Source organism: Rattus rattus, chromosome 1, assembly GCF_011064425.1.
Source record: "Rattus rattus isolate New Zealand chromosome 1, Rrattus_CSIRO_v1, whole genome shotgun sequence".
NCBI lineage: Eukaryota > Metazoa > Chordata > Mammalia > Rodentia > Muridae > Rattus > Rattus rattus.
The window spans coordinates 151,613,448-151,685,536 of NC_046154.1; the positions used below are offsets into that span (position 1 = coordinate 151,613,448).

At 39.7% G+C, this 72,089-nt stretch overlaps 1 protein-coding gene and 1 pseudogene across 1 annotated transcript; one reads left to right on the forward strand and one right to left on the reverse strand.

The window, feature by feature from the left end:
* Window positions 1–13,984: 13,984 nt before the first annotated feature.
* On the forward strand, window positions 13,985–33,281 carry Gdap1 (ganglioside induced differentiation associated protein 1). Its single transcript, XM_032907009.1, has 6 exons — window positions 13,985–14,204; window positions 15,768–15,960; window positions 26,152–26,325; window positions 27,605–27,699; window positions 29,022–29,136; window positions 30,198–33,281. Exons 1-6 carry the CDS (start codon window positions 14,088–14,090, stop codon window positions 30,578–30,580), a joined length of 1,077 nt encoding a protein of 358 aa, XP_032762900.1. The 5' UTR covers window positions 13,985–14,087; the 3' UTR covers window positions 30,581–33,281.
* Window positions 33,282–44,273: 10,992 nt separating this feature from the next.
* On the reverse strand, window positions 44,274–46,091 carry LOC116905698 (annotated as a pseudogene).
* Between the last annotated feature and the right edge of the window lie 25,998 nt (window positions 46,092–72,089).

A 72,089-nucleotide genomic window follows, 5' to 3' on the forward strand; every position in this document is an offset into this window, starting at 1 on the left:
AAATTTCTGGTTCAGGTGACATTTATTTAAAAATATAGGTATCACCTAACATGTGCAAAATACATCATATCAACATTAAGATTATACATTTGGTAACATATATGTACATACACATATAATCTAATATTTATATTTTAGTGCTAGCAATACCATTAAATAATTTAAAACTTTATCAAGTCATCAAATACAGGAAAGTGTACAAATCATAACTATTTAGTTAAAAATAACTTCTCCAAAACTGTGTTTGTTTACCAGAATATCTGGTAAAGTTTTAATTTATAGGTAAGGTGAATTGAAGTTCACAGAAGCTGTATGATGTGCTGTTTTACAATATCAAATCCACTTGGACTTCACTCACTAAGGGTTGTGTAAGTGGCTGGGAATTACAGACATAAATGACAAGACATATTGCCAGATTACAGGACTATGATTTTTTTCACTTTTTATTGGATATTTTCTTATCTACATTTCAAATATTGTCCCGCTTCCCAGTTCCTCTCCCGAAATCCCCTATCCCATCCCCCAACCATCTGCCTCCATGAGTGTGCTCCCTCACCCACCCACTCCCTGCTGCCTCCCCACCCTGGCATTCTTCTACATTGGGGCACTGAGCCTTCATGGTACCTAGAGCCTCTCCTCCCATTTCTGCCTGACAAGGCCATCCTCTGCTACGTACGTGCCTGGAGCCATGGGTCACTCATGTGTACTCTTTGGTTGGTGGGTTTAGTTCCTGGGAGCTCTGGGGGATCTGGTTGGTTGATATTGTTGTTCTTCCTATGGGGTTGCAAACCTCTCAGCTATCTCTGTAATTTCTTTAACTCCCCCATTGGAGACCCCATTTTCAGTTCAGTGGTTGGCTGCGAACATCCACTTCTGTATTTGTCAGGCTTTGGCAAAGCCTCTCAGGAGACAGCCATATCAGGCTTCTATCAGCATGCACCTCTTGGCATTCCCAATAGTGAGTGGGTTTGATGATTGCATGTGGGATGGATCCCTGTGTGTGGCAGTCTCCGGATGACTGTTCCTTCAGACTCTGCTCCACATTTTGTCTCCATAATTTCTCCTGTGAGTATTTTGCTACCCCTTCTAAGAAGGACTAAAGCATCCACAGTTTGGTTGTCTGTCTTCTTGAGCTTCATGTGGTATCTAGATTGTATCATCAGATAATCTGATCTTTTGGACTAATACCCACTTATCAGTGAACGCATACCATCTGTGTTGTTTTATGACTGGGTTACTTCACTCAGGATATTTTCTAGTTCCATCCATTTGCCTAAGAATTTCCTGAAGTCATTGTTTTTGATAATGAGTAGTACTCCATTCTGTAAACATTTTCTGTATCCATTCCTCTGTTAAAGGACCTCTGGGTTCTTTCCAGCTTCTGGCTATTATAAATAATGCTTCTATAAACATAGTGGAACATGTGTACTTGATAAATGTTGGAGTATCTTTTGGGTTTGTGCCCAGGAGTCATATAGCTGGGTCCACAGGTCCTTTGTCCAATTTTCTAAGGAACAGCCAGACTGAATTCCAGAGTGGTTGTACCAGCTTGCAATCCTACCAGCAATAGAGGAGTGTTCCTCTTTCTCCACATCCCCACCAGTATCTGCTGTCACCTGAGTTTTTGATCTTAGCCATTCTGACTGGTATGAGGTGGAATCTGAGAGTGGTTTTGATTTGGATTTCAATGACAACTAAGGATGTTGAACATTTCTTTAGGTTCTTCTCAGCCATTTGATATTCCTCAGTTGAGAATTATTTGGTTTGCTCTGCATTCAAATTTTAAATAGGATTATTTGGTTCTTAAAGTCTAATATTTTAGTTCTTTGTACACATTGAATATGAGCCTTCTATCTGATGTAGAATTGGTAAAGATCATTTCCCAATCTGTTGGTTGCCATTTTCTCCTATCTACAGTGCCCATTTTCCTTAAAGAAGCTTTGCAATTTTATGATGTCCCATTTATATATTGTTGATCTTAGAGCATAAACCACTGATGTTCTGTTCAAGAAATTTTCCCCCGAAAATGGGTTTGAGGCTCTTACCCACTTTCTCTTCTACTAGTATCAGTATATCTGGTTTTAGGTGGAGTTCTTTGATCCACTTGGACTTGAGCTTTGTACAAGGAGATAAGAATGAATCAATTTACATTCTTCTACATGCTGAATGCCAGGTGAACTAGCACTATTTATTGAAAATGCTTTCTTTTACAAAACAAAGAGAAGAAAAGCACACAAACATAACCTCACATCCAAATATGAATATAACAGGAAGGAATAATCACTGTTCCTTAATATCTCTCAACATCAATGGTCTCAACTCCCCAATAAAAAGACATAGATTAACAAACTGGATATGCAATGAGGAGCCTGCATTCTGCTGCCTACAGGAAACACACCTCAGAGACAAAGACAGACACTACCTCAGAGTGAAAGGCTGGAAAACAACTTTCCAAGCAAATGGTCAGAAGAAGCAAGCTGGAGTAGCCATTCTAATATCGAATAAAATCAAGTTTCAACTAAAAGTCATCAAAAAATATAAGGAAGGACACTTCATATTCATCAAAGGAAAAATCCACCAAGATGAACTCTCAATCCTCAATAGCTATGCTCCAAATACAAGGGCACCTACATACGTAAAAGAAACCTTACTAAAGTTCAAAACACACATTGCAAAATCACACAATAATAGTAGGAGATTTCAACATCCCACTCTCATCAATGGACAGGTCATGGAAACAGAAATTAAACAGAGAGTTAGACAGACTAAGAGAAGTCATTAACCAAATGGACTTAACAGATATTTATAGGACATTCTATCCTAAAGCAAAAGGATATACATTCTTCTCAGCACCTCATGGTACTTTCTCCAAAATTGACCATATAATTGGTCAAAAAATGGGCCTCAACAGGTACAGAAAGATAGAAATAATCCCATGCATGCTATCAGACCACCACAGACTAAAACTGGTCTTCAATAAAAATAAGGAAAGAATGTGCACATATACATGGAAGTTGAACAATGCTCTACTCAATGATAACCTGGTCAAGGAAGAAATAAAGAAAGAAATTAAAGACTTCTTAGAATTTAATGAAAATGAAGATACAACATAACCAAACTTATGGGACACAATGAAAGCTGTGCTAAGAGGAAAACTCATAGCTCTGAGTGGCTGCAGAAAGAAACAGGAAAGAGCATATGTCACCAGCTTGACAGCACACCTAAAAGCTCTAGAACAAAAAGAAGCAAATACACCCAGGAGGAGTAGAAGGCAGGAAATAATCAAACTCAGAGCTGAAATCAACCAAGTAGAAACAAAAAGAACCATAGAAAGAATCAACAGAACCAAAAGTTGGTTCTTTGAGAAAATCAACAAGATAGATAAACCCTTAGCCAGACTAACGAGAGGACACAGAGAGTGTGTCCAAATTAACAAAATCAGAAATGAAAAGGGAGACATAACTACAGATTCAGAGGATATTCAAAAAATCATCAGGTCTTACTATAAAAGCCTATATTCAACAAAACTTGAAAATCTGCAGGAAATGGACAATTTCCTAGACAGATACCAGGTACCGAAGTTAAATCAGGAACAGATAAACCAGTTAAACAACCCCATAACCCCTAAGGAAATAGAAGCAGTCAGTAAAGGTCTCCCAACCAAAAAGAGCCCAGGTGCAGACGGGTTTAGTGCAGAATTCTATCAGACCTTCATAGAAGACCTCATACCAATACTATTCAAACTATTCCACAAAATTGAAACAGATGGAGCACTACCAAATTCCTTCTATGAAGCCACAATTACTCTTATACCTAAACCACACAAAGACCCAACAAAGAAAGAGAACTTCAGACCAATTTCCCTTATGAATATCGACACAAAATTACTCAATAAAATTCTGGCAAACCCAGCAGCAAACCACTGAACTGAGAATAGGACCCCATTGAAGGAATCAGAGAAAGAACTGGAAGAGCTTGAAGGGGCTCGAGACCCCATATGTACAACAATGCCAAGCAACCAGAGCTTCCAGGGACTAAGCCACTACCTAAAGACTATACATGGACTGACCCTGGACTCTGACCTCATAGGTAGCAATGAATATCCTAGGAAGAGCACCAGTGGAAGGGGAAGCCCTGGGTCCTGCTAAGACTGAACCCCCAGTGAACTAGACTGTGGGGGGAGGGCGGCAATGGGGGGAGGGTGGGGAGGGGAACACCCATAAGGAAAGGGAGTGGGGAGGGGGATGTTTGCCCGGAAACCGGAAAGGGAATAACACTCGAAATGTACATAAGAAATACTCAAGTTAATAATAAAAAAAAAAATTCTGGCAAACCGAATCCAAGAGCACATCAAAACAATCATCCACCATGATCAAGTAGGCTTCATCCCAGGCATGCAGGGATGGTTTAATATGTGGAAAACCATGAACGTGATCCATTATATAAACAAACTGAAAGAACAAAACCACATGATCATTTCATTAGATGCTGAGAAAGCATTTGACAAAATTCAATACCCCTTCATGATAAAAGTCCTGGAAAGAATAGGAATTCAAGGCCCATACCTAAACATAGTAAAAGCCATATACAGCAAACCAGTGGCTAACATTAAACTAAATGGAGTGAAACTTGAAGCAATCCCACTAAAATCAGGGACTAGACAAGGCTGCCCACTCTCTCCCTACTTATTCAATATAGTTCTTGAAGTTCTAGCCAGAGCAATCAGACAACAAAAGGAGATCAAGGGGATACAGATCGGAAAAGAAGAAGTCAAAATATCACTATTTGCAGATGATATGATAGTATATTTAAGTGATCCCAAAAGTTGCACCAGAGAACTACTAAAGCTGATAAACAACTTCAGCAAAGTGGCTGGGTATAAAATTAACTCAAATAAATCAGGAACCTTCCTCTACACAAAAGAGAAACAAGGCGAGAAAGAAATTAGGGAAACGACACCCTTCATAATAGTCACAAATAATATGAAGAATCTCAGTGTGACTTTAACCAAGCAAGTAAAAGATCTGTACAATAAGAACTTCAAGACTCTGAAGAAAGAAATTGAAGAAGACCTCAGAAGATGGAAAGCTCTCCCATGCTCATGGATTGTCAGGATTAATATAGTAAAAATGGCCATTTTACCAAAAGCGATCTAGAGATTTAATGCCATCCCCATCAAAATACCAATCCAACTCTTCAAAGAGTTAGACAGAACAATTTGCAAATTCATCTGGAATAACAAAAAACCCAGGATAGCTAAAGCTATCCTCAACAATAAAAGGACTTCAGGGGGAATCACTATCCCTGAACTCAAGCAGTATTACAGAGCAATAGTGATAAAAACTGCATGGTATTGGTACAGAGACAGACAGATAGACCAATGGAATAGAATTGAAGACCCAGAAATGGACCCACACACCTATGGTCACTTGATTTTTGACAAAGGAGCCAAAACCATCCAATGGAAAAAAGATAGCATTTTCAGCAAATGGTGCTGGTTCAACTGAAGGTCAACATGTAGAAGAATGCAGATCGATCCATGCTTATCACCCTGTACAAAGCTTAAGTCCAAGTGGATCAAGGACCTCCACATCAAGCCAGACACACTCAAACTAATAGAAGAAAAATTAGGGAAGCATCTGGAACACATGGGCACTGGAAAAAATTTCCTAAATAAAACACCAATGGCTTACGCTCTAAGATCAAGAATCGACAAATGGGATCTCATAAAACTGCAAAGCTTCTGTAAGGCAACCAACAGATTGGGAAAAGATCTTTACCAATCGTACAACAGATAGAGGGCTTATATCCAAAATATACAAAGAACTCAAGAAGTTAGACCGCAGGGAGACAAATAACACTATTAAAAATGGGGTTCAGAGCTAAACAAAAATTCACAGCTATGGAACGCCAAATGGCTGAGAAACACCTGAAAAAATGTTCAACATCTTTAGTCATAAGGGAAATGCAAATCAAAACAACCCTGAGATTTCACCTCACACCAGTGAGAATGGCTAAGATCAAAAACTCAGGTGACAGCAGATGCTGGCGAGGATGTGGAGAAAGAGGAACACTCCTCCATTGTTGGTGGGATTGCAGACTGGTACAATCATTCTGGAAATCAGTCTGGAGGTTCCTCAGAAAATTGGACATTGAACTACCTGAGGACCCAGTTATACCTCTCTTGGGCATATACCCAAAAGATGCCCCAACATACAACAAAGACACATGCTCCACTATGTTCATAGCAGCCTTATTTATAATAGCCAGAAGCTAGAAAGAACTCAGATGCCCTTCAACAGAGGAATGGATACAGAAAATGTGGTACATCTACACAATAGAATATTACTCAGCTATCAAAAACAATGGCTTCATGAAATTCATAGGCAAATTGATGGAACTGGAAAATATCATCCTCTGTGAGGTAACCCAATCACAAAAAAACACACATGGTATGCAGTTATTGATAAGTGGCTATTAGCCCAAATGCTTGAATTACCATAGATGCACCGAACACATGAAAGTCAAGAAGGATGACCAATATGGGAAAGCTTTCCTCCTTCTTTAAAAGGGGAACAAGAATACCCTTTTGAGGGAATAGGGAGGAAAAGATTAAAACAGAGGCAGAAGGAACACCCATACAGAGCCTGCCCCACATGTGGACCATACATATACAGCCACCCAATTAGACAAGATGGATGAAGCAAAGAAGTGCAGGCCGACAGGAGCCGGATGTAGACTGCTCCTGAGAGACACAGCCAGAATACAGCAAACACAGAGGCGAATTCCAGGTGCAAACCACTGAACTGAGAATAGGACCTCCATTGAAGGCATCAGAGAAAGAACTGGAAGAGCTTGAAGGGGCTCGAGACCCCATATGTACATCAATGCCAAGCAATCAGAGCTTCCAGGGACTAAGCCACTACCCAAAGACTATACATGGACTGACCCTGGACTCCAACCTCATAGATAGCAATGAATATCCTAGTAAGAGCACCAGTGGAAGGGGAAGCCCTTGTTCCTGCTAAGACTGAACCCCCAGTGAATGTGATTGTTGGGGGGAGGGCTGTAATCGGGGGAGAATGGGGATGGGAACACCAATATAGAAGGGGAGCAGAAGGAGTTAGGGGGATGTTAGCCCAGAAACTGAGAAAGGGAATAACAATCGAAATGTAAATAAGAAATACTCAAGTTAATAAAGAAAAAAAGGAAAAAAAATAAAAATATAAAAATGGTGTCTTGAAAGAGAGTATAAAAAAAAAAAAGAAAAAGAAAAAGAAAATGCTGTCTTTTTTCCACTGGATGGGTTTAACTCCTTTTATTAAAGATCAAGGGACCATAGGTGTGTGGGTTACTTTTTGGGTCTTCAATTCTATTCCATTGATCTACCTGCCTGTCTCTGTACCAATACAATACAGTTTTTATCGCTATTCCTCTGTAATACAGCTGGAGGTTAGGGAATTCCCCAGAAGTTCTTTTATTGTTGAGAATATTTTTTTGCTATCCTGGGGTTTTTCTTATTCCAAATTAATTGGCAAATTGCTCTATCTAATTCTGTGAAGAATTGAGTTGGTTTTTTCATTTTGCATTGACTCTGTAGATTGCTTTCAGCAGGATGGCCATTTTTACTCTATCAATCCTGCGAGTCCATGAGGATGGGAGGTCTTTCTATGTTGTGAGATCTTCAATTTCTTTCTTCAGAGACTTGAAGTACTTGTCATACAGATCCTTCACTTGCTTGGTTAGATACACAACAAGGCATTTTATATTATTAGTGACTATTGTGAAGGGTGTCATTTCCCTATTTTCTTTATCAGCCTGTAGAGTAGAGGAAGTCTACTGATTTGTTTGAGTTAATTTTATATCCAGCCACTTTGCTGAAGTTGTTTATCAGATTTAGGAGTACTCTGGTGGAATTTTTGGGGTCAGTTAATTATACTATCATATCATCTGCAAATAGTAATATTTTGACTTCTTGCTTTCTGTTTTGTAACCCTTTGATCTCCTTGTGTTGTCGAATTGCTCTGGCTAAAACTTTAAATACTATATTGAATAGGTAGGGAGAAAGTGGGCAGCCTTGTCTATTCCCTGATTTTAGTGGTATTGCTCCAAGTTTCTCTCCATTTAGTTTGATGTTGGTTACTGGTTTGCTGTATATGGCTTTTACTATGTGTAAGTATGGTCCTTGAATTCCTGACCTTTCCAAACATTTATCATGAAGGGGTGTTGAATTTTGTCAAATGCTTTCTCAGCTCTAATGAGATGATCGTGTGATTTTGTTCTTTGAGTTTGTTTATATAGTGGATTATGTTGATGGATTTCATGATATTGAACTGTCCCTGCATCTCTGGGATGAAGCCTCCTTGATCATGATGGATGATCATTTTGATGTGTTTTTGAATTCAGTTTTCAAGAATTTTATTGAGTATTTTGGCATCAATATTCATAAGGGAAATTGGTCTGAAGTTCTCTTTCTTTGTTGGGTCTCTGTGTAGTTTAGATATAAGCATATTTGTGGCTTCATCGAAAGAATTGGGTATTCCTCCATCTGTTTCTATTTTGTGGAATAGTTTGAAGAGTATTGGTATGAGGTCTTCCTTGAAGGTCTGACAGAATTCTGCACTAAACCCATCTGGTTCTAAGCTTTTTTTTTTTTTTTTTTTTTTTGGACTGCTTCTATTTCTGATTTACCTGATCCTGGTTTAACTTTGTTACCTGTATCTATCTAGATATTTTCCATTTCATCCAGATTTTCCAGTTTTGTTGAGCTTTTATAGTAGGATCTGATGATTTTTTTAATTTCCTCTGTTTCTGTTGTTATGTTTCCCTTTTCATTTCTGATTTTGTTAATTTTCATACTTATCTGTCCCCTCTGGTTAGTCTGGCTAAGGGTTTATCAATCTTGTTGATTTTTTTGAAGAACTATCTCCTGGTTTTGTTGATTCTTTGTATAGTTCTTTTTGTTTCTACTTGGTTGCTTTCAGCCCTGAGTTTGATTAGTTCCTTCCATCTACCCCTCTTGTATGTATTTGTTTTGTTTTGTTTTAGAGTGTTCAGGTGCGGTGTCAAGCTGCTAGTGTATTCTCTTTCCAGTTATATGTTGGAGGCATAAAGAGCTATGAGTTTTCCTTTTAGCACTGCTTTCATTGTGTTCCATAAGTTTTGGTATATTGTGTCTTCATTTTCATAGAATTCTAAAAGGTCTTTAATTTCTTTCTTTCTTTTTGAGCAAATTATCACTAAGTAGAACATTGTTCAGCTTCCATGAATTTTCCTGCTTTTCTGTTTTTGCTTGCTGCTGTTGTTGTTGTTGTTGAAGACCAGCCTTATTTTGTGGTGATCTGATAGGAGGCATTGGATTATATCTATCTTCTTTTATCTGATGAGGCCTATTTTGTGCCTGATTACCTATCCAGTCAGTTAGTCCATGTCTTTTTATTGGGGAATTGAGTCCACTGATGTTAAGAGATATTAAGGGAAAGTGATTGTTGCTTGCTGTTATTTTTGTGCTTAGAAGTGGAATGATGTTTGTGTTTCTCTCTTCTTTTGAGTTTGTTGAAAGAAGATTACTTTTTTTGCTTTTCCTAGGGTGTATTTTCCCTCCTTGTGTTGGAGTTTCTATTATCTTTTTGTAGGGATGGATTTGTGTGAAGATATTGTGTAAATTTGGTTTTGTCATGGAATATCTTGACTTTTCTATCAATGTTAATTGGGAGGTGTGCTACGTATAATAGCCTGGGCTGGCATTTGTGTTCTTTTAGGGTCTGTATGACACCTGCTCAGGATCTTCTGGCTTTCATAGTCTCTGTTGAGAAGTCTGGTGTAATTCTGATAGGTCTGCCTTCATATGTTACTTGCCCTTTCCCCCTTAGTGTTTTAAATATTCTTTCTTTGTTTTATGCATTTGTGGTTTTGATTATTATATAAAAGAAGGAGTTTCTTTTCTGGTCCAGTTCTTGTACGTTCATGGGCATCTCTTTTTTTAGGTTAGGGAACTTTCCTTGTATAATTTTGTTGACGATATTTACTGGCCCTTTAAGTTGGGAATCTTCGCTTTCTTCTGTACTTATTTTCCTTAGGTTTGGACTTCTCATTGTGTCCTGGGTTTCCTGGACGTTTTGGGTTAGCATTTTTTTTTTGTATTTTGCATTTTCTTTGATTGATGTGTCAATGTTTTCTATGGTATCTTCTGCATCTGAGATTCTCTCTTCCATTTCTTGTTTTCTGTTGGTGGTGCTTGTGTCTGTGATTCCTGATCTATTTCTTAGGTTTTCTATCTCCAGTGTTGTCTTCCTTTGTGATTTCTTTATTGTTTCTATTTCCATTTTTAGATCCTGGATATTTTTGTTCAATTCCTTCACCTTTTTGCAGTGTTTTCTTGTAATTCTTTAAGGGATTTTTGCGTTTCTTCTTTAAGGGCTTCTCCCTGTTTATCTGTGTCGTCCTGTATTTCTTTAAGGGAGTTATATATGTCCTTACTAAAGTCCTCTATCATCATCATGAGATGTTATTTTAAATCCAAATCTTGCTTTTCAGGTGTGATGGGATATCCAGTACTTGCTGTGGTAAGAGAACTGGGTTCTGATGATGCCAAGTAGCCTTAGTTTCTGTTGCTTATGTTCTTGTGCTTACCTCTTGCCATCTGTTTATCCCTAGTCCTTGTTGTTTCTGACTGGAGCCTGTCCCTCCTGTGATCCTTGTTGTGTCAGAACTTGTCAGAGTAAAGCTGTCTCTGTGATCCTGTGATTCTGTGATCCTGTGATCCTGAGATCCTGGGTGTGTCAGAGCTCCTGAGAGTCAAGGTGCCCCTGGGATACTGGAATTCTGGAATCCTGCCATGACCAAGTTTCAGAGATCCTTTGGTGTCAAGCTTTCTCAGGGTGTTGCAGGAGGGAGTGGGGAGCCAGAGCCTGGGTCTGTTCCAGGAACAGGTGCAAGCTGTAATGAACCCCTACCTCTGGGTGGCAGGGTTTCGGTTTCCCTGGTTCCTGTGAATTACACTGGGTTTTGGGAAAGATGTTGTGGCCTCAAATGTGATCTTGAGTGTCTCAGAGGTCCAGTGCTCCTGGTTGTGTCTGATTCCCTAGGAGTCGAGCTTCCTCTGTGATCCTGTGATCCTGTGATCCTGGGTGCCCCAGAGCACCTGAAAGTCAGGTGCCCTCTGGGTGTTGTAGGATTGGGTGCAGAGCCATTGCCCAAGGTTTGTTCAAGGTACTGGCTCAGACTGGAAGGAACCCTTGCCATTGGCTGGGTAGGGGTTCCTGTCTCCCTGAATCCCAGGGGTCCCAGTCTGGGTGTTGGGGCAGTTGTTGTTGTGCCCTTTTCACCTCTAATCCTGGGAGTGTTAGAGCACTTGGGACTCAGGCTTCCTCTGAGTGTTGTGGGAGTGGGTCTGGACTATGATTCTTAATTAATTTTTAAAAGTATTTATTTTTCTGTTTTTTTTTATTATTTAAGAATTTTGTACATGCATGTAGCGTGGTTTTTGTTGTTGTTCAGATTTTTGAGACAGGGTCTTACCCTACAACTCTGGCTGACCTGGAACTTGTGCTTTAGATCAATTTGGCCTCAAACTCATAGCTATCTGCCTTGCTCTGCCTTAGAAGTCCTGGGATCAAAAGTGTGCATCACTACTACTTTCTTGTTTTAGATGTAACATTTCTTTGGGTGTGATCTAATTCTTCTACTTTGTCTTCAAGTCCTGATATTCTTTTGTTCATCTGATACATTGTACTGATCTGCCCGGATCTGGTCTCTTCCCTCCAGCAGCCACAGTAATACAATGATGCACACAGGTATAAAGTACACGGGCAGGTAATAAAACTCTGAATAAGCATGCAAGTGGAAAAGAGGTTGATTACGCTCTTGTTGACCTGGGAAAGGAATTATAGAGACAGCAGGCTCCTCTATGTCTGTTATGATAAAAACAAAACAAATAAACTTTACCATTGCCCCTTATATTTAATAATGTTCTTGGAATATTTACTTTTTAAGAGATAAAAGCAACATTTATTATAGGAATTTTAGTATATAAGAAGGTTAAAGAAATAAAAGGAAGCTGGGTGTGGTGCTGCATGCCTTTAATCCCATTGGGCTAGCCTGGTCTACATAGTGATTATCAGATAAGCCAAAACTACATAAACCAAAATACTGAGCAGAGGGGAAGGACAAAGGGAGTGAGGAATGAAGGGAGGAATGGAGGAGAAGGGGGTAGGGATGGAGAAAGAGACCTGTTACCTATATTTCAAGTGATTGATATGTTTGTGAGGACAGATAAAAAACATCAAGTAAGTCTGCCTTAAAGATAATGTGTTAAATATAATTGCAGTCTACTTTTGGGGTGTGTGGGAAGAAATGAAACTATGGCAGTTTGGGGACTGTTTGGAGAGTTGGCTCATCAGTTAAAAGAACTAGCTGCTCTTCTAGAACCCACATGGTGGCTTATGTGTATAACTCCAGCTCCTGGGGATAGCCTCAGTCATAGACCTTTCTTTCATCATGTAAGTCAGTATCCTCCTCATTGGATTCCATACCAGTCAATATAGGACTACATTTTTGTACATCTATATTTTATCTAAATAAAGGTAAAAGGCCGCAAGAGGCCTTAAGCTAGAAGTGGCACTGGAATTGGACCTCACTCTGCTTGCGTTTAAAGTTTTTTTTCTAAGAATGAACTGATGAGTCTATGTGTTTGTCTCTGTGGTAGAAGCCCTGAGCATCCTCCCACCCAAATGACAGATCCAATTAAAAACTTGTTGAGGAGCTCACTTCTACTGTTCAGAGATATAAGAATGTATTGCAAAACCCTTCAAGTCATAAACAAAATATGGAGGAAACAAATGAAGTACTGTAGGGAGAAAAACTCCACAAGCCTTTTGTGTCTTTCAGGAGCTGTTCCTACCTGGGCTGCCTGCCTGCCCACCACACCTTCTGTCTTCATTATTTGGTGCATTGGCCCTAAAGCTATTCTTAGTTAGTGTTGCTGTTTATGTTGTTACATTTGCCAGCAGATGTCTATATTGTGTGCCAGGTCTTTCACAGCAAATCTTTGTAGTTCCAGGATCGAACAAAATGCCTAGAAAACAGTGTTCAAATATTTGGTAGTAAATTATAACGAAACTAGTTCACAATAATATTTATATGAATTTGCCAAAGGAGAAATTTTACTAGTTTTCTATCATTCCAGATTTTAAACGATATGCAGTTATAACTAGAATTAGAATACAGAGTCTGTAGTCGCTAGCCTTTCTGATCATGATTATAAAGAGATTCTTTTAAAAAAGACTTACTTATGTATTCTGTGTATATGGGGACTTTGATTGCATGCACATCTTCACCCCAGAACAGGACATCACAGTCTGAGCTGCCACGTGGTTGCTGGAAATTGAACTCAGGACCTTTGGAAGAGCAGTGAGTGCTCCTAACCACTGAGCCATCTCTCCAGCCCCATGAAGAGACTATTTTTAAGGCAACTGGGCTTGCGAGTGGAATTGCCATTGCTTGTACTATCTTATTCATCTACTCAGGTCTCATGAAAAGCTTACAAATGAAATAATCTCTGTTTCAAAAAGAAAAAAAAAACCCCAGGTATTTCTGGTATGAACGTTCACACTTAACTAATAGGCACTTTTACATTGTCATTGTTGATTTATTCATGAAATACATATTTTGTACTCCAATGTAATATCTTCTAATGAAAATTTATTGATACTTAATGCTATTGCTTTGCTCACTAGAACTTTTCCACCTAAGTAAATGCCTTGAATTTCTTGTGAAACGGGTGCTTTTATGCCCAAGCAACGTTCAAAGCCTAATTTGCTGTTATCATTATTTCTTGTCCCCAAAGCCAAATAGTTATATTTTAGAAAAATTCTCTACCCCATTACATCTCACGGATGACCTCTCAAGGGCCTCTGCCTACTAGGCAGCACAGCTTCCTTGGGGTGAAACTACATTTCCCAGAAGCCAGTTCTTCTGCAAAGCACGTCCTTTACGCAACAGGGGGCCCTGCGAAACCAAAGGACGGCTCTAAGCCTCTGCAGCAAGCAGGCCCACCGACAAGGCTGGCTGAGTCCCTGCATCCCGCAATGGCTCGGAAGCAAGACGAGGCGCGGTCCGGCGTGCCCCTGAGGGCGCAAGGCCCGCCGGCCGCAGAGGTCCGCCTCATTCTGTACCACTGGACGCACTCCTTCAGCTCTCAAAAGGTAACCGCCAGTAGTGGAGGGCCGCCCTCGGGTTCAGCACCGGGACAGCTCCCCTGGCGTGACCTGTGAGTCTCCAAGAGGCTGGGCTCCCGGGTGCATTCAGAATTGGGGAACACTAAGTGCTGGACCAGCAGAAGAGAGATGACTTGGGAAGGCAGTGACGCAGGCACTACCACTGCACTCAGGAAGTGCCACTAAGAAACATCACATTCTGCATTTAGTCTAGAGATTTTGCCCTGGAGAGTGAGGGAGGGAAAAGGGCCTTCCTGCAACCCCTTGATCTACTTTCCTTCCAATCCCCCAGAAAGAAGGAAGGAAAGAAAGAAAGTAAATAAATTATAGTTTTGAGACAGGGTCTTGAGGTGTAACCCTGCCCAACCAACCTGAACTTGTTGGGTAGACAAAACAGGCTTCGAATTCATGGCAACCTTTTATCTCGGCTCCTCTACTGTTGTGATTGCAGTTTTGGGTCACCATGACTGGCTCTTCCTTAAAAAAAAAAAGAAGTTAGGTGTTTAGCTCAGAGATAGAGTACTTGCCTAGCAGGCCCAAGGTTTGGTAATCCCTAGCATCTGAAGAGGGGTGCGGTGTTGTGACAAGACAAAATTATGTAAAGGCACCATCTCTCCACCCCTCACCAAGGGAATGACATTGCTTCTATTTCACCACGTTTGCATTCTTTAACAATAGTCCAGATGCATATTTATACTTAGGGTAGTTCTTTTATGGGTTCACCTATACCTGGAGTTACAGACCCTTGTGAACCATCTGATGCCAGTGCAGGAAATCAAGCTTGGGCCATCTGCAAGAGCAGTACATTCCATCAAACCAGTGGTTCTCAATCTTCCTAATGCTTCTATTTCACCACATTTGCATTCTTTAACAATAGTCCAGATGCATATTTATACTTAGGGTGGTTCTTTTATGGGTTCACCTAGACCTGGAGTTACAGACCCTTGTGAACCATCCGATGCCAGTGCAGGGAATCAAGCTTGGGCCATCTGCAAGAGCAGTACATTCCATCAAACCAGTGGTTCTCAATCTTCCTAATGCTATGACCCTTTTATATACTTCCTTGTGCTGTGGTGAACATAACCATAAAATTACTTTCATTGCTATTCATAACTATAAATTTGCTGCTCTTACTAATTGTCATGCAAATATCTAATATGCAGGATATTTGATATGTGCCTCCTGTGAGAGGGTCTTTTGACCCTTAGGTTGAGAACCACTGCCTTAAACTGCTGCCTTAACTGCTGTGTCACCTCTCCAGTCCTGCCCATCTGGGGAGAACACATAGTTTGGTTTAAGGTACAAAGACCACAGTGGCAATGAAGACAGAATGTAATGAAGACAAAATAATTTTCATTCCTGATGTTTTCTTCTGTAATGGCTAACAGTAAGCTAGTAAGCTGCCAGAATGCTTCTTATTGATCCTTCTAGGAATAGACTTCACTAAGTGAACTTCTAAAGTGCTGCTGGCTCAGGAAGCCAAGCAGAGTTGCTTAGCTGTATCCAAGCAAAGTGAAAACAGACAGCGGTAACCACTGTGAACTCTTGCAGGTGCGCTTGGTAATTGCTGAAAAGGCATTGAAGTGTGAGGAACATGATGTAAGTCTGCCCCTGAGTGAGCACAATGAGCCTTGGTTTATGCGTTTGAACTCAACTGGAGAAGTGCCTGTCCTTATCCACGGGGAAAACATAATTTGTGAGGCCACCCAGATCATTGATTATCTTGAGCAGACTTTCCTGGATGGTAATGTTAAGGCTATTTGTGTTTTCTTGAATTTATTTTCAGTATAAGCACCCCCATTCTCTCTCCCTTCTCCCCTCTTCCTCTCTCTCTGTTTTATTATGCTGGTTTAGTGATTTAAAAAACCTTTTCCATTTCCATAAGCACAAAAAAAATGTAAGCCTAACACGAAATTCAAATCAGCCAGTGCAAATGTTTGAAAGACTCTAAACTGGAATTGCAATGTTAATATCAAAACTTTCAAATTCACTTGCACTTGTAATGGTGGTGATTTATTATCTTTAAAGTAAGATTCATGATGTTGATTCTTAGGATATATCATGTAAATAAATTTCATCTTTTAAAAAATGAGAAAAAGAAGAATCAATACTAGAGAAGGGAGAATCATTCGCTCCTATACTTTGGGTTCTTTCCTCTCATTACTTCTGCATAGTTTGAATTTTTATCCTTTCTACAGAGTTATAGGTTTAAACATGTATAATGTTTTAAATTAGGGATCATTTATGATTGCTTATGTGCTAGACATTTTATATTTCAATTTTAGTCAGTTGCCAACAGAGCTTATTGGAAACAGGCATGGAATCTGAACGAAGTGTGGAGACTAGTCATTCCATTTTGTATGTGAGGAAAGAGAAATAGAAGATTTGTCTAAGATAATGTAACCATTTATGACAGGATCTTTGGTCTCCCTAGTCTTCTGCCTATACCATTTGCCATTTTCTTGGTCACCTACAAATGGTCTTGTTTGTTTCCGTTGACAGCTCCTTCAGGTTAGCTGTATCTTGGTTACAGGGCCAGGTTGGCACAGCGACAGGGCTGACCACTAGCAGAGCTGAGAGTGGAGGCGATGGCTCCAGGCTTTCATGGCTCTGCCAGAAGATCCTGCTGCTTAGCTCCTGCTGTGCTGGTGCTAACTGGGCAGTTAAGCTCAGCATACAACCCCAAATTACTGGGTTAAAAAGTGTCCCAGGTACCTAGGAGGAAAATGGATATTAGATCTCATAGGGGGAAATAAACTAGGAACTCATAGTCTTTGAGTGGAGACGTGCCACCATTCTTAATTTAAGTCTTAATGACACAGAACTCTATTGGAAGTTTTAATTAAAGTTGGTCTTGGCCTAATCCAAGCGATGTAAAGAACTACTTACTTTTCACCATTACTAGCTATTCTTATATGTTTGTATGCTGGGGACTGTGCTGAAAATGGAGACAAATTGAGTTAAGAGACATTTTCTCAGCCTCGAGCTTCTTGGAAATGGATAAGACTGTTATTAATTTGTATTTCTTGGGAAAATTGATTAGAATAATAGGAACAAAGCAAAAATAATTTTGTAAGAATTCTAATTTAAGTGTCTAAAATTTAGACATTATTTAGATACTATCTTGCATTATATAAAATCTGTAATATTATATATTATATAATCATATATACTACCTATATAATACATGAGAAATAATACTTAAACCTCTGGAACATCGCTTGAAGTAATACAGCTTGTATTATTATTGTATCATTATTCTAGGTCTTTCTTCACTTTTGCCTGTTCTCTTTGTTACCTCATAAATGTTACCTCATGTTTTATAGTAAATGTTAATTATAGTTGTTTTCTTAACATTTTCCCTAGCTTTTGCTCTTTATATGATAGTAAAGCTAAAATACATTCTGAGTTTTTCTAAGTTGTATATAGAGTACAGCTACAGGGTAAAATAGGTTTTGTTGGTTTGCTTGTAGAATTCAATAGTTCAGAGTTCTCAGATACTGTGTGGAAGTAACGATTTCTGCTGATGACATTATTGCTGAGATAAAGCACTGTGGCTGAGTGACAGCATTGGGATGTGGGACTTATGGGCTTCAGTTCTGAATGAGTGTTTCTGGGTGAAACTGTCAGTTCTCACTTCTGGCTGGATGCTGCTGGTACTCTATTGAAGATATTTTGTAACCATTGAACTGAGTGCTGGAATTTGCCTTTGTAAGGTAAAACAAATCCAACTAACTCTTACTTCATGTTCTGCATCCCCAGGGGAGTAGTTATCCAATTGGAGAAGATTAAAAACATTAAGACACCTATAGTTTTGGGCAGATATGACAACCTGACCAGTTTACAGGTCAAGATAGAATTTACCTCAGGATATTGAGAATTAAAGAAACAACAAACATAAGCATTACTACAATCAAAATCCAGACAGCTAGTATCTACCATTAAGGACTGGGAGGGGGGGAATAGGAAAAGAGCCAAATAATATATAACCAATGTCATCCCACTATCAAAGAATAGGACAGATGAACTACAAACCCTTGTCAAAGTGCAGCATCACCAGCAGCACTGGCACCATCTGAGAGATTGTCTTCACAATTGTTATAGCAAGGATGTTGGGGTAGAATCTTGTTTTAGCAATAACCTCCAATGATTTATTTGTGTCTTACAACTTTAGACTAATGCTATAAATTATTGTATTATACTCAAAGCAGTATTCCAAATTACTCTGTCTGGCAAAGTTCTAGAATGTACTGCCAACTTGTTTTTTTTTTTTTTTTGTTTTGTTTTTGTTTTTGTTTTTTCTTTTTCATCCTTTCCAATTGGAGAACTACCTTCCTGGGAAAGAGGAATGAATGAAATACTACCTGGTTGGACCTGTTTATCTCTGCAACTGATAATGTTGCCAAAGTTTAAAGAAAACTTTATATGTTCAGTCTTTATGTCTGTCAGTAGAAGGAACTAACTTAAGTTTTATATTGTTGGAGAATGTTATAAATACCTTTAAAATGTGTCTACTATGTGTAAGCCATGATTCACTATATAATGTATCTTGATCCAAGTACAACATTTGAGATTATAGAATATTCTTATGGAATAAAGCGACAGCTATGATAGAGGATGGTAAATAAAATGCATCTGCAGATGAATTAATAACCACACTGAAGAATACTGATGAACAACTTAATGTTAAGTTGGCCCTCCAGCTATAAACTTCTGTTTTACTTATTCACATTTGAATTACTTTTAAGTCACTGTGAGGTCAGAGACTACCTTCTTAAAAGGTGTGCCCCTATGCTTCCTTCAAGTAGATACTCCAGAATAGATATTTAGTAAATCATATTTAATGAACAAAATGAATGAATTATTGAAATATCTGTGAGCCTGAATGGGACTTTGTAATGCTGTTTTATTGATTGGTTGATTGGCTGAAGTTGTAAGAGTCAATCCACAGCTGATTTCATGCAAATGATCTATCACTAAGCTACCCTGCTAGCCCCCAGTGGTGGTTTTTTAAAGCTTCTATTTCCTGATTTGAGCTTAATACACAAATGAGTAAGGATATTAAAGAAATGATACTGGGGTTAGAGAGATGGTTCAGTGGCTAAGAGAACTGGCTGCTCTGCCAGTGGATCCAGGTTCCAGGTTCAATTCCCAGGACTCACATGGCTGCTCACCCCTGTCTGTAACTCCAGTTCCAGGGGATCAGTCATCTCACACAGACATACATGCAGGTAAAATACCAATGCATATGAAAATTTAAAAATTTATTAAAATAAATGGTACCATATTTATGAATGATGGAAAAACTATGATCACTAAAATGAAAAATACCTTATGATATGTTTCTTGTGGAATAAGAATAAACCAGAAAACCAAGATGAAGTTTAACAAGGCCAATCTAACACATGAATTTTGGTTTTAAAAATTAGTTGCAATTAGAATGTGTAAGCAGCCTGATTGTTAGTAAGTTGCCAGGTTAGTGTGGTCTTAGATTGTTTTAAAAAGTATTGGTTCAGGAGCCTGATATAGGTGTTTTCTGAGAGGCTCTGCCAGAGCATGACAAATACAGAGGCAGATGCTAGCTGCAAACCATTGAACTGAGAATGGGGTCCCCATTGGAGGAGTTAGAGAAAGGATTGAAGGAGCTGAAGGGGTTTGCAACCCCATAAGAACAACAATACCAACCAGCCAGAGCTTCCAGGAACTAAACCACCATCCAAAGAGTACACATAGACAGACCCATGGCTCCAACTGCATATGTTGCAGAGGATGGCCTTGTTGGGCACCAATGGGAGGAGAAGCCCTTGGTCCTGCCAAGGCTTAAACCCCCAGTATAAGGGAATGTCAGAGCAGGGAGGTGGGAAGGGGTGGGTACACCCTCATAGAAGAAGGGGTAGGAGGGTGGGATAGTGGGTTTATGGACTGGAAACCCAGAAAGGGGATGACATTTGAAATGTAAATAAAAAAATCCAATTAAAAAATAGAATTATTTGTACTGAAAAAAAAAGTATTGGCTCTATCCAGACCAGAAAACTTAGTGCTCTGCATTCTAAACTGGTCATAATATTCGCCATTTTGTCTCTCTAAAATGGACTTTACAGGAGTGGTTAGGATGATAAGGTGCATTATTATCCACAGTTATAATAAAAGTCCAGTAGTTATAGTCATTTAACTAAAGAAAAAAGTGTTTTACTTAATCATTTTGTGTATCCATATTTGTATATTTGCATTCTGTTAAATAACTGGCACTTAAACAGAAGAAATTTGGATTAAGATGCTCTTTATCATCGTCATCATCGTCGTCATCATCATTGAAAGTAGACTCATGGAGATATGATTGCTATTCCCAAGAGCCAGACTTTGGCTAAGGAAGAATTTAGAAGTTCTCCATTATAACTACTCATCAGCAGGTCAGCTGAGAGTGTTTTCTGCATCCTTTCTCTCAGCAGATATTTATTAGGTGCAAGTTCATGGGATGTGCAAGATAGTTCACAGACCTCATATCGTTAGAAAACTGTTAGTCTTCAAAGACATTTTCTATATACAGTTTGACAAGAGTACCTTACCTGTCCTCAACATGCACATTTGCAGTTACTATTCAGTTTTTTAGAATATTTTATATCCATGATGCCTTTTTCAATCTGGCATACAATAAAGAAAATTGTATTTAAGCTAGGTGAGATGTTACAGTGAGCAAATACAAGAATGGGGGACAGGATGAGGTAAATAAACACATCAATGCTGACATTTAAGTCCAACTGTATCCTGTGATATCCTAAATCTGTCAGTAAAATTTAATAAAAGTGGCATGAAATATGTAGAAAATACTAGAACATATGATTTTTATTATTGCCAAATAGCTCAGTGACAACCTGGAATCTTGGATGTTATATAGTGTTTTTATAATTTGATATATGACAGTTCTCAGAAAAATCATGTCTGGTGTCTTATGTCTAACATTTAAAATTCTGTTAAAAGTAGATTTGGTTTGGAAATAAGTTATTCTGGCAAAATAAAAAATAATATAGAAATATGATTATATAAATACATTTTAGACAAAATTTTGTCACTACACATTGAAATTTAAGCATAACATTAAAAGAATAATAATTTTGAAGTAATTTTATTTTATTTAAGACATTTTATAGATTTGGTTTATTATATATGGATAAATGGTTTTGGTACTTGAGATTTAATCCAGGGCCTTGTAAACAATTAGCAAATATTCGTACTGAACCAACCCCCTAGCTCCTCTTTATTATTCTTCAAGTCACTAAACCTGGCTTGCATTATTGCAACCTTACTTCCAATGCTTTTGTCTCCTTTTATCACTGGCTTTAAAACACTCCCTCACTTCCTCTGTAGACCCATATGCTTTTTATTATCCTCACTGCTGACAGAGGGAGCATATCAAGAAAATGTACTTTAAAAATATCTTTACAATGGTGCTCTATGGAAGAATTAGAAAGTAAAGTAAACCAATTTTGGAGGAAAGATGTGTATAATTCAAGAGAATTTACCACTTGTCTTTTTGTTTGGTTGTTTGAGTCCTCAGTACATAGCCCACACCAGCTGCTAACTGCTGGAATTGCAGACATAAGCCCCTTGCTGGACTCAGCTCTCTTTTGAAAACTTTCCAGAGGCAGCAAGTACTGTTGTGCTTTGCTCTCAAAGGAGGTGACCAGACAGGGCACCCATGAGATATTTGCGGGAAGGGAGCTGGGACAATGACATGGGTCAAGTGGGTATCTTAGATTGTGCCTGACAAAGTTCTTCAGCAGATAGTGACTACTAGTGGGTCACTGGATAGGAGAGAATTATATTCATGGCTTTAAGTGTTTGCTCTCTTTTGAAGAAGTTGGGCTTAGCCAGATGGATAATACCCAGAGAACAAATGTTACTGTTCTTCCTCCTGTTCACTTTTCTGGGAAGGAAGTGGTATGTTCTTTTGGAGAAAGCTCCAGGGCTTGGCACCAGAAAGCAACCCTACCCAGGAACCATAAACTCGTCATTTGGGAAGTGTTCAAAAATATACTGTTTATGGTCATTAACCTGAGGCTCCTGGACTGCCAAGGCGGTGTTTCTTAAGGGTTTTGAATCTCTTTGTCATAATAACTACTGAGGACACTTGAGAGCTTTGGTTTATATGGGTCAACATTTATTATTTAGAAATGAACCAGAAAAGTTTTAATATCCTAGAACACTCAAGGGTCTAAGACTGTCATGTGTCACAGAGCCAGTGTGCTTTACGTGGCCTCTGGAAAGCTTGCTTATAACTGGAGGGGTTACAAGACTGAAAAACCATCAGTATCATGGTGCTACTCTAAAAAGTCTGAAATTTGTGAGTCTCCTCAGTGTGCTTCTAGGAAGTCTGTGGATCCTCAGATTACACATTGAGAACTCTGTGGATCTATTAGTAGAGGGAGAGTTGAGATTTTACATGGGTATAAAAATTGTCTTTAACTTTGCCTATTCCTAATAGGAGTCAGTCATTGTTTTATTACTAATAATAGACAACCCAAAGCAGTTAAGAGTGCATTGACTCTGTTACCAGTAGAAATCACAGATATGCCCCTAGCATAGGAAATTATTATAGATGTTTTGATAGTTGTATATTAGGGCAGTTATCAGATCTGCTGCTGGTTATTAGTAATGTGTTAAAGAAGTGTATGTATTAGTATCTTATAAATGAGTATTATTTTGTTAACATATATTCATAACCTCAGTAGTGCCATGTCTTTTATTTTATGCATTTAAGGACATTATTATTTTGAGACAAACTCAGTGGCATATGCAAGGGCAAGAGGACCTCAGGATTTCATAGCTTCTGGTTTATTGTTCTCATGGAAGTGGATTGTTTGGGGAACTGGAAATAGCGATGAGGTCCTGAAAAGTCTGTGTAAGGAGCTAATTGAGGTGTGTAATATTGAGAGGTTGGATGTGGTGTAGGCTGCTTCCCTGTCTTGTTCTCATGTTGTGTTTCATGCTTTGTTGTTGTTCTAAGGCAGACTTTAGCATTGCACTGTGTAGCTGGGGATCAGACATTTGCCTATGGGTCTGAGGAATTCTCCATGCTTTCTTTCTTAGAGAGTCAGAAATTGCTGTCTGGTTTAAAAAGCTTGCTTGTCTTGGTCTGGCATTAGAAGATCTTGCTTGAAGAATCGACAAATGGGATCTCATAAAACTGCAAAGCTTCTGTAAGGCAAAGGACACTGTGGTTAGGACAAAACGGCAACCAACAGATTGGGAAAAGATCTTTACCAAGCCTACAACAGATAGAGGGCTTATATCCAAAATATACAAAGAACTCAAGAGTTAGACCGCAGGGAGATAAATAACCCTATTAAAAATGGGGTTCAGAGCTAAACAAAGAATTCACAGCTGAGGAATGCCGAATGGCTGAGAAACACCTAAAGAAATGTTCAACATCTTTAGTCATAAGGGAGATGCAAATCAAAACAACCCTGAGATTTCACCTCACACCAGTGAGAATGGCTAAGATCAAAAACTAAGGTGACAGCAAATGCTGGCGAGGATGTGGAGAAAGAGGAACACTCCTCCATTGTTGGTGGGATTGCAGACTGGTACAACCACTCTGGAAATCAGTCTGGAGGTTCCTCAGAAAATTGGACATTGCACTACCTGAGGACCAGCTATACCTCTCCTGGGCATATACCCAAAAGATGCCCCAACATATAACAAAAACACATGCTCCACTATGTTCATAGCAGCCTTATTTATAATAGCCAGAAGCTAGAAAGAACCCAGATGCCCTTAAACAGAGGAATGGATACAGAAAATGTGGTACATCTACACAATGGAATATTACTCAGCTATCAAAAACAATGACTTTATGAAATTCATAGGCAAATGGATGGAACTGGAAAATATCATCCTGAGTAAGGTAATCCAATCTCAGAAAAACACACATGGTATGCACTCATTGATAAGTGGCTATTAGCCCAAATGCTTGAATTACCATAGATGCACAGAACATATGAAACTCAAGAGGGATGACCAAAATGCGAATGCTTCACTTCTTCTTTAAAAGAGGAATATGAATACCCATGGCAGGGAATAGGGAGGCAAAGTTTCAAACAGAAAGAGAAGGAACACCCATTCAGAGCCTGCCCCACATGTGGCCCATACATATACAGCCACCAAACTAGATAAGATGGATGAAGCAAAGAAGTGTAGGCTGACAGGAACCGGATGTAGATCTCTCCTGAGAGACACAGCCAGAATACAGCAAATACATAGGCAAATGCCAGCAGCAAACCACTGAACTGAGAACAGGACCCCCGTAGAAGGAATCAGAGAAAGGACTGGAAGAGCTTGAAGGGGCTGGAGACCCCATATGAACGACAATGCCAAGCAACCAGAGCTTCCAGGGACTAAGCCACTACCCAAAGACTATACATGGACTGACCCTGGGCTCCAACCTCATAGGTAGTAATGAATAGCCTAGTAAGAGCACCAGTGGAAGGGGAAGCCCTTGGTCCTGCCAAGACTGAACCCCCAGTGAACGTGATTGTTGTGGGGAGGGGGGTAATGGGGGGAGGATGGGGAGGGGAACACCCACATAGAAGGGGAGTGGGAGGGGTTAGGGGGATGTTGGCCAGGAAACCGGGAAAGGGAATAACAATCAAAATGTAAATAAGAAATACTCAAGTTAATAAAGATAAAAAAAAAAGTAGAAGAAGATCTTGCTTGAAATGTACTGTTCATTGTAAGCAATTCTGAATTGTCAATGTTTAGGAATGAACATGTTTAGGGCATTTTGAATTAAATATAGAACCTGAGCCAAGAAATGAGTAAATAAAAAAATATTGAGGTTCTTCCTTGTACTAGTGGGAATAAGCTAGTTGACATTTTTTCAGAACAGTTTAAGAGGCAGACTGGGAAATGATTCTGAAGGGTCCTTTGGGTTCACCCTTCCCTTTTTTTCTTTGTGGATACTCTGAAATATAAGTTCTTAGAAGATGTGGTGGTGTAATAAGTAGAGCCTTGTGTTGACAGTGGTTAAGTTCCACTTGTTTTGTTTTAGCTAGAGTAGCTGTGGGATCCTGGGTTAACTTTCCAGTATCCATATTCTAGCCTCTGTATTAAGTACTTCAGGACTTTCCAGTGTAAGTATTCTAGAGTAATTGGAAACTTGGGGATGTGCTCAGCTCACTTACTATAATTTATCATGCACTGAGTATATGTTAAAGCTTGAAGGAGCTAATAAAGCATGTTTTGTGCTCCCAAACCACAAGGGGTTTACAATCTAGATTTTTCCACCATGAAGTAAAGATTTAGGCAGAATGAATTTGCCAGGGTTAAATTGCAAGAAATCTAGGTAAAGTGAGTTTTTGAGAAAAAGCCTTTCCTACTTTATATAGATTGCTATTTCATGGTCACATAGTATCAGTGTGGCCATTTATGGTGTTGGCTAATACATAGAAAAGAGTGATACTCAATTGCTCTCTCTTACTAGCTCCTTTATACTTTACAACTTACACCATAGTTCTTCATCCTTAGAACATTTATGAAATGAAAAGATGCAACCATATACAAAAGGACAGGGCCTAAAGCAGAGAACAGTTAGTGTTTTATGGGAAGTAAAGGAAGGAACAACTGAGACAGGTGGGTAAAGGAGGTGAGGGCATGTTTCATGAGGAAGTGATGAACCTGAGAGTTGGACTTGAGGGTTGAGCAGGAATTTACAAGGTGGAGAAATGAGAGAGAACTGGCAGGTCACGGTTTGGATGCTGATCTGGAACACAAGTCTGTTTTAAATGTTCAATGTATGGACTAGAAAGACTTCATTCTGTGAATGCACATCTACGGTGTGATGTTGATAATGAAGCATTAGGGCTTTTGCGTCTTAATGCTATGTCTTATTTGTCACTTTCCTCCAATTTCATATTTATATTTTCTATGTGTGTTTTAGAAAGAACACCCAGGTTAATGCCTGATGAAGGAAGCATGTATTACCCACGGGTGCAGCATTACCGAGAGCTTCTTGACTCCTTGCCGATGGATGCTTACACACATGGCTGCATTTTGCATCCTGAGCTCACTGTGGATTCCATGATCCCAGCTTATGCAACCACAAGGATTCGCAGTATGTAAACATCTCAAAGGCCAGGATCTGACTCCACTTGAAGTTTTGTATCGATTTTGAGACTTGCTATATCTGCTGGTCACTAAGAGAAGATGGGGCAATAGGATTGTTGAGTTTGCTTCATGGATGTGCATGGGAAAATAATCTGTCAGGTTAATCTGTCCCTGAGAAGTTTAACTAGACATATTTTATCTATCACATCTAGTTTGTCAGCTTTTGGTCTTAAGGCCAAACTTGGATAAAACATAGACAGGTGACTGATAGAAAGGTTGAGAACATGACATGTTGTCAAAAAGAAGAACTGGAAATCCAAATGACTGACACCTTCTTGGATGGATGGGTAATTTGGTTCACATATTTCATGAAGGAAGGAAGCTGGATGAGAGGATGTCTCCGTGTTTGACTGGGAACTTTCTGCAACTGAGCTGTGATCCAGCTTCTTCCCTACTTGCTATCTTGAGGAGAGGCAGTGTTAGTGTGTGAGGTGTGCAGCAGGGGAGAGGGTGTGAGGTGTGGAGCAGGGGAGAGTGTGTGAGGTGTACAGCAAGGGAGAGGGTGTGAAATGCAGAGCTTTGAAGCATGTGTTTTGCAGCATGGTTGGCTATGGCTAGGAAGGACAGAGATGGCACTGTCTACACTCATGAGTGTTTGGATCCCAAGTCTTCTAAACACAGAAACCATGACTTTTTCTTAAATGATGACTCACCTGTTTGTTCTATTATTCTTTCCCTTTGCTCCCCTTTGATACCTTTTCTTTTCCCACTTCTTTTTCCTTCTTTTCCCCTTCTTTCTCCTCTCCTCTCCCCTCTGTCCTGCTCATCCCCTCCCTTTCCCCCTGTCCTCTCCCCTGCAATCTCCCTAGCACTTTCTGTCCTTATATTCGTCTTCCTTCTCCCACTAAGTATTTATGTGATTTGTAATACAAACTGACTACAACATTATTCCCTATAGTTAACTTCATTTTGGTTTTCTGTTCCTTTCATCAGAAAAAGTAGAAAGTCATGGACGTGTGAGGCAGTCCTGGCACAGAGCATGAAGGTGCCAAGCCTTGCTGGATCTGCCTTATATGTCCATGACAGCTTCTTATGAAGTCCTTAGACTGTGTGCTAGATTTTTTCTCAATAATTTTAAATGGAGAAACTGAGGCAGACAAAGTATGTCCAAGGTATCAGCAGGCCAGCAGTCTCAGAACTCTCACCTGGGTATGTCTCTACTGCTCCTTATGTCTGCGCCACAAGGGGGGGATTTCTTTTTAATTTTAAAATGTTTTTATTATCAGGCCAGATTGGTAACACAGAGTCTGAACTGAAGAAACTTGCTGAAGAAAACCCTGACTTACAAGAGGCTTACATTGCCAAGCAGAAGCGACTTAAGGTAAGTGTCAGGCTCACTATGCTTCACACCACTTACTCTTTCTGAAAAAAAAGGAATGCTGTTTCTGGAATATATTTGTACTATTATAGACCATTGGTGAACATGGCCCCTGTGGCCTGTGCTCTACTTTTAGAAATATTCAGCAGCATATGAGCCAGGAGGATCACTGAGTTCCAGGCCATCCTGGATCAAAAAGTGAAATACAGTTTCAAATATTCCCAAACAAAAACAAATTTTTGAGCAAAAAAACCTCTTTATTATGTTTAATAGTCAGACACACTGATAATTATCTGATTAGGAGCTATTGAGTATAGAAGGTGATTGTATAAGTTTTGGTTAATATAATATAGGAATCTCTTAGCAGGTAATCTGCCACTGTGCAATCAGACCTCTGTGTCTTGGGTGGCTTGTTCTGCCATCATAAGGAATATCAGTAATCGTCAATCTTTCCTCTTCTGTTGGTTCTTTGCCCATGCCCAGACAGCACATGGAAGGTTTGCTGTCATGCATGTAGCAAGCAGCAGTCAACTCTCCCTCAGCTTCCTGCCTTCCTTTTATTCTCTCTTAGCTAGATGGGCTCAGAATCCACCCTCCATAGTCATTCTCCTTACCTTCCACAATCACATTTAGACTTCTCTTATATTCTTTCTTTCCCCTTTTGGTATGTGCATATATGTGAGGGTGCATGTTTCTGCATGTAGAAGCCAGGGGGTAATAGTAGGTGTTCCTTAGGGTCCTCTCCCCTTATTTTTGAGACAATATTTCTTATTGACATGGGTCTCACTGATTTGGCTAGGTAAGCTGAGGTCCAGGGTTCTGTCTGTCTCTGCCTCCTCAATCTGGTGTTACAAATGTGTTCTGCCATGCCTAGCCTTTTGAAAACAGGTTCTGGTTCTTGAACTCTGGTCATCATACTTTCAGGACAAGCATTTTACAGACTGAACTCTCTCTCCCTAATACCTGCATTTTTTCTTGATGCTCTCATTAGTCACCTAAGGCATCTCAGATTCTATTCTTGAGTTGATTGCTAGAGAAGAATCTTTGTGTTTCTCACGTTGTTTGTTCTTACTGGTTAACTGGCCTCCCAAGAGTGGCCACTGAGTACTGGGTCTGCTCCTGAGCTTACCTCACAACTGGACTATTTCCTCATTTTGCTTTAGTTCTACCAAGTTATTTTATATTTCCCCATTAAAAAATTGTGTAAAATGAACAGATCTTAATTCTAAAGGTATGCATGTATATGCATGTGAAATCGACTTTGTGTATTATAGTTTTCCTGCTGTTGTTAGTAGCATAAATAGCTTCTTTTGCTTGTTAATTAGTCAAAGCTGCTTGATCACGACAATGTCAAATACTTGAAGAAAATTCTTGATGAGTTGGAGAAGGTCTTAGATCAGGTGGAAACTGAGTTACAAAGAAGAAATGAAGAAACTCCAGGTAGGTTCTCATTGGCTTTCTGTTTGATGAAACACTAAGGGTATTTGTAGACATGTTCTCAGACCCCTCTAACCTTTTTTAATTTGTTTCTGGGGTTGTTGCTATTCAGAAGCAGTTTTAAATATGCTATTTCATTCAGAAGAACTATAGTATATAGTTGTAATCTAGTTTGTATCTATGAGAAATGTCACTCGAGAAAGGTTTTCTGCACATTTTCAATGGTGACTGGGTGATACATCCTTATCCAGCTTCACAAGTCAATATTTAGAGTGGTTTGGTTGAATAATCTAGAAAATTGCTAGTTTGTCCTCTCTGTTTTTTCCTCAGTTAGGGAAATAGCTCGACTCTAAAGTGAAGAGTGGGAGCAGGTGGAAGCAAATGGGTATAGTGAATGCCAGAACATATATAGAGGGCATTTGTGGGCTTCAGCAATCAGCCATTTTTCATGTTTATACATGGGAGCTATTTGTGCAACTTAATTGAAGACAGTGTTACCTGAAACTTCTTTCACAGCAGGAACACAGCTGGGTTTGACACCTCTTACCTGTCATCCCAGTAAGGTTGAGGCAGAGGCCTTGCCAGCAGTTCAAGAACTTTCAGAGATAGAGAATAAGCCTTTGTCTTAAAAAAATCTTAAAAGAAATAAAAAAGAATGAATTCCTTCTACCTTAAGGAAATGTAACTCTTCTGTTCTATGAGGGTTGATTGGTTTCAGGAGCAACTGAAGATACCATACTCCATTGATCCTTTATGTAAAATTATTTGGAATTTACATATCGTCCTGTATATACCTGAGGTCATTCTTGATTACTTGTGATCAATGTGAAGGGCATGCAAGTAACTTTTATGGTATATTGTATAAATGATAACGACTAGAAACAAAGGGACTTTTGTGGCTGACAAATGTCGAACAAGTCTCTTAATTTGGGATAAGTCTGCATGACTGTGATGGTCAAGATAACCTGTGATTGTCTTTTCCTTTAGGGCTCAGACTGCAAATGGGAGATGTAGTCTGTCTGTATAATACCTGTCCCTGACTCTCATTCCCTTTCTCTGATTAGATGAGGGCAGCCAGCCTTGGCTCTGTGGAGAATCCTTTACACTGGCAGATGTCTCATTGGCTGTCACATTGCATCGGCTGAAGTTCCTGGGGTTTGCAAGGAGAAACTGGGGACATGGAAAGAGACCAAACTTGGAAAGCTATTATGAGCGTGTCTTGAAGAGAAAAACATTTAACAAGGTTTTAGGACATGTCAACAATATATTAATCTCTGCGGTGCTGCCCACAGCATTCCGGGTGGCCAAGAAAAGGGCCCCGAAAGTTCTCGGTAGCACCGTTGTGGTTGGTTTGCTTGTAGGAATGGGATATTTTGCATTTATGCTTTTCAGAAGGAGACTTGGCAACATGATATTATCACTCAGACCCAGACCAAATTATTTCTAGGTTTGTTGGGTTCTGTGGTAGCAGCACATCTAACCACTCCACTAGACCCTTATCCACTCTTCCAGACCCATTGAAGACTTGTTCTTGGCAACTAGTAGAAAACATATTTTATAGTATTCATTGGGGGTTCATGTGGGGAAAGGATCTAATGATATGTTTTTTTCCTTCCTTCCTTCCTTCCTTCTTTCCTTCCTTCCTTCCTTCCTTTCTTTCTTTCTTAGACAACACGACTTACTTCTAATTTATCCCTTAAAGATCAATGTAACTTCTGACAGATAGGTAAGGGATCTTTATGGAGATTATAAATTCATATCCTCAGTTATTTCTTGAGAGGTTGTAATTAGGAGCAGACAGTAATAATAACCCATGACTGCTTATAGTGCTTCACCTGAGAGTGACTGCAATTCTGGGTGTTGAACAGTTGCAGGATCCTCTTCTGGGACTCTGAAGTCATCTTTGTTATGCTAGACAGGATTCAGATAACAACAGGACATTGTACTGTTTCATCTTCCACTAGCAGCTTAGGCATACGTAAAGGAGAAAAATGGGAAAGGGGAGAAAGAAAACAAGAGAATGAAATACATCTAGAACAAAGCAGTAGATGGTAACTTCCAGTGGCTTCCACTGCTGCCCATGGTTGCCTCTCTCCTTGGGAAACTTCACATCTACCTACTTGTGGTTATGTCCCCTCCTTAACTGAAAACTGTTAAGAGGGAACAGAGGGCTGGGAAGTTTGTGGGGATAGTATACCAGAGAGAAACCTACATACTGCATAGAAAACACTTCAGTTGACCCTAATTATGAATTATACTTGTTGATTTAATAAGATTAAGCTATTATACACTTGACCATGAGATGCCCATTGAAACATATATTTCTGGCAATTATATGAATGTCTAAAGGAAGTCTTCATGGTGCCTTCTAAAGATAGGGCAGTCTTCATGGCTCCCATGACCATGAGAGATATTTTCCTGTGGACAACAGTGCTCAGTCCTGGGAGCCTTGGCCTCTATAGCCCTCTTTATACATATAAGTAATATGCAGATGAATGTCTAAGGTAAACATCATGGCTTATGGCTCGTAATGGATCATTCAATGAGAGTCAAATGTGCTCATTTTATTTGAAGAGAGTAGCACATTCATGCACAAACCGTTGGCTAGGCTTTGTATTTGTTTATGACTATCGACAAAGCTTTACATTGAAAGAAAAAGGAAAAGCTAGTACTAGATATTGACAGTTAATTTGGGAGAGATAAAATATCTAGCTAGTGATGTCCACCCATACTCATCCATGTGTGTTTAAGAATTTGCGGGATATCTCAGTCCATGTGGAAGAGACAGTTCTCAGATGACCTAGAGCTCAGGAAAAACCTCATATTGAAGCAGGGAGGCAGTCTTCCTGGAGCTCGCTATCAAAGTCTTAGGAGAAGCTTCGTGAATCTGATGAGGAGCTCATCCTAAGAACATGAGTAAAGGGAAAGTCTGCTTGGATGGCTTCAAGTGAACTATGCACATAGCTAAAGAATGTACTGATGTTTTATTAATAGGAAAATGTTATGAGTAGCAAGCAATGGCTTTCTGATGGTAGAAACAATTCTGTAATCCCATTTTGATTCTATTATCCATTTCATAAGCTAGATGTACTAAAAATGTATGAGCAGAATGTGCCCTGTGTGTAAAAACAAAACAACAAAACAAAAACCCTAGGAACACTCCAAAATGAACTCAGATTAATGAAGATGAAATGTGCACAGCTCTCATGCCTCTGCCTGTCTGTATCATTGCTAGGACATTGTTATCATTGTATTTATACATGTATTTATACAACAGCCCTAAAATTAACTGACTAATAATTCAGAAATTCTTACAATGTTCTGATAGAAATAAAAAGTCAGGTCAAAGAAGTAACAATAAGAATTAAAAAAAAAATCTACAAAGGGTATTTATTTACCTATGAAAGGATTGTTAAAGAGTGACTTTTCTTTCTGTATATGTTATTATGGAATCAGGAAATCACTGGGAAATTATAATTCTCATATGTAATTTATTTGGAGGTAGATGTGTGGCAATGTTAAAGGCGAAGCATCTGAGCTTCTTCAATGTTTTCTAGGTAGGTATTCTTGACATTAGTGCTTTAAAAATATTTGTCTAGTGATAGCACCATAACCACTAGATGTCGTTGTTCACCCAGTAGTCTAAGACTGTTCTATTAGGTTCAGCAAATGTGAATGATTTCAAGTGGGCATCTTTGTCAAGGTTAGTCATCTTTGAAAAAGCTTGCGGCAAATCTAGTATGGATTTTTTATGCTTTGTGAGTGATGACAGCACTGTATGATATCAAACTAAGGAGGTGCACAGCCACTGTTAGCCAAAGAGGCACTTTAATGCATCTTTTTCTTCAGGATTTTTGACAACTGACCAATGTGTTTCTCATATGAAAAAAATAGTATAAATTCCACCACTAGAGAATGCTCAAGTCATTAAAAGGTTATGTTGTCTATTTCTTTCTTAACACACATGCACACTATTTTATTGATACTACCATTATATGCCTTTTAATTCTCAAAATTGATGAGCTGCTTACTCAAGTTTTCGTGATTACTGCTATTGATATCAAAGTTGTAATGGTATTGTTAACTGTCATAGGAAATTATTGATATTATTCTATCTGTAAGATCAATAAAATTAATTTGAAAATAAATGTTTTCTGGGCTACAGAGAGCTACTTTAAAATCTTTTAAAAATTACATATTTTCACTTAAAAATAAAAGCAACTGGGTTTGCTCAATGGTGGAACACTCATCAACATGCAGATGGCTTGGATTCAATCCCAGCATTGAAAAGGAAGAAAACAAAACCAATTAGAGGTAGTAAAGGAAAGTAAGCAGCGCGGCTCTAAGGACATATACTTAAGTCATGCTTTCCTTGTACGTTACTGAGGCCATTGAGACACATACTTTATTTTGGCTAGACTGAGTGGCAGCCTAAAGAGAAATGTTGATGACAGTTATGAGAGCAGGGACTTGATCACATCCAGGATGAGCACCGAGATCTTAGTAGGTTCTATGGATTGCTCTCAGGATAATTTATATTTTTGACACAGTCATGTCTTCTCCTTTAGTTGGGTATAGATTGTGAACATAGAAACTGCCACCTGCATTTCCTGCTTCAGTAAGCTTAGCAACTAGAAATTAAGTACTATTATAATGTTATCCTGACCCAAGCAAAATAAGGAAAGTCTCCTTGCCCTTACCTTCCTTAAGTTCACCAAGCAAAAGTCAACACCAATGGAAAGCCAACTGAATGTGTTAACTCATGTCAGAGAAGAAAAAGGCACTACTGTAAAAACACAAAAGGAAATTTAATGCAGCAGAAATAGTGCTAAACTTAAGTTGTGTATTATTTATATCAAATGTTGGCTCATTTATTTTGTTTTCTGCACTAACATCAGAATATCTTGCTTCCCGAATGCTACCAAACAGTTGTTTTAGAAGGTAAGACAATGGGCTCTAAGGCAATTGAGCAAAGTCAATAGGGCACAAGGATAGTGGTTTGTTTTACTTACCTGTTACATTATGAAAATGGAGCAAGATGGAGAGGAAGAACTCACTGGAGAGTGAACACATCTAAGAAAGCTGAAGCATGGGTTCTGAGGTTGGAGAACTGAAGAATGGGTAAGAAGATAGAGGGAGTGAAGTAGAACAGACTCCTTGATCGAGACAGCAAAGCCATGTCAGTCTGGAGACAAAACACATATGGAATGGGCAGTGATCTACTCCTGTGCAAGTAGAGGGGTTATCTTAACCATAGCTGCTTTGTGAGAAACCACATCAAAGGGTTGTATGTGTTTTACCCATTACCTAAACAACAGCACTACAATGTTGTTAAACTCACAGTTCAAGAAGCCAGATGTATGCATGAAAATGTGAAGTTGTAAGTGAAACATAATGTAAACTTTTGGGTTTCCATGCTAAGAGAAAAGCCACATGTACACTTCCATCCCCAATCAAGTAATTTTCAGTGTCTGTAGAGGTAGCCAGTGTGTATCTGTATAGTTTTATATGAGATTAAATTATATTTTGAATTTAACAATTTGGTAGTCAATAGTTATCCATACAGTTATTAAACCACCACTATGCTAATAAGCACATGACATTTGCAGACATTTTACATTTGCTGATTTTGTTCATAAAACAAACACTTTCTTTTTTTTTTTTTCATCTTTATTAACTTGAGTATTTCTTATTTACATTTCGATTTCCGGGCCAACATCCCCCTTCCCCCTCCCCTTCTACACGGGTGTTCCCCTCCCCATCTTCCCCCCATTACCACCCTCCCCACAACAATCACATTCACTGGGGGTTCAACCTTGGCAGGACCAAGGGCTTCCCCTTCCACTGGTATCTTACTAGGCTATTCATTGCTACCTATGAGGTTGGAGCCCAGGGTCAGTCCATGTATAGTCTTTGGGTAGTGGCTTAGTCCCTGGAAGCTCTGGTTGCTTGGCATTGTCGTTCATATGGGGTCTCCAGCCCCTTCAAGCTCTTCCAGTCCTTTCTCTGATTCCTTCAATGGGAGTCCTGTTCTCAGTTCAGTGGTTTGCTGCTGGCATTTGCCTATGTATTTGCTGTATTCTGGCTGTGACTCTCAGGAGAAATCTACATCCGGTTGCTGTCAGCCTGCACTTCTTTGCTTTATCCATCTTATCTAGTTTGGTGGCTGTATATGAATGGGCCACATGTGGGGCTGGCTCTGAATGGGTGTTCCTTCTGCCTCTGTTCTAAACTTTGCCTCCCTATTCCCTGCCAAAGGTATTCTTGTTCCCCCTTTAAAGGAGTAAAGCATCCACATTTTGGTCATCCTTCTTGAGTTTCATGTGTTCTGTGCATCTAGGGTAATTTGAGCATTTGGGCTAATATCCACTTCTCAATGAGTGCATATCATGAAACACTTTCATTAGTACAATTAAAATCAGAAGAGGCTGCATTGAAGAAAGAAATTGAAGAAGACCTCAGAAGATGGAAAGATCTCCCATGCTCATGGATTGGCAGGATTAATATAGTAAAAATGGCCATTTTACCAAAAGCAATCTACAGATTCAATGCAATCCCCATCAAAATACCAACTCAATTCTTCAAAGAGTTAGACAGAACAATTTGCAAATTCATCTGGAATAACAAAAAACCCAGGATAGCTAAAGCTATCCTCAACAATAAAAGGACTTCAGGGGGAATCACTATCCCTGAACTCAAGCAGTATTACAGAGCAATAGTGATAAAAACTGCATGGTATTGGTACAGAGACAGACAGATAGACCAATGGAATAGAATTGAAGACCCAGAAATGAACCCACACACCTATGGTCACTTGATTTTTGACAAAGGAGCCAAAACCATCCAATGGAAAAAAGATAGCATTTTCAGCAAATGGTGCTGGTTCAACTGAAGGTCAACATGTAGAAGAATGCAGATCGATTCATGCTTATCACCCTGTACAAAGCTTAAGTCCAAGTGGATCAAGGACCTCCACATCAAGCCAGACACACTCAAACTAATAGAAGAAAAACTAGGGAAGCATCTGGAACACATGGGCACTGGAAAAAATTTCCTAAATAAAACACCAATGGCTTACGCTCTAAGATCAAGAATCGACAAATGGGATCTCATAAAACTGCAAAGCTTCTGTAAGGCAAAGGACACTGTGGTTAGGACAAAACGGCAACCAACAGATTGGGAAAAGATCTTTACCAATCCTACAACAGATAGAGGCGTTATATCCAAAATATACAAAGAACTCAAGAAGTTAGACCGCAGGGAAACAAATAACCCTATTAAAAAATGGGGTTCAGAGCTAAACAAAGAATTCACAGCTGAGGAATGCCGAATGGCTGAGAAACACCTAAAGAAATGTTCAACATCTTTAGTCATAAGGGAAATGCAAATCAAAATAACCCAGAGATTCCACTTTCTACCAGTCAGAATGGCTAAGATCAAAAATTCCTTCAACAGCAGATGCTGGCAAGGATGTGGAGAAAGAGGAACACTCCTCCATTGTTGGTGGGATTGCAGACTGGTACAATCATTCTGGAAATCAGTCTGGAGGATCCTCAGAAAATTGGACATTGAACTGCCTGAGGATCCAGCTATACCTCTCTTGGGCATATACCCAAAAGATGCCCCAACATATAAAAAAGACACGTGCTCCACTATGTTCATTGCAGCCTTATTTATAATAGCCAGAAGCTGGAAAGAACCCAGATGCCCTTCAACAGAGGAATGGATACAGAAAATGTGGTACATCTACACAATGGAATATTACTCAGCTATCAAAAACAACAACTTTATGAAATTCGTAGGCAAATGTTTGGAACTGGAAAATATCATCCTGAGTGAGCTAACCCAATCACAGAAAGACATACATGGTATACACTCATTGATAAGTGGCTATTAGCCCAAATGCTTGAATTACCCTAGATGCCTAGAACAAATGAAACTCAAGACGGATGATCAAAATGTGAATGCTTCACTCCTTCTTTAAAAGGGGAACAAGAATATCCTTGGCAGGGAAGAGAGAGGCAAAGATTAAAACAGAGACTGAAGGAACACCCATTCAGAGCCTGCCCCACATGTGGCCCATACATATACAGCCACCCAATTAGACAAGATGGATGAAGCAAAGAAGTGCAGACCGACAGGAGCCGGATGTAGCTCGCTCCTGAGAGACACAGCCAGAATACAGCAAATACATAGGCAAATGCCAGCAGCAAACCACTGAACTGAGAATAGGACCCCCGTTGAAGGAATCAGAGAAAGGACTGGAAGAGCTTGAAGGGGCTCGAGACCCCATATGTACAACAATGCCAAGCAACCAGAGCTTCCAGGGACTAAGCCACTACCTAAAGACTATACATGGACTGACCCTGGACTCTGACCTCATAGGTAGCAATGAATATCCTAGTAAGAGCACCAGTGGAAGGGGAAGCCCTGGGTCCTGCTAAGACTGAACCCCCAGTGAACTAGACTGTTGGGGGGAGGGCGGCAATGGGGGGAGGGTGGGGAGGGGAACACCCATAAGGAAGGGGAGGGGGGAGGGGGATGTTTGCCCGGAAACCGGGAAAGGGAATAACACTCGAAATGTATATAAGAAATACTCAAGTTAATAAAAAGAAATAAATAAATAAATAAAAAATAAAAATGACTTCAAAGTCTTTCCTTGTTCACATACTTCCTCCAGCAATGCCACCTCTGAAACCTACCCAAACCATGTTACAATAGGAGACCAGACATTTAGATACCTGAGAATAGGGGGATATCTCCCTGAAGCTACCACAGTGATCAAATGCAGGCTGTCATGTTTGCCAGGCAGGCACTTTGCTGACTGGACCTTCCTCTGCCCCCACTATACTGTCTATTTCCCATATCTAAGATTTAATTGCAGGATACATTTTCTAGTTCCATGACCTACAATCACATACATTATAAAAGTCACACACCCCAATTTTAAGTTTAGGTTTTTTTAATCTGACTTATTTTGCAATTTCCAATTGTATATATAAAGAAATTTAATTCATAGTAATATTTTTTTCTTCAAACAACACTCAAGGCCCAGGTATAGTCATTGATGATTTCTTCATATGTTCAGGAAGTAATCAAAACTCTACATGCACTTTTCAGAAGACAGAGCGAGATGCCTCCAAAAATGTTTTCTAAGACCAAAGTGACTGTGACGTCAAAACCAAGAAAAAATGAGTAAGAGAAGAAATCAGAGCCTAAATATCCTTCATGAACATTGCGTGTGTGTGTGTGTGTGTGTGTGTGTGTGTGTTTTGGGGCTGACAGAAATTTAAATACATTATGTGAGAGGGACAATGAACTCACATATGGACTCAAATCCAGTGATAACCCATTAGTGTCTCAGAACTCTGAACCTGTTCTGTATCTGATGAGTAATGGTTACCCCTAATAAATTTGTCAACACCATTTTAACAAATTGCTAATGATGGTGAAAAGTTGTGCTTGTCAATGGGACTGAACTGACTGCCTGGTCATTCTCTTGGGACTGAACTGACCGTGGGACTCCAGGGCATTTCCACAGATGCAGCTTCTGGTTTTTGTAAGTGTACCTGTTGGGTCCACGTCAAGCTCTAAGACTAGACAGCATCCAAAATGAAAAGATTAAGGCCAGTCCTAATATATGAGATAGGAAATACTTGAATACACTCCAAAGTCCAGTGCCCTAGTTGCTGTGACTTGGGCTTACACCTCCATGTCACTGTTCATCCTCAAGGGAAGCCAGGGCAGGAACACAAGCAAGGCAGAAATCTGGAGGCAGAAGCTGATGCAGAGGCCATGGAGGGGTGATATTTACTGGCTTGTTCCTCGTGGCTTTATTGGCCTGTTTCTTTGTAAACCCAGGGCTACCAGGCCACAGATGGTACCACCCAGAACAAGTGGGGCCCCTCTTCCATCAATCGCTAATTAATGCCCTCCCAGCATGCTTACAGCCTGATCATTTCTGTTTTTTACATTCATTTATTGGATTTTTTAATTTTCATTTTAAATGTTGTCCCCTTTCCCAATTCCCCCTCCAGAAACCTGCTATCTCATCACCCCTCCCCCTGCTTCAATGATGGTGCTCTCTCACCTACCCACCCACTCCCTCCCACCTCACTGCCCTGACATTCCCCTACACTGGGGCATCAAGTCTTGATAGGACCAAGGGCCTCTTCTCCCATTGATGTCCAACAAGCCCATCCTCTGCTACATATGCAGATAAAGCCATAGCCTGAGTATTCTTGGGATGGTAATTTAGTCCTTGGGAGCTTTGGGGGGGGGTCTGGTTGTTGATATGGTTGTTCTTCTTATGGGGTTGCAAACCCCTTCAGCTCCTTCAGACCTTTCTGTAACTCCTCCATTAGGAACCCTGTTCTCAGTCCAATGGTTGGCTGTGAGTATCCACCTCTGTATTTGTCAGGCTCTGGCAGAGCCTCTCAAGGAGACAGCTATAATAGGCTCCTGAAAGCAAGCACTTCTTGGCATCTACAATATTGTCTAGATTTGGAGTCTGTATATGGGATGGATATCCCAGGTAGAGCAGTCTCTAGATGGCATTTCCTTCCGTCTTTGCTCCACATTTTGTCTCCGTATTTCCTCCTGTGAGTATTTTGTTCCCCCTTCTAAAAATGACTGAAGCATGAAAACTTTGGTCTTTCTTCTTGAGTTTCATGTGGTTTGTACATTGTATCTTGGGTCTTTTGGGCTAATATCCACTTATCAGTGAGTGCATACCATGTATGTTTATCTGTGATTGGCTTTCCTCACTCAGGATGATATTTTATAATTCCATCCATTTGCCTAAGAATTTCATGTAGTCATTGTTTTTAATAGCTGAGTAGTACTTCATAAATGTGCCATGTTTTTCTGTATTCATTCCTCTGTTGAAGGACCTCTGGGTTCTTTCCAGCTTCTGGTTATTAGAAATAAGGCTTCTATTAACATAGTGGAGCATGTGTCCTTGTTATATGTTGGAGCATCTATTTGGTATATGCCCAGGAGTGGTACAGCTGGGTCCTCAGGTCCTATGTTCAATTTTCTAAGGAACTGCCAGGCTGATTTCCAGAGTGCCGGTTTGCAGTCCCACCAACAGTGGAGGAGTCTTCCTCTTTCTCCACATCCTTGCCAGCATCTGTTGTCACTTGAGTTTTTTATCTTAGCCATTCTGCCTTGTGTGAGGTGGAATCTTAAGGTTGTTTTGATTTGCAGTTCCCTGATGACTAAGGACGTTGAATATTTCTTTAGGTGCCTCTTGGCCATTCAATATTCCTCAGCTGAGAATTCTTTGTTTATCATTAGAGCCCCCCTTTTTAAAATAGGGTTATTTGATTCTCTGGAATCTAACTTCTTAAGTTCTTTGTATATATTGGCTATTAGCCCTCTATCAGATGTAGGATTGGTAAAGATCTTTTCCCAATCTGTTGGTTGCCATTTTCTCCTAATGACAAAACTTTGCTTTACAAAACTTTGCAATTTTATGAGGTCCCATATGTTGATTCTTGTTCTTGGCACTCTGTTCAGGAAATTTTCCCTTGTGCTCATGTGTTTGAGGTTTTTCTCCAGTTTCTCTTCTATTAGTTTCAGTGTATCTGGTTTTATGTGTAGGTCCTTGATCTACTTATACTTAAGCTTTGTACAGAGTGGTAAGAGTGGATTGATTTGCCTTCTTCTACATGCTGACCTCAAGTTGAACCAGCACCATTTGTTCAAAATGCTCTTATTTCCACTGGATGGTTTTTGCTCCTGATCTTAAGGAGGTATTTTCTTAATTAAGGCTCCCTCCTCAGATGGCTTTAGCTTGTGTTAAGCTGATATAAAACCATCCAAAACATCCAGGAAATGCCCCTCCTTGCAGCCAAGGCACACTGCTTGCTTTCTTGGATACAAAGCAATATCTACAAGGGAAGGGTTGAGAAGTTTAGTGGTGTCTATTCCATTAGGCCAGGCTCAACTGTGGAAGATATTGGCATCAAACTAGTACTAGTGTTCTCAAATTAGTATCAGTTCCTAAAGAGTCTAAACATGACTAGGTCAGATGGCAGCAATACAATTAATAACAAGAAGAGAAGTGTTTGGAGGTTAACCTACGGTATAACAGCTAATATATGTCATGTGATTTGCATGAGCAGTGTATTGGCAGCCTGTCAGGGTATCTCTCATAAACTTGGACAAAAAAAAAAACAAGAAAAGCCAGAGCACATGAGGAGAAACAGATAACAGCTTTTATAATAGGAAATTATGATCTTCCACTTATTCTCTAGAGTAAAAGTCTGCAACCAAGATTAAGTTACCTGAAGGGAGATTATGTTCTTTGGAAAAACAAAACCAAAACCCCATACAAAACCAACATCCTTGCAGTTTCAGCACAAGGGTCTAGAGCATCTCCTTTTTTCCCCAAAGGTCACTTGGGTAGGTCCACCCTTACTTTACCATACTTGAGGTAAGTGTACACTTGAAAGCTCTGGTCTGAAGCTACTCTTCTTTTTTACCAAAGGGCATACATCTCAATCTGCCAATCCAAACTCATAGCATGTGGACACAGCCAGCTTTCTCTTGGATACTTTTGGATTTTTACAAATGCATACTAGCAGCATGCTTCACTCTGGACAGAAAAGACTGAAAAGACTCATATATAGGCTCTAGAACTGGGCTCAGTGTTAACAGTGAAGGGAATACATCTGCTACTAGGGTTACAGATTTGAGATGGTACCTCCTGTCCTCTTGGTTCTACTGCCACATAGAGGAGCTTGTGACTGGAAACTAGAGAAATCTGTTATTAAATTGAGGTTTCAAAGGGCTCCAAGGACAAGGGTACCATTTTTCTCTCCAAGTAATAGTGTACATCAAGAAAAGAGAATTGATCAGAAGTTTCGAGAACTAAGCCCTCATCTCATCATGGTATAGATGGCAAAGTAAAAGCCACTGAAATTGCTAAGGTGTCTCTTGATCTCACAGTCCAGATGGTAATCCAGAAACCACTAGAATCCTCAGAGGAGTTTGAAAGATTAGATTTGTTGCTCAAAAACTTAATAAAATACAGAGGTAATTGTTCTTTGTTCATTTTCTCTGTTGAGACATCGTGAAATCTGGTGGTTTGTGGTTGATGATAACTGTATTATTATGCTAAATTTAACCACGTCCGAGATCTAATTGTATCTGTTATGCAAATTAATGTCTTGTTTTTTTCATTGTTGCTCTCCAATACTTGATAAAGAGCAACTCATGGAAAGGAAATACTGATTTTGGTTCATGGTTCACACATAAAGTCTGGGTCGGGGAGATGGCTCAATGGACAAAGGAACCTGCTTCTAAGCCCTTTAAGACCTGAGTTTGAGTCCTGATTCTCACTTGCCTCCACCCACAAAATAGATAAACAAGCAATAAACAAAAAAAGTATATATATATTTTTAATGGGGAAAGACCCAGTTTTTTTGTAGCAGGAGGACCATGAGGCTGGGTCTCCTCTCATGTTAACAGGTCTTAACCACTGTTCCTACTGATCAGTCCTTCTTCTCTGTACCTTTTATTCGGTTAGCCTACAGCATACTGCCACCTACAATAGGACAGGTCTTATAATAGGGTAGGCCTTGCAGCCTCAGTTAAAGTGCTCTAGACATACTCACAGGTGTATCATTTAAGTGATTTTTAAATCCAGCCAAGTTGCCAGTGAGTAGGAACCATAGCAACAGCAAAGTTTAATATCTTTTTTGAAACTTAACAGAGTGTTTGGCATTTCAAATGCAGACATTAACTTTCAATCTCTACAAGTACAAATGTTTGAAAGCAGTTTTTATTATTTTTATATGGGGAAGAAATTGCCTTAGGACTATCTTAACAGAGCAAGGACCTTGATCAGTTTCATATTCTGGTGAATGTCAAGTTCATTGTTTGATGACAGTGTAATTGGATCTGGATAGATGGAAGTGACAAGTACTCTACTCACCTGAAAAGAGAGATGTCAATAGAGAAGATAGATTCTAAAGAGATATAGACCTGCTTCAGTGGAACAGAACATGAAGGGGCATCACTTCAAACAGAAATGGCCCAGTTGCTGTATCTTGGAACCTTTACCAGCCAGTTTGGATTTTGAACCTTGGAATACTGCTCATATTCATCTATGGTTGATGATCAGTTTTGAATGGAGCCAGAGCAAAAGAACTATGAGAAAATTGGACTAGAGCAGGAAAAGCCTTGTTTCAGTCCCAGTTTGTGAGGTGACAATTTTATTTTATTTTATAAAACAAATTTCGGGTTCACCTGAGGCAAAGGCCAACAAAGACATCAGCATCAGTTAGTTAGGATATTTTTGGAGAGCCATGGAGTAGGAGAATTGTACTGAGATGGTTTATCGACTAGTATTTTATTTCCTAATCGTATTTTTACAGATATTTTGATGGGAATCCTTGATTATAGCACAATTGCATTAAGGAACACACAGGACACCAGAGAAGCGCACCTTTAGGTACATGGCTGAGGGTCTGTCTTCACGGGCTTCATGCTCCTCTTAACAGACCTTTCTACCATGATGGATCCTGTTCCCTCAAACTTTAAGGAAACGTTATCCCTTCTTCCCTAAAGTTGATTTTGTCCAATATTTTGTTACAGGCATGAGAAAGTAACTAGTACAGATGGATTATCTTAAAAAGGAGGAAAAGTAGTTTGCCACTCAACATAGGTTTTCACTGTTGCCAGGAGGCATAACCGAAACTGTGATCTCCCAAGTCCTTGAAAACATTACTGCAAACTTTATCCACATGATTTAAAATTATTCATGGTTCTTTTATTTAAAGTTTAGGAATGACATTTATTTGATGAATATCTCAGATTGTTGGCAGCACTTTCTCCTAAAAATATGTTAAAACTGAGTGCAGTTCTCCAGAAATTAATATAAGCAGAAATATTCTGAACCCACTGATCTGAATCATTTATGTGTATGCAATCTCACTGAATTGTACAAGAACTGAACAGGTGATTGGTTACAGACAAAGTGAATAGTGATTTGGGGTGGTTTTTTTATTGTTAAATCTTTGGGTACAACCTTTAGTGCTCCATGGAATGGGTTAACTAAAGCTGAAAGAAGACAGTAACTGTACACAGAACAGTTACCCATGCTGTCTTTGGCAGATACTCTGTCGTGTTTCTCAGACATGTGTTCCAAGATAGCTGTTAATGGACCACACTGCTGTTTGTAGGAGCTTTGCGTCATCTGGTGCCTGAGTGATGGTATGTGAAAGCCTCCATGTGTTCCCAAGTCAGCTGCAACCTTGCAGGTTCTCATTTGCCCTGTGGTAACTGCCTAGTTCTAGAGATGGGTATCACCTCTGCTTTGAGGTTTTGTAGACCCATGTGACTGAGGACCTGCAGAACCCCTGCCAGGTCAGGCCTGATGAGGATACTCAGATGTACATGAGCTGTACAGACATGTAGTGTGTCTGGCAAAAATGACTGAGTTGTGTTGGGTCTAGAGAAGACAGGCAAAAGGAGCCTCTCTTGGGGCTGCTGGCTAGGCTCGTACACCATTGTACTTTGGGCTCAGGTGGAATCACCATGGGATTTTGTTGGCTTTTGTGGCCCCCATGGTGCTCAGGTGTTCTACTTCAGCTGTTCCGATAGGTGGCAACAGATTGTTCTGATTCAAGGTAATTGGTGAGAGAGAAGAGAGTGTATCTGCTGTCACTGGAACCCAGGGTCCTCTGAGGACTTCTTCTGCAGGCCATGGTGTTCCAGCATGTGAGTGTCTTGTGCTGATCGGATGAAGGGTATGTGGTGGAGGATTGTGCCTCCTGGCAGACCACTTTGTATATTGAGCTCCATGGCTTGGTTTGGCCAATTGTGGTTTGAAAGGATGGAATTGGACCCAGGCCTCGTGAGTAGCTTGTCATCAAGATCTAGGAGCTTATCCATCAGAGAGAATTCCTTGGCCGTAGAGACATCCCATGAATCAAGAGACCATTCATGTTCAGTTGATGACTACTTGCTTGACAGAAACACATTGGATTTGAGGTGATTGACAGCACCTCATACTGCTGCACTTGAGTAAGGCCAAAGGGTCTGTTCGTTCAGCACACAGGGACTTCCTGAATCTAGTCTGATAATTTCACTGTTACTCTCATCATCAGAGGCACATCCCTCCCAGTGACTATGTGTCAACTGCTCCATACAGCCCACAACCTTGTTCCACACATTGTCAAACACATAAGCAAGAACATCGTCTTTCATGCAGTAAAATGGTGCAATGGGAGGGTACCCTAACTTCTGTTTCTCTGTAGCTGCTTCTGATTTGTTTCCATAAAATCCTTCTTCCATATCTGTGCAGTTAAAAAAAAAAAAAAAAGAAAAGGTCATTCAAAGTACTCCTCGATTATTCCTTCAGAAAAGATTATACAATCTGCCTCCTCTCCTCCAACAGCAGATGAGCAGAGGCTTTGATGGTGGGAGATGCTTTATAAGAAGATGAAAGTGTAACTTCTTTCTCCTTATACCAAATATGGTAGACTCTCTTTCTTGTGACAAGGTTACTTCATGTAAAGCTGACACAGCAGAAGGGGATCTAGGGTATAATCCATAGCCTTCACTTGGAGTGATTATCTTCATGCCCAGGATCCTGAGGTGAGGGGAACTGGACACCCACTGCTGACACTCTTTCTGCAGGCTCTCTGTGTGCATGCTTAGCTTCTGTTCATACAGGAGCTCATCAATGGCCCATGAACATGGCCTGGACTTTCTCAGTGGCATTCTGGTCAAGTTCACTATTTCCCCAAGAGAAGCTTGAGCTGCCTTCTGTCTAGCTTGGAAAAGCAGAACACGGATTACCAGTGCCAGTTGATGTAGAGAAAGTGCCATCCAGCTGCTCTGGAAGGTGATGGTGGGTAAGAGTGTACTTTGTTAGTCCTTTCAGCTCCATGCTCTGTGGCATCCACACTCTGTGGCATGGCCTTCCAAGTGTATCAGGATATCATCCTCCTTTTTCTCCTCTTTTTTTCCTCTTTTTCTCCTCTTTTTCTCCTTTTTGCCTCTTTCTCCTTTTTCTCCTCTTTTTTTCCTTTTTCTCCTCCTTTTCTCCTTTTTGCCAGGGTGGGCAAGCCAGGACAGGGGTGGGGGTGTGTAGGGGTGTAGGGGGTGGGTGGGGGCCTGAACCTCCAGCCAGCTCCAGCTGAGCCCCCTCCTGCCACCTACTGGCCCCATCTCATCCTCATGTCTCCCTGTCCCTTAGATTCCAGACTGCCACCTCCCAGAGTTCCCACTCTATCTACTTGTTTTTTTAAAAAAATGAATGGATTGTAGTGTTTTTCACTTTAAATTTCTTACCTAAACATACTAGGCTTCTACTTAGGAAGCTTATATAAAAGTAATTTTAAGAGAGTGTTTTAAGAACAAAGTAGTCATTCTATGGAACTAACACAAAGTAGAAATATTTCAGTACATTTGATTATTTTGGTAGTCTAAGAATAAAATTCAAGGACATTATAAAATTTAAGGACATTATAAATTGACAAAATACAAATGATTTTTCAACAAGTATATTTGAGTCTCTAGAACTAAAATATACACTTTGCTCTAGGTAAAATATACACTGTGTGGGGTGGGATTCAGGGAGCCCTGAGTGTGATAAGTCCTCAGTGTGTGTGTGCGTGTATGTGTGTGCGTGTGTGTGTGTGTATGTGTGTGTGTGTGTGTGTGTGGTGGTTGATGATTGATGAGGGTACAATCATGTCAACCACCCCAAAGCCTCAGGCCCATGGTTAAATGGTAAAGTCTACAACCACAGAATGTGTAGAACAAGAGCACAGAATGTGTGTTGGTTGCCTGGTCTTTGCTTGGCCTTAAGGATAGACCTCACTGAGGTTGTGAGAGAATAAAGAAAAGACATACACATGAGGACACAGACATAAAAAGAAGCTGAATTAGGTGGACTGAGCTCTCTGATGGAGATATAGAAGCATGCTAGAAGCTCAATGAAGTGTATTGTTCTTTTCTTCCCATTGGCAGATTTTACAGTATTTCTGAATATTCTGTTTCTGTGATGGGTTCAGATAATTTCACGAAATAAATTATTAAAATGAATATTATATAGGAATTATATGGGAATCATAGAGTGAATATAACTGAGAATAAATGAGATAAAAATTTTGCTCAGAAATTTTACCAGACAGCAGGCTGGAGGTTTGATTGTCCTGTATAACCTATGGAATTTCACAAGTTTTCTCTTTGGAATTTTGGTCTCTTTTTATGAGTTTCAGTTATTCAAAAGGAGAATTTTCAACAATTCTGTCTACCTTTTATTTCAGTTACTTTCTACTTGGAATCTTTTTTTTTCGGGTGCTGTGAGCTTCTCAACCTAGCTAGTTGAATTATGAACCAAGAATTCACGGACTTGGAGTGACATTTAAAACTAAAAACAAAACAAAACAAAAAGTCAAACTTCTTCCTCAATTTACTTACAAATCAATCAGCTGGAAAAGGTTTGTAAACATTTTCCAACACTTTTTATAGATGTGGGTTAAGTCTGGGTCTTTTCTGAAGGTAATATTCATGGTAACCAAAGTTGCAGGAAACATGACATTTTGTTTCCCTGGGTATTTGCACAGAAATATACTTAAGAAAGCCCAAATGGGCTTTTTCAGTACCCTGGCTGCACCTCCAAACAGGGCTCCATGGGGTAGGAGTGGGAGAGCAGGGGTCTTAAAGATTAACTAAAATTAGCTGGCTTCACTAAATTTCACCTGTTTTCAGGGTTCTTCTGGCTCCCACCTCAACTTTTAACTCAGTCCAGTTTTATTTGAAAACCAGATGCACTGGCTATAGAATGATGCTGGATTGGTTCCAATGACATCCCATGGAACTTCAGACCTGGTTAGGACAAAACTCATCTTCAGAAATGCCTTGTTTTCTACTCTGTCTCTTGTGAGAGAGGAATCTGGCTATATTTTAAGTAGCAGAACTGATTTCAAATATCTTAGATTTAGCAATCTGTTTTAGAAGTTTTACCTGTATTTCTATCCTTAGTATCAAAATCTGTTTCTTTAGGAGGGGGAGGATATCCAAATCTTTACATGAGCCACAATGGAAATCTGATTTCCAAATCTCCCTCTTCATCTACCCCTTGTCTGAAGCTTAGCTGCTCCTTTTACTGGATCCTCATGGATTCAGGACCCACTCCTCATTTCCATACCCTTTGTGTGAGTGGAAGCTTTTTCCTTTTAATTTGCCAGTTAACGTTTTTTTAAAATGTGTACTTCTTACAGATTTACTTCTTCCATGAAATAGTCCAATCAAAATTTATGAAATGCCAGAAAGAAAAAAACCGAAGTTCAAAAATATAACCACCAGAGTGTTCTTCAGCCATGTGAATTAGCCCACTTCTTGGTAGTTGTTTGAGTGAAAAATTAGCCTATGGGGGATTAGCCTAGTGTCAATTCTTGGGTTCAGCCCTTAACACCACATTGCAGATTTCCTGCTTCTGAAGTGATAGAAGAATGATTCTATTACTGGACTCTTAGAAGCTCCTTACTTGGAATGTGCTCAGCTGAATTTAGCCAATGCACCAATTCCTTGCTTCTATAAGGCCTTCTGTACTTGTTTTTTTTTTTTTAAATACATTTTGAATTCAGCAACATGACTGAGGTTTCCATTGTCTTCCCTATGAAGATTATTTCCTCACCTCTCTATAGTGTGGCAGTTCTCTTTAATAGAAAGTAACAACTGGCTGTAGCACACCCTGTTACTCAGTTTCTTCAAATTCCTCTCAGATGACTTTTTGGCCAGTGGACTTGGGTTCTAGAGCCCATGTATAAACCATTTTTGTATTTTTCCAAAGTAAAATTGTTTTCTTCAAGTTTTTTCTTTCTATCAGGAAGTCATGTTTTTCCTGTGAGTAGAACTTAAACCACAATTGTTCAGTTCTAAATTCAAAACCCACAGAATTTGGTCTAAAGTAAATGAAGCACATTTATTCTTTTGTTCCTAATTGCTTGAAATTTTATCTAGGTTTTCCAAAGCTGATTGAATCATACCAGCATTTTCTATGAACCACACATGGATTTGGAGTTTATAGAGAACCCTCAAGCCTCTGTAAATAAGCCCCACATCAAGAAAATTTCACTTGGTTTTAAGTTTCACTACAAAAATTCAATATAACTTTATTAAAAACTACTGAACAACCCTGGAGAAAGATGTTCTGTTGCCAATAAAATGTTATGTCTGTGCCCCACTATAAAGCTACACTAATTTGCACCATGAAGTTTTTAATGTTTTAAATTACAGATACTTTATGTACAAGGTTCTAACCACACACAGAAGAGAAGACTCAAATGGTAAAGTGCTTGCCTTGCATACACAGGAACCGAGTTGGTCTCCACAGTCAACATTAAAAAAATAATCTCAGTATGCTAATGCCTATTCATAATTCCAATGCGAGGAAAGCAGAGACAGTTGTTTCCCTGGGTATCCCTGACAGCCAGACATGATTAATCAGGGAGATCTATGTCAAGTGAGAGACCATGCTTCAAAAAACATGAGTTGTATGGCTCCTGAGAACACCTGTTGTTCTCTAGCTTTCAGATTTTTCATACTCAAACACAAATGCCCAGTGACATACTTGACATACTCCTGAAACCCTGACATTTTGAAAGCACACAAAATGGCATACAAAGGGATAATGTTCTATAGATGTGGAACTATGTTACATTACAGGTGAATGATTCAGAGTTGAAAGGAGCTTTAAATGTATGAGGAAGAGTTTAATGTACTTACCAATGTCTTAGAATTACATCATAAATGGGTAAAAGTAATCTTTTCCAAACAGAACTTGAACTACAAAACTTGAAGGAGCCATTAAGGCTCACTCCTGGTACTTCTGCACTAGAAATTGAAGAAATTTGAAGGCAGGCAAACAAGGAGCATTGTTTTAAACTTGGACTTCCTTGTGTCCGGACTGCTGCTGGAAGGTATGATCTACTCTTTGGTTAGACTCCTCCTGGAAATGTCCACATAGACTTGCCCAGAGGCATGCCTTATAATAGCTTCTAGGACTAGTCAAGTTGACAATCAAGGTTAATTATCACAAATTTATCCTTTGTCATCTTGACCCCAAATTGGATTTCCTTATGTTCTGCTTTGTTTCAAAATGAAAACAATAATAAGGTCATAATTGTGTTTGACATGATATAACTACCCCATGTACAACCGAAAACATTATATTCTTCCAGAATAGATGTCAAAGTTTCTTGATAAAGGCTTAATCTTTCAATATTCCATAAGTTAGAAATGATAATATAGATTTGTAACATTAAATACTGATAATATCTCAATTGTTGCTATGTTACATGTTTTAAAAGTAGTAGAAAGAAAACAAATAGCTGCTTAATATATGTGTATATTTATGTAGCTCTAGCTGTTCTGGAACTTGCTTTGTAGACCATCCTGGTCTCAAACTCATAGAGATACCTCCCTAGTGCTGGGATTAAAGGCATGCACTACACTGCTACCTCCAACAGACTTTACGTGAATATTCTTAACAAACCAGTACAGAGACACTCCTATTAATTACACTCATTGTTTCTTTAACTGGTCACATGGCCTTAGCTGGTAACTATAACTACCTTCCTTTACTATCTATTCTGTATTTCCTCTACTACCATGAAGCATCCTGAAGGACTTGGTTATTTGCCTGGAGAGATGACCTGTATCTCCATTTCTAAAGACTTTGGGCCATTAGTTTTATGCCAGGATGGGTTGTTATAAACTGTCACTGACCTTAATCAAAGGCATGGCAACATCAAGAGATTTCTAGCTATATAGTGCCATATATTGGGGATTTCTTCATGTAACTTTCTTCAGGACCAGATTGGGTCTAGTTACATATATACTACTTTCATTTGATGATGGATTGCTGCTGTGAAATACAAGTTTATGGCTTCTCAGATCAGGTAACACCCAGCTATTTACGTGTACATCAGCTCAGATGACAACTCGATGGTCCATTGTTAAGCATTCAGTTTCTACTAACACCTAAGCATATCAAGAGTGTTATCTGAAGATAATAGTAGAGCCTTTTTCCAAAGTCCTATAGGCTTCTTCTATAATCTACTTATGGGGACTTGCCAAAGTCTATATCTCCCACAGACACCTGAAACGCCATTAAAATTTATGGTAACATATGCCCCAAGGTAGAGCATCTGGCACAGCAGCCTAGATATTCTGTTTCTAGCCCCCACTCCAAGGTTCATGTTCTCCAAGTTCCTTGGTATATGAGGTATAAGACTCCCAGCTTAGAAAAAATGACGGCAACAGTTTACTTGCTTGGTTGACTTATATATTTGTCAGGGTTCTCTGGAGGAATAGACCTAATTGAATATGTTACTGCTGGACCCCCCAGTGTAGGGGAATGTCAGAGCAGGGTGGTGCGAAGGGGTGGGTGGTTGGGAGGGGAAAGGGGATAACATTTGAAATGTAAATAAAAAAATATTCAATAAAAATGAATATGTTGACCCAAGTCCTATGAGGAAGGGAGCTGAACAACCAGGACTGCAGACATCCTGAGACCGCAGGACAGACTGCCACCTCTGCACACCTCTGCCAACATCCCTGGTCCAATACACAGTGTCCCGGAAACAGCACAGTGCCTCTGGACACTGGGATATAGGAACAGACAGTCACCGGTACCCGTGGTTTTGGTCTGTGCCCAGGACTGAACTGAATTGGCCACACAGTGCCCTGCACCCAAGTTCTGTGGGGGAGAGAGCTGGACCCTCAAAAGTGTGGACACTCATGAGAAGTTAGAGGAGACTACGCTCTGCCCACAGTCCAGACCCAAGAAGGAATTGCATAGTGCCAACTGTGCCCACTGGGTGCAAGGACCTAGGAGAAATCAGGGGCAGGACCCCTTGATTCCTGCTGGCACCTAGAGTTGGAAGACAGTCTCCAGGAGGGTTGACACACCTGAAATCAGAGCACCTATTCTCAGAAAAGGCTGAAAGAAAACAGGAAAACAGTTCTACAGGAGTGCTGACACAGAGATCTAGAGCACGGTCAAGTCACTCTCAGAAACAACAAGACAAGCAAACACCAGAGACAACCCAATGACTAGAGGCAAGTGCAGGAACCTAAGCAACAGAAACCAAGACTACTTGGCATCCCCAGAGCCCAGTTGTCCCAGCAAAGAAAATACTGGATATCCAAACACACCAGAAAAGCAAGATTTAGATTTAAAATCACATTTTTGATAATGATGGAGGACTTTAAGAAAGACATAAAGAACTCCCTTAGAGAAATGTAGGAAAACACAAGTAAACAAGTAGAAGCCCTTAGAGAGGAAACACAAAAATCCCTGAAAGAATTACAGGAAAACACAACCAAACAGGTGAAGGAATTGAAAATGCAAAGAGAAGCAATAAAGAAAGCACAAAGGGAAACAACCCTGGATATAGAAAACATAAGGAAGAGACAAGAAGCTGTAGATACAAGCTTCACAAATCGAATACAAGAGGTAGAAGAGAGAATGTCAGGGGCAGAAGATACCATAGAAAGCATCGACACAACTGTCAAAGATAATGTAAAACACAAAAAGCTCCTAGTCCAAAACATACAGGAAATCCAAGACACAATGAGAAGATCAAACCTAAGAATAATAGGTATAGAAGAAAGTGAAGACTCCCAACTTATAGGGCCAGTAAATATATTCAACAAAATTAAAACTTCCATAACCTAAAGAAAGAGATGCCCATAAACATACAAGAAGCCCACAGAACTCCAAATAGATTGGACCAGAAGGGAAACTTCTCCTGTCACATAATAGTTAAACACCAAATGCACAAAACAAAGAAAGAATATTAAAAGTAGTAAGGGAAAAAGGTCAAGTGACATATAAAGGCAGACCTATAAGAATTACACCAGACTTCTCACCAGAGACTATGAAAGCAAAAAGATCCTAGACAAATATCATACAGACCCTAAGAGAACACAAATGCCAGCCCAAGTTATCGTATTCAGCAAAACTCTCAATTAACATAGATGGAGAAACCAAGATATTCCATAACAAAACCAAATTTACACAATATCTTTCTACAAGTCCAGCCCTACAAAGGATAATAGATGGATAACTCCAACAAAAGGAGAGAAAATACACTGTAGAGAAAGAAAGAATATAATTTCCTTGTAATAAAACCAAAAGAGAGTCAAACAAACATAATTCCACCTCTAACAATGAAAATAACAGGAAGCAATAATCTCAAAGTCAACGGACTCAATTTCCTAATAAAAAGATATAGACTAACAGACTGGATAAGTAAAGAGGACCCAGCATTTTGCTGCATGCAGGAAACACATCTCAGAGACAAAGACAGACCTCAGAGAAAATGGCTGGAAAACAACTTTCCAAGCAAATAGCCTGAAGAAAGAAGATGGAATTTCGATTCTAATATCAAATAAAATTGACTTTCAACCAAAAGTCATTAAAAACGATAAGGAAGGAAACTTCATATTCATCAAACAAAAAATCCACCAAGATGAACTCTCTATCCTAAATATCTATGCTCCAAATGCAAGGGCACCTACATTCATAAAAGAAACCTTACTAAAGCTCAAAACACACATTGCACCTCACACAATAATAGTAGGAGATTTCAATACCCCACTCTCATCAATGGACAGATCATGGAAACAGAAATTAAACAGAGACATGGAAAAAGTAACAGAAGTTATGAACCAAATGGATTTAACAGATATTTATAGAAGATTCCATCCTAAATCAAAAGGATATACCTTCTTCTCAGCACCTCATGGAACCTTCTCCAAAACTGACCATACAATCAGTCACAAAACAGGCCTCAACAGATACAGGCACATAGAAATAAACCCATTCATCCTATCAGATCACCACACACTAAGACTGGTCTTCAGTAACAACAATAATGACAGAAAGCCGACATATACATGGAAGTTGAACAATGCTCTACTCAATGACAACTTGGTCAAGGAAAAAATAAAGAAAGAAATTAAAGACTTCTTAGAATTTAATGAAAATGAAGTTATAACATTCCCAACTTATAGGACATAATGAAAGTGGTACTTAGATGAAAACTCACAGATCTGAGTGCCTGCAAAAGAAACATGAGAGAGCATATGTCAGCAACTTGACAGCACAACTAAAAGCTCTCGAATAAAAAGAAGTAAATAAATCCAAGAGGAATAGAAGGCAGGAAATAATTGAATTCAGGGCTGAAATCAACCAAGTAGAAATGAAAAGGACTATATATAGAATCAACAAAACCAGGAGCTGGTTCTTTGAGAAAATCAACAAGATAGATAAACGCTTAGCTAGACTAACCAGAGGTTACAAAGAATGTATCCAAATTAAAAAAAATCAGAAATGAAAAGGGAAGCATAGCACCAGAATCTGAAGAAATTAAAAAAATCATCAGATCTTACTACAAAAACCTATATTCAACAAAACTGGAAAATATGGAGGAAATTTTCTAGACAGATACCAAGAACCAAAGTTAAATCAGGAACAAATAAACCATCTAAAGAACCTTATAACTCCAAAAGAAATAGAAGCAATTATTAAAAGTCTCCCAACCAAAAAGAGCCCAGGTCCAGATAGGTTCAGTGCAGAATTCTATCAGACCTTCATAGAAGACCTCATACCAAAACTTTTCAAACTATTCCACAAAATAGAAACAGACAGAGCACTACCACATTCCTTCTATGAAGCCACAGTTACTCTTATACTGAAACCACACAAAGACACAACAAAGAAAGAAAACTTGAGACTAGTTTCCCTTATGAATATTGATGCAAAAATGCTCAATAAAATTCTTGCAAACCAAATCCAAGAACACGTCAAAACGATCATCCATCATGATCAAGTAGGCTTCATTCTAGGGATGCAGGGATGGTTTAATATACGAAAAACCATCAATGTAATCCACTATAAAAACAAACTCAAAGATAAGAATCACATGATTAGATGCTGAGAAAGCATTTGATAAAAGTCAACACCCCTTCACGATAAAAGTCCTGGAAAGATCAGGAATTCAAGGCCCATTTCTAAACATAGTAAAAGCAAACCAGTAGCTAACATCAAAGTAAATGGAGAGAAACTTGAAGCAATCCCACTAAAATCAGGGACTAGACAAGGCTGCCCACTCTCTCCCTACTTATTCAATATAGTAATCGAAGTCCTAACCAGAGCAATCAGACAACAAAAGGAGGTCAAAGGATACAAATTGAAGGAAGAAATGAAAATATTACTATTTGCAGTTGATATGATAGTGTACTTAAGTGACTGCAAAAAGTACACCAGAGAACTACTTAACCTGATAAACAACTTCAGCAAAGTGTCAGGGTATAAAAATTAACTCATCCTCTACTCTAAGGACAAATAGGGCTGAGAAAGAAATTAGGAAATGACACCCCACAATAGTCCCAAATAATATAAAATATCTTGGTGGCTTTAACAAAGCAAGCCGAAAGATGTGTATGACAAGAACTTCAAGGCTCTGAAGAAAGAAATTGAGGAAGATCTCAGAAGATGGAAAGATTTTCCATGCTCATGGATTGGCAGGATTAAAATAGTAAAAGATTGTCATTTTACAGAAAGCAAGTTACAGATTCAATGCAATCTCCATCAAAATTCCTACTCAATTCTTTATAGAGATAGAAAGAAAAATTTGCAAATTCATTTGGCATAACAAAAAACCCAGGATAGCAAAAACTGTCGGCGCCAGCACCGACCTGGTACTGAGAATCAGGCGAAAACCTGCGGGATGAAAGAAGCACACACACACAGGTTATTCGTGTCTAGCCAGGAGAGGAAGAGAGAGAGACTCCTGTAGCTTTATTCACCACTTATATACCCAAGTTCCCCAGGTAGAAAATATCTGGGAAGCACAGTGGGGAACCCCTGACCTACTATGAGACCTGAATTAATTAGGGAGAAATCCGAGAAGACCAGCCTAAATTTCAAGGATAAAGGCTGAGGAAGCAAAAGGCAGAAGTAAATTGACCACCACTCAGGTGTGGTCCAGTTGTGTCAGTTCCACATGCATCAGCCGGGCTCAGCAGGGGTCATGCAGTGGAGACACCGGGTGTTTACTACTTGGTCTTTTCTTCCTGTGCCGTAAATACATGGGAGAGGCTCTCGTGGAGTATGTGTGGCCAAGAGTCACATAGCCACTTTGAGCTATCCAGGCCCAAATCCAATATGGCTCACTACAGAAAACGATACTCCACAATAAAAGAACTTCTGGAAGAATCACCATCCCTGACTTTAAGCAGTATTACAGAGCAATAGTCATAAAAACTGTATGGTACTGGTACAGAGACAGGCAGATAGATCAGTGGAACAGAATTCAAGACACAGAAATGAACCCACACACCTATGGTCACTTGTTCTTTAACAAAGGAGCCAAAACCATCCAATGGAAGAAAGATAGCATTTTCAACAAATGATGCTGGTTCAACTGGAGGTCAGCATGTAGAAGAATGCAGATCGATCCATTCTTATCACCCTGTACAAAGCTTATGTCCAAATGGATCAAGGACCTCCACATCAATCCAGATACACTCAAACTAATAGAAGAAAAAGTGGAGAAGCATCTCGAACACATGGGCACTGGAGAAACTTTCCTGAACAAAACACCAATGGCTTATGCTCTAAGATCAAGAATTGACAAATGGGATCTCATAAAACTGCAAAGCTTCTGTAAGGCAAAGGACACTATGGACAAAACAGCAACCAACAGATTGGGAAAAGATCTTTACCAATCCTACAACAGATAGAGGGCTTATATCCAAAATATACAAAGAACTCAAGAAGTTAGACCGCAGGGAGACAAATAACCCTATTAAAAAATGGGGTACAGAGCTAAACAAAACATTCTCATCTGAGGATTATCAAATGGCCAAAAAGCACCTAAAGAAAAGTTCAACATCCTTAGTCATGCAAATCAAAACAACCCTGAGATTCCACCTTACACCAGTCAGAATGGCTAAGTTAAAAAACTCAGGTGACAGCAGATGCTGGTGAGGATGTGGAGAGAGAGGAACCCTCTTCCATTGTTGGTGGGATTGCAGACTGGTACAATCACTCTGGAAATCAGTCTGGAAGTTCCTCAGAAAAATTGACATTCCACTACCTGAGGACCCAGTTATACCTGTCCTGGGTATATACCCAAAAGATATTCCAATGTACAACAAAGACACATGCTCCACTATGTTCATAGCAGCCTTATATATAGTAGTCAGAAGCTGGAAAGAATCCAGATGCCCTTCAACAGAGGAATGGATGCAGAAAATGTGATACATCTACACACTGTAGTACTACTCAGCTATCAAAAACAATGACTTCATGAAATTCATAGACAAATGGAATGAACTAGAAAATATCATCCTGAGTGAGATAACCCAATCATAGAAAAACGCATTTGGTATGCACTCACTGATAAGTGGATATTAGCCCAAAAGCTGTAACTACCCAATTTGCAATGCACAGACCATAGGAAACTCAAGAAGAAGGATGACCAAAATTCGGATGTTCCCATTCCTTCTTAAAGGGGAAAAATATCCATAGGAGGGGATATGAAAGCAAAGTTTAGAGCAGCGATTGAAGGAATGGCCATTCAAGCCTGCCCCACATGTGGCCTACATATATACAGCCACCAAAACTAGATAAGATTAATGAAGCTAAAAAATGCACGCTGAAAGGGACCGGATATAGATCTCCCCTGAGAGACACATCCAGAGCATGTTCAATACAGAGTTCAAAGCTACCAACAATCCACTGAACTGAGAACAGGACCCCCTTGGGGGGAATTAGAGGAAGTATTGAAAGAGTTGAAGGAGCTTGCAACCCCATAAGAACAACAATGCTAACCAACCAGAGCTTCCAGGGAGTAAACCAGTACTGAAAGACTATATGTGGACTGACCCAGGGCTCCAACTGCATATGTAGCAGACAATAACCTTGTTGGGGCACCAGTGGAAGGGGAAGCCCTTGGTCCTGCCAAGGTTGGACCCCCAGTGCAGGGGAATATGGGGGGCAGTAAGGGGGATGGATCCATGTGGGGGAGGGATAGGGGATGGGGGCTTATGGACAGGAAACCGGGAAAGGGAATAACATTTGAAATATAAGTAAAGAAATATATCTAATAAAAAAGATTAAAAAAATAAATATGTTACAAAGGGAATTTGTTGTACTGGCTCATCTGGTTTAGGCTTGATAGTTCAACAATGGCTGTCTCTGTACATTGGACAGACTGAGAAACCAGGATCTGCTCAGTGAAAAAGTTTAGATAGCTTAACAGTCCAAATGTGGTGCTGAAGGCCAGGAACATTCTTGGAGAGCCACTGTTTTTCAGTCTACATTGGATATCCAAATAAGCTGATTTTTGGTGTCACATAGTACATGTACTTACTTACTGGTAAGGATTCAATTCAGGCAGCATGCAGGCAAAAGAAACTCTGTTTTTTTCTTCAGACATTTGAGGCAGAGTTTTCCCCTAAGTCAACCTTTTCAGGAAATAACCATCACAGAGCTACTGACCTGCATGCCTTTGTTGAAACCAGATCATATCAAGCTTATGAAGGAGGATCAAAAATGCCCTAGTGTGATCCTGGAGATGAAAATTACGTAACTGAAGCATGTGCTGCCTCTGAAATCCAAATATGGCCAGCAAGATTATGCTAAGACTATTTTCTTGATGGTCACAGGGGCCAGATGCAACAACCTATCTGTCACCTCATAAGGGTTAGTTATTTATGCTCCATGTCATGGGTCTTTTAAAATTTTTGCTGATGTAGAAGACCCTTACATTTTGCCTAGATTTATTTTCCATTGTCTCATGTAAGTATACTTCACCAGCAAGTCCTGAGTGGTTGCTACTTCCTGATCAGTTATTCTAATCAGCATAGTATTATTAATAGAATTGACCGTATGACACCTTGTAGAAGACACAGGTGATCAAATGATCAAATGATCAAAGCCCTCCTCAGTTTTTCAAAAATATCCTAATGCTCTAAAATGCTTTACTTTGTGATCTTAACAAGAAATGGAGCTATCTTGGTGTAAACCAAGTTAGAAAAAACTGGAGCCTACAATGAAATGTTAGCCAATGCCCATACTATTCTACTATTGAGGTTCAGGAACAAGAAAAGTTGTCTAATATTTTAGGATGGTTCCACACAAAGGCATTTCCTCTCATTGGTACATAGTTATCAAAGGCAGAAAGCGATTTATCTGGGGTGAAGAAGCTTTCACATGCAACATTCTTTTCTCTCTCTCTTTTTACTGGATATATTTTTTATTTACATTTCAAATGTTATCCACTTTCCCAGTTTCCCCTCTGGAAACACTCAATTCCTCCCCCTGCTTCTATGAGGGTGCTCCCTCACCCACTCACAAACCACTCCCAACTCTCGCCCTGGCATTTCCCTACACTGGGGAATTGAGCCTTCCCAAGACCAAGGGACTCTTCTCCTATTAATGTCCTACAAGGCTATCCTCTGCTACATATGTGACTGGAGCCATAGGTTTCTCTATGTGTACTCTTTGGTTTGTGGTTAAGTCCCTGGGAGCTCTAGGGGGTCTGGTTGGTGGATACTGTTGTCTTACTATGGGGTTGCAAACTCTTTCAGCTCCTCCAGTTCTTTCTCTAACTCCTCCATTGGAGACCCCCGATCTCAGTTCAATGGTTGGCTTCTAGCATCCGCGTCTGTATTTGTCAGGCTCTGGCAGACCCTCTTCAGAGACAGCTATATCAGGCTCCTGAAAGCAAGCACTTCTTGGCATCTGCAATAGTGTCTGGGTTTGGTGTCTATATATAGGATGGATCCCCATGTAGGGCAGTCCCTTTAGTCTCTGTTCCACACTTTGTCTCTGTATTTGCTCCCTTGAGTATTTTATTGCCCCTTCTAAGGACTGAAGCATGCAAACTTTGGTCTTTCTTCTTGAACTTCACGTGGGTGAATTGTATCTTGGGTATTCAGAGCTTTTGGGCTAATATTCACTAAACTGTGAGTGCATACCACATGTGTTCTTTGTGTTTGGGTTACCTAATTCAGGATGATATTTTCTTTCTTTCTTTCTTTTTTTTTTTTTTTTTTTTCGGAGCTGAGGACCGAACCCAGGGCCTTGTGCTTGCTAGGCAAGCGCTCTACCACTGAGCTAAATCCCCAACCCCCAGGATGATATTTTCTAGTTCCATCCATTTGCCTAAGAATTTCATGTAGTCATTGTTTTTAATAGTTGAGTAGTACTCCATTGTATAACTGTAACACATTCCCCTGTTGAAGGACTTCTGGGTTCTTTCCAGCTTCTGGCTATTATAAATAAGTGTGCTATTAACATAGTGGAGCATGTGTCCTTGTTATATGTTGGAGAATATTTTGGGTATGCCCAGGAGTGGTATAGCTGGGTCCTCAGGTAGTACTATGTCCAATTTTCTAAGAAATTGCTAGGCTGATTTCCAGAGTGGTTGTACCAGCTTGCAATCCCACCAACAATGTAGGAGTGTTCCTCTTTATCCACATCCTTGCCAGCATCTGTTTTCACCTGAATTTTTTATCTTAGCCATTCTTCCTGGTGTGTATTCACTTGCATTTCCCTGATGACTAAGGATGTTGAAAATTTCTTTAGGTGCCTCTTGGCCATTTGATATTCCTTAGTTGAGAATTCTTTGTTTAGCTCTGTAGCTCATTTTGATTCTCTGGAGTTCTTTTTATATATTGGATATTATCCCTCTATCAGACGTAGGATTGGTAAAGATCTTTCCCAAATGTGTTGGTTGCTGTTTTCTCCTAATGACAGTAACCTTATGAGGTCCCATTTGTGGATTCTTGATGTTAGAGCATAAGTCATTGGTGTTCTGTTCAGGAAATTTTTCCTGTATCCATGTGTTTGAGGCTTTTCCTCACTTTCTTTTCTAGGCTGCTCATTCCACACTGGAGATGATCAGAATTGCAGTTGAATCCAGAAGGCTAAATTTTCCATTTAAGCAAGCTGGCCAAATATCATAATTTTAAGTGCTTTTATTTAGGCACATCTGGATTTCACTAGAAATTTCATCATAATATATGGATATGGTCATTAGAATTTGGTGGGATATTCTGAAGGTTTCAAGTTGTACAGAGTCTGTAGAGTATGCTTCACATACTGTATTAGTCAGGGTTCCCTCGAGGGACAGAACAGATAGAATGTCTGCCTATCTATCATTAGATTTATTAGAGTGGCTTGCATGTTGTGATCCAGCTAGTTCGACAGTGTCTGTCCACCACTGGAAAGACTAAGAATCCAGTAGCTGTTCAATCCACAAGGGTAAATGTCTCATTTAGTCTTCAATATACACTGGAATTCCAAGAAATAGGCTTTAATGTCAAACAGAGGGACAAATACACACACACACACACACACACACACACACACACACACACACACACAGAGAGAGAGAGAGAGAGAGAGAGAGAGAGAGAGAGAGAGAGAGAGAGATAAATTCCTTTTCACATAGGCTGCAACAGAAAAAGTGACCCAGAATAAAAGGGGTTTCATTCAGTCTCAGAAGATATAAATTAAAAGTAGATCTTCCCACTTCAAATATTTAATTAAGAAAAAATTGCTCACAAATGTACATAACTATTTGGGTTTTGTTAATTCCTGTTTTAGTTAGAAATCAAGAATAGTCATCGAAGAATTCAAAATGTCTTGAGAGACTTTCAGGCAAAATGGTAAGAATGGATTGTAAACATCTAAAGAATGAATCTATGTTTAAACCTGAAACTTGATCAGACTCCACTGAGGCTTTAAATCTCAGTTTTCAAATTTATTTTTAAAATTATGGAGAGGACTTTGTTGAATTTCAAAAAAATTAAATTTTATTTTCTCTATTAAGAGAATTATTTGACACATCTTTTAATAGGGGCATTTAAAATTGAGATGAGTAATTAATGTTTTGAGTTATACTCTAGAACATTAGAAACACCAATGATTTATGCTCTAAGATCAAGAATTGACAAATTAGACCTCATAAAACAGCAAAGCTTCTGTAAGGCAAAAGACACTGTCTTTAGGACAAAATGGCAACCAACGGATTGGGGAAAGATCTTTGCCAATCCTATATCTGATAGAAGGAAAATATCCGAAATATACAAAGAACTCAAGAAGATCCACTCCAGAGAGTCTAAAACCCTATTAAAAATGGAGTTCAGAGCTAAACAAAGAATTCTCAGCTGCGAATATGGAATGGCTGAGAAGTACCTAAAGAAATGCTCAACATCCTTAGTCATGCAAATCAAAACAAACATGAGATTCCACCTCACACCAGTCAAAATGGCTAAGATTAAAAAACTCAGGTGACAGCAGATGCTGGTGAGGATGTGGAGAAAGAGGAACACTCCTCCATTGTTGGTGGAATTGCAAACTGGTACAACCATTCTCAAAATCAGTCTGGAAGTTCCTCAGAAAATTGGGCATTGAACTGCCTGAGGATCCAGCTATACCTCTCCTGGGCATATACTCAAAAGATGCTCCAACATACAGCAAAGACACATGCTCCACTATGTTCATAGCAGCCTTATATATAGTAGTCAGAAGCTGGAAAGAACCCAGATGCCTTTCAACAGAGGAATGGATACAGAAAATGTGATACATCTACACAATGAAGTGCTACTCAGCTATTAAAAACAATGACTTCATGAAATTCATAGGCAAATGGATTGAACTAGAAAATATCATCCTAATTAAGGTAACACAATCACAGAAAAACACATATGGTATACACTCACTGATAAGTGGATATTAGCCCAAAAGCTTGAATTACCCAAGATACAATCCACAGACCACATGAAGCTCAAGAAGAAGGATGACCGAAATGCAGATGCTTCACTCCTTCTTAAAAAGGGGAACAAAAATTTTCATAGGAGGCGATATGGAGGCAAAGTTTGGAGCAGACACTGAAGGAATGGCCTTTCAGAGCCTGCCCGACATGTGGCCCATATATATACAGACACCAAAACTAGATAAGATTGATGAAGCTAAGAAGTACATGCTGACAGGAACCAGATATAGTTGTTTCCTGAGAGACACAGCCAGAGCATGTCAAGTACCGAGTCGAATGCTAGCAGCAAACCACTGAACTGAGAATGGGACCCCCGTCGGAGAAAGGTTTGAAAGAGTTGAAGAGGCTTGCAATCCCATAAGAACCACAATGCCAGCCAACCAGAGCTTCCAGGGATTAAACCACTACCCAAAGATTATACATGGACTGACCCATGGCTCCAACTGCATATGTAGCAGAGGATGGCCTTGTTGGGCACCAATGGAAGGAGAACCGTTGGTCCTGACAAGGTTGGACCCCCAGTGTCGGGGAATGTCAGGGAGCGGGAAGAGTGGGGGGTGAAAGGGGAGGGGAACACCTTTATAGAAGAAAGAGAGGGGGATGGGCTGGGTCTTATGTCTGGGAAACTGGGAAAGGGAATAATATTTGAAATGTAAATTTAAAAAATAAAAGAAATCTCTGACTTGAAAGATAGTGAAATTCTTATATTACTACTAGTTACTAAGTATTTGTAATTTATCAGGAAATATATTAAGGGATATGTATGTACTCTTATTTATTCCTTAGTGAGGATTGTTTCTTTTGAAAATTAACAAATATAATATTAGAATTATTGATAATATCTTTTAATAATAACAATAGCTATTCTGGATGATTGGTAGAAACCAGGAAATTTGCATGGTTTAACATATTCAATAATGGCAAAATTTTAATAAATTTATTACAGTATTTAGATCTTAATCAGTTATGTATATTAATTATATAAGACTTAGAAAGGTTAAATTAGTCACCTTAAGTCACATGACAACATGTGTGAAGGGAAGGTCCCATAGCTAATCTGATTAAGTTCCATTTTTCATATATAAGTACTGTATATACATCACATTTACCCTTTCCTCCTTATAACTCTTTCTGTGTCTTTCTACCTCCCCGGACATACATACATACATACATACATATATACATACATACATACATGCATACATACATATATACATACATATGTATGTACATACATACATACATACACACACATATTTATTTGTGGGTTTATTTGAGTGACTCACAGTCTGTGGTCGTGTTAGTGCAATAATGCCTGTCTATTGCTAGAAAGTTCAAGAATCCAGTAGTTCATTGTTCAGTCTTTGAGGCTGGATGTCTCAGCTGGTTTTACATTTACTCCAGATCACAGAGAAGTAGGTTCTAATGCCCATCAAGGACTTGCCAGCTAGAGTGAGGGCAAGTAGACAAAGAGCAACATTTCCATCTATGTCTTTTATATTTAGATTAAAGGTGGTTCTTCCTACTTCAAGAATAGCCATCACACCGATACTGACACACGATCTCTAGAGATAGCTTTCCTTTTCCTTAGTGAGTGGTCCCTACTTCTCAGCATCTTCCTTTATTCATTGAGAGTTTCTTGGGTTCTGAGGATACAGTTTGTTGAATTAACTCAAATCTGTCAATGACCTTGGCTGGCCCTGGCCTGGTCATGATACTTCACTTATACTCTACTTATTTGTATGATCTAGTTTACCCAAAATTTACTAGTGTAGTATATGAACTCATTCTTTTCCTTGGATTTATAAGTACTTCTTTTCAGTGATTGAACAGCCACATTATATTTAAAGTTGCTAAACTCATGTTGAAATAGCAGAATTGAAACATTACAGTAAGTCCTATCATTCAGCAAATGGGAGAAGTTCAGAAACCAAACCATGATTTCGTGTTTGAGAGCGAAGGCTGTCCAAGGAGTAGAATTTCAGTACTCCAGCACTGGAGACCCATCATTAATATGACACCAAGAGTGTTAAGGGGAGCTGTTGAAATAGAAATTGGTGTGTTCTGGCAAAGAAGAGATGTCTGAGGAGGCAATAAATATTGCGACAATTTCCACATGAGCTTTTTCAAGGAGCCAAAATATATTGGAATCAATAAATGTCAGTATCTTCCATCAGCATTTAAACCTTATTAATGTAGGGTTATAAAACTCTGGCATAAACAAAGCTAACTGATTGCTCTGAATCAGCCAGACCCTCACCTGATTTGTCTTAGTTCAAAGTCTGTTTTTAATCACTGCTGAACTGTAATTCTAAGAGCTGAAAGGCAGATGAGGCAAAAAATGTGTGATACACATGTCTTTTCAGCTACATGGCACTCCATGAGGAATATTTGTGGCTCAAATTAAAGTTTAGGACAGTCTGTGCCATTTAATGAATTCTAGGTTAGCAATGATAAATAAACAGTGACTCAGAACTCTGTTTATTTTCTGTGCCTAAGACTTTACTTTGGAATGGGCCCTATGAACACACATTCCCTTCTCACAGAGCTGACATTCACATAATGTGCGTGATACCCAGAAAATCTGGTCTGAAACCTGAGATTCGCCTGAATGAACAGCTCTTCACTTATTACAAGAAGCCACAGAGGACTACTTTACAGCAGCAGACATGAAAGCTTTTGTATTGGCTCCAATTTTAAGGTCATTTAATAGAAAATTCTGCAATTAGTGTTTGAGACCAAGTGCTGAGCAGCATTTATGTTATGTTATGTGTGCTGCCTCTATCGTGATGATGCTTAAAACATTTATGTTATGTTATGTGTGCTGCCTCTATCCTGATGACGCATAAAAGTGAGGGAAGTAGACATAATAATTCAGTACCAGTTGATCCTGGAGCTTTGATATTTACCATGGATTCTCATAGTAAAATAAGCCTTTTTTTCTCCCTTAGACAGGGAATTGAGAATCCCAGATTCCAGTTCAGCAACCATCTCACTAGATCTGAGTATGACATTGAACTCCTGATCCTTCTGCTTATACCTCCCAAATGATGAGATTGCAGTAGCATATAGGTATGCCTAGTAGAAATTGTGTCCAATTAGGTCCCAGAAGTTAATGTACCAAGATATGATTTATCTTCCAAAGCTAGAATAGGACTTCTATATAATGCCCTTCTATATAATGTGTAATTAACTCACAAGAGAAATTTGTTTCAGATTGTAGCTGTTGATCAGGTTCACCAGGACTGTTTGCCTATTTTTAACCACCACCATGGTATACTTTTGTCTGCAATATAATCATTATGGTTGACAAATTAGAAAAAATTCTATGAATTCTAAATGAGATTAATAAACAGTTATTCTTGTGGAAATTACAGGTTTTTATTAATAGAAAGTACCAAATAAGAATGTGTATTCCTTTAATCAGTGAGAAATTGCAGCTATCAGAGAAATAACACTTTCTAAGTCATTACCAGAGTGACATGTTGACAGTATAACAGGCCTCCAGACCTTGACAGGCTTCCAGATCTTAACACAATTGACTCCATGATGAAAATACCATGTATGCCTTGGAACATAGCACATACCTGCCAGGTAGCAATACTTGCCAAAATTGAGAACAGAAACTCCATGGATCCATCAAACTCCATGGTTCTTGGAAAGTCCCTAAATTGCTAATCTTGCCATTTGGCTTCTGTAGTTCCGCCTCTGTCTAACTGTACTTAGCTGAGGTATGTCAACACAGGATGTGGGTTTTGTGCTTAAAAGCTCATCCAGAGGAAGGCTCAGGCTGCTCTGGCATTTTGAACACCAGGTGTAGTCACTGGCCAGCTAATAAAGACTTTCTGTTTGCTTAAACCTATATCTGAGTGTTCTTCTCTGGTGGATACCCAACAAGAACAGTTCCAGGTCTGAGTCATGAGTAGGACTTCTTTCTCTTCCTCCTTCTCTTCCTTCTTGATGGAAAAGTGGCCTAGGAATTCAGAAAATACTGTTAAAACCAGATGAGATTGCGAGCCTAAAATATATTTCTTGGCCTTTTCTTAATTTATCCAAATCAAATATTTCCTCAAATGGATATTACTACCATCCAAGACATGGCCAAATTCTTCAGATTTTATAATATTTTCTCATTTCTGAGCAACTAAAATCTCCCAGCTCAAATCTCCTTTTTGAGACTCATGGTGTTTCCAGATAGAAAGGGATAGAAGCATGTACATATTCTTCTCGGAGGATGACAGTAGGAAATTTCTTGTACTTAAAAAATATTATTTTTGTTTTTGTACAGTAGTTTGTGGCCTCTCTTCTCTCATGTCAAGTCTCTCAGTAGGGCTGGTTTACTATGGTCTAAATGCCCATTTTTCCAACATTCACAGGATGAACATAATGGTATTAGGAGGTCATACTTTAAGAAGGTAGTTAGGTCATGAGAGGTGAGCCCCATGAATGTGATTATAATGCTTGTAAAAGAATTAGATCAGAGAACTGTTTTGTTTTTCTAACATATGGGATAACACAATGAAGACGTCCCATATATGAACCAGGAAATAGCCTTGCTTAAGATTCTAGACCTGCTGACAGCTTGATCTTATACTTTCAGTTGCCAGAATTGTGAAAAATACATTTCCATTGTTTATAAGTCATACAGTATATTATTTTTTTGTAGCAGCCTATATTTATCAGCTGTCATCATGGAAACAAAAATTATCAGAGGTAATCAACTCAAAACAAGGAAAAGTTTATTTCAGCTGATAGATTTGGAAGTTTTAGTCTACATTGTTGGATCATTGCTTTTGGGCCCAAGGCAAGTTAGACAATCACAGTGCGGATGCATGGTGTCTCATGTCATGGTTTTGGGAAACAAAGATAGAGAAGGTCCTTGCATCACCCCAGCACCCTCTTCAAGGACATACCCTCAAAGACATAACTTTCTCCCATTAGGCCCTATACGTCTTATTTAGGGATTTTATTGCTATGATAAATACCATGAGCAACGAAAATTTGGGGGGAAAGTACTTTTGATTTTTGTTTGTTTATTTTGTACAGCTTGTAGTCTACTACCCAAGAAAGTCCAAGTAGGAGCTTGGAAACAAGAACTGATACAGAGGTCATGGAAGAGTGCTACTTACTGACTTGCTTTCTCATGATTTGCTAATTCTGCTTTCTTATAGCATTCAAGACCACCAGCCAATATGTGGCACTATCCACAGTGAGCTAAGCTTCTCCCATATTAGTCATCAACCAAGAAAATGCACCATCAACTTATTTACAATGCAACCTGGTAGGGTCACTTTCTTAATTGAGGGTTCCCCTTTCCAATAGGTTCTAGCTTATGTTAAATTGACATAAAAGTAGCTACTGCACCATCCCTCCCTTAAAAAAATATTTGTTTATTTGTGTATGAATGTTTTGCCTGCATGTATGTATGTGTACCAGATGAATACCTAGTGCTCTCAAAGTTCAGGAGAGGGTTTCAGATTACCTGATACTTGAGTTATAGATGTCATAGGCCCCTATGTGGAAGGTAAGCATCAAACCTGAGTCTTTTAGAAGAATGGAAAATGCTCTTAACTGATGAATCAACACTCTATCTACAAGTACTATTTCTTAGTTTCCATGACCACTTCTCCCCTAGCATCCAGTCTTCACCACATGTGACTTTAAAATATATTTCAGACTTAAACTGTGGCATAACCATAACAGACTAAGACAAGAGTTAAAGAATAGAATATTACATGATACCTCTCATCAACTCCCTGTGTTGATTTCTGGACTTAATGGTACAATTATAGCAATAATGATATATCTAAAATAGAATTTAGTCTGGATCTTCAGATTCTTAGGTGCTTCTAGAGTGGCCATATTTACTGCCATTAGAATCCCATGGAATATATACACCTTTCTACAGACCAGAAATTTATTTGCTTTTCTGTTCTGGTCCCCTTTCCAGGTGAACGGAGATAGAGTACTGCAGAGTTTCAAAGTCACTGTTTTTCGAAATTTACTTGAAAGCACTGCATAAGATCTTGATGACATGTTTAGAGAAGCAGACATTTCTCATTCTAGGCTCATTCAGTCTCTAGGACTGGTGTTTTAAAAGTCTAAGTTTGAAAGTAGTGCTCCATAGATGACTCCCATGTGCACCTTCAATTGTGAGACTTCCATATTCTCCAAAATTAGAAACAGATATAATTAGGTCTTTTCATTTTTAATATTCATATTCCTTCTGGTATTTATGCTTTTGGTGTTCTAGGATGAACTGTACCTACAAAATTAACAGTATCTTCAGCTCTGTGTAAATGTATCTATACCATGACAAAGAAGAATGTGAAAGTAGATGAAAATTATCAGTAAGAGAGTATAATACAAGAGGAGACTACTCTCTGCCCAAATTCTTTTTTTTTTTATCTTTATTAACTTGAGTCTTTCTTATTTACATTTCGATTGTTATTCCCCTTCCCAGTTTCAGGGCCAACATTCCCCTAACCCCCCCTCTCCTTCTATATGGGTGTTCCCCTCCCCATCCTCCCCCCATTACCGCCCTCCCCACAACAATCACGTTCACTGGGGGTTCAGTCTTTCTGCCCAAATTCTTCACCCAAGAGTAAATTGCCTAGTGCCATCTGTACCCCTGGGCACAGGGACCTTGGAGCAGACAGGGGCAGGACCCTTCGGGTTTCTGCCTGCACCCAGGGCTGAAAGCTAGTCACCAGGAGTGCCTACACACCTAAGAGCAGAGATAAGACCAACTTTTTTTCTGCAAGTGACCTACCTAGTGGACTCAGAACACACAAAGGCAGAAGTCCTCTGGGACAGGACACTTCCAGTTTCTGGCTGCACCTGAAACTGAACTGAACTGGTACCACATCTCTCTGCACCCAAATCCCAAGGGGGAGAGAGCTGGACCCTCAGAAGTGCTGACACTCCAGAGACCTCAGAGGAGACAGCTACTTTCTGCCCACATTCCTGACCCAAGAGGAAATTGCTTAGTGCCATCTATGCCCTCTGGGCACAGGGACCTAGAAACAGTCAGAGACAGGACCCTTCAGATTTCTGCTTGTGCTGAGAGTTGAAAACTAGTTGCCAGAAGGACCAACACACCTGAGAGCAGAGCTCTCTCATCTCAGATCCAGCTGAAAGAAAACAGGTCTACAGGAATGCTGAAACACAAGCCTACAGGAGGGCCAAGCCACTTTCAGAGTCAGCAAAACAAGCTAACACCAGAGACTACCTGATGGCAAGAGACAAGCACAGTAACCTAAGCAACAGAAACCAAGACTACTTGGCATCATCAGAACCCAGTTCTTCCACCAAAGCAAATACTGGATATCAAAGCACACTGGAAAAGAAAGACTTGGATTTAAAATCACATTTTATGATGATGATGGAGGACTTTAAGAAGGACATAAATAACTCCCTTAAAGAAATACAAGACAACAAAAATAAACAAATAGAAGCCCTTAAAGAGGAAACAAAAAAAACCCTTAAAGAATTACAAGAGAAAACCCGCGGATCCCGGCCCGCAGCAGCTCTCTGCTCCCAAACCCCATAGGAGAGAGACCTCACCGCCTGGGTCAGGTGGGCACTCCTGAGGCTGCAGAGCGGAAAAGACCACCAACACTGCCCACCCCTGCCCACATCCCTGGCCCAAGAGGAAACTGTATACGGCCTCTGGGTTCCCGTAGAGGAGGGCCCAGGAGCAGCAGGACCGCTGCCTCTGAGACACCGCCAGAACCTGAAGAGACCTACTGGATAAACAGTTCTCTGCACTCAAATCCCATGGGAGGGAGAGCTAAACCTTCAGAGAGGCAGAACGCCTGGGAAACCAGAAGAGACTGCACTCTGCACACATCTCTGACGCCAAAGGAAAACACCAAATGCCATCTGGAACCCTGGTGCACGGAAGCTCCCGGAAAGGGCGGCGCAGATCTTCCTGGTTGCTGTCGCCGCGGAAAGCTTGTAGGCAGCACCCCACGAGCAAACTTGAGCCTCGGGACCACAGGTAAGACCAACTTTTCTGCTGCAAGAGACCTGCCTGGTGAACTCAGGACACACTGAGGCAAAATTCCTCTAGGACCGGGCACTTCTTCTGTTTACCGGGAGTCCCAAACCCGCGGATCCCGGCCCGCAGCAGCTCTCTGCTCCCAAACCCCGTGGGAGAGAGACCTCACCGCCTGGTCAGGTGGGCACTCCTGAGGCTGCAGAGCGGAGGAGACCACCAAAACTGCCCACCCCTGCCCACATCCCTGGCCCAAGAGGAAACTGTATACAGCCTTTGGGTTCCCGTAGAGGAGGGCCCAGGAGCAGCAGGACCGCTGCGCCTGAGACACCGCCATATCCTGAAGGGACCTACCGGATAAACAGTTCTCTGCACCCAAGTCCCGTGGGAGGGAGAGCTAAACCTTCAGAGAGGCAGACACGCCTTGGAAACCAGAAGAGACTGCACTCTGCACACATCTCTGATGCCAGAGGAAAACACCCCACGAGCAAACTTGAGCCTCGGGACCACAGGTAAGACCAAATTTTCTGCTGCAAGTGACCTGCCTGGTGAACTCCAGACAGAGGCCCACAGGAACAGCTGAAGGCCTGTAGATAGGAAAAACTACACGCCCAAAAACAGAACACTCTGTCCCCATAACTGGTTGAAAGAAAACAGGAAAACAGGTCTACAGCATTCCTGACACACAGGCTTATAGGACAGTCTAGCCACTGTCAGAAATAGCAGAACAAAGTAACACTAGAGATAATCTGATGGCGAGAGGCAAGCACAGGAACCCAAGCAACAGAAACCAAGACTACATGGGATCATTGGAGCCCAATTCTCCCACCAAAGCCAACACGGAATATCCAAACACACCAGAAAAGCAAGATCTAGTTTCAAAATCATATTTGATCATGATGCTGGAGGACTTCAAGAAAGATGTGAAGAACTCCCTTAGAGAACAAGTAGAAGACTACAGAGACGAATTGCAAAAATCCCTGAAAGAATTCCAGGAAAACACAATCAAACAGTTGAAGGAATTAAAAATGGAAATAGAAGGAATCAAGAAAGAACACATGGAAACAACACTGGATATAGAAAACCAAAAGAAGAGACAAGGAGCTGTAGATACAAGTTTCACCAACAGA

Excerpts from the sequence above, each read along its gene's own strand:
- Gdap1 (XM_032907009.1), top strand. The coding sequence starts at position 14,088 with ATGGCTCGGAAGCAAGACGAGGCGCGGTCCGGCGTGCCCCTGAGGGCG. Across the intron at positions 27,700-29,021 it reads CCAAGCAGAAGCGACTTAAG|TCAAAGCTGCTTGATCACGA; the intron begins GTAAGTGTCAGG and ends CTTGTTAATTAG. Across the intron at positions 29,137-30,197 it reads AAGAAATGAAGAAACTCCAG|ATGAGGGCAGCCAGCCTTGG; the intron begins GTAGGTTCTCAT and ends TTCTCTGATTAG.